Source organism: Hordeum vulgare, chromosome 3H (genome assembly GCF_904849725.1).
Source record: "Hordeum vulgare subsp. vulgare chromosome 3H, MorexV3_pseudomolecules_assembly, whole genome shotgun sequence".
NCBI lineage: Eukaryota > Viridiplantae > Streptophyta > Magnoliopsida > Poales > Poaceae > Hordeum > Hordeum vulgare.
The window spans coordinates 219329340-219401428 of record NC_058520.1 but is presented as its reverse complement, the minus strand read 5'-3'; the positions used below and the strand labels follow the sequence as shown (position 1 = coordinate 219401428).

The window sequence follows — 72089 nt, the reverse complement described above, 5'->3', positions numbered from 1 at the left end:
ACATATATCTAATATTTCGAAACCCATGCATGGCAGTGTACCACCCGTTGGTTCGACATGTCAAACGATCATCGGGGCATAAGCCTTTGGGCCCCACATTTTAGAGTGTGCCCATTGATCAACTAGAATAACAGGTTTCGATGACAAATAGGCCCCACGTGTAAGTGTGGTTGACACATAGGCAAAAACTGACACATAGGCAAAATTCATGAGGTGTCGTCGAGTCACCTCCACTCTTATGATCTTGACCTTATAGTTTGGTCATGACAGGTCAAAATAAACTCAAAAACAGTAAAACATAGCTTAATGACCATTTTGTGCAACACGATTACGACCTTATGGACACAATTGGTCAAAAAATTATACGGTTTGGACTCTCCCAAACTCTTGATGACCAATATCTAAATTTTGGTCATAGATCCATGACCAATTTGACGCCCGTCACTTTTTTTGTCACAAACGAGCCTTTTTCTTGTAGTGGAGACTAGAAGGACTCATGAACATATAGGACTAGTCGAAATCAACCAAAACACCCACTTAGATGTTCCCGATGTCTATATTACGGCTCAACAGGCGACACAAGTTTTCTATCTACCGTGGGCCTGCCAAACTGATCCAAATCTCAAAGGTTGGGATGTCGTTTATGAAGTGCCACCACATTTTAGACCACCTACCCTCAATGAAGAGGATTATGAACCTCACATTAACCCAGACACATATGAAGGAGAATTCTTCCAAGAAACACGTATGTCCAAGAAACGTTTCAAGAACCGCTCTACTTCACCCAGAACATTGAAGTACACAGCGACAGTGAATCCTTCTTAACCCCTGAGCCCCAACAGGAAGAGCTCGAAGAAGAAGAGGTTACTGCTACGGATGACCTGTCATTTCTTGACCGATTACATAATGGTGGCCTTCCACATGTTCTTCATGATAGTGATGATAATGATGCATTTATTGATGATAGTGATGATCATGGTGCATTTATTGACCCCGAAGCATATATAGACGAGCACGATTGTTAATAGTTCATGTCAGGTATTCAACTATTATACTATATATAAATTTTGAGTTCATGTTAGGTATTCAATTTTTATTAGTCATGTTGGTATTTATGACGATGATACACTTAAATTATATACATTTTATTACTCCTGTTGGTATTTATGTTGTACTAATTTCATTTACTCTTTGTCATGATAGGTGTTGAAAGATGGTGGGAAAGGGTCGAAAGCACTCCGCCGCTCCTTCTTCGTCGGCGGGTGCTGGATGGGTACTTCCATTCCTGCCTCGCCTCTTCGGAGAGTGTTGCTCTCTACTATGCAAGGAGCGCCCCCCGTGAGAGGAGGTCGACCCCCCGCAAAGCCGAGAGGCACTAAAGGTACACGTTGTATTCATGTTGGTATTTATGTTGTACTCATGTTGTATGCATATTGGTATTTATATACATTTTATTACTCATGATGGTATTTATGTTGTACTAAAGGTACACGTGGCCGCGGGAGAGGTAGGGAGGTGGCTGCCACGCCTTCTGAGGTGGCAGCTACATGGTCTCCGCCACCACCCCAAGCTGATTCACCTGAGCACAGGACTTCTAGGGTGGATTCGTCTGAGGTGGAGGCTACACGGTCTCCGGTTCACGAGCCTCGGGTTGACGAGCCTCAGGTCGACGAGCCTTCGACCCACGAGACTCGTGTCCCAGAGGCTTCCTTCCAGGCGACTCCGGAGTAAAGCAGGGATGAGGGTACGTCCCAAGAGACCCAGTGGGATGCTGGTAGCGACGAGAAGCTGGGTGAGGGGGCTACCGTCTACCAGCATGGTAGTTCGGGGCTCCCGCTGGTGCCAGCGACCCCCGAGCAGAGGTGGTCGATTAGGCCAAATGGGGACAAGTAAGTTAATTTACTCTTATTTAACCTTTTGCCTTCGCGTTTTCTCAAATATCTAATATTTTGGCTTTAATTTGTCATACTGTTGGGGTTGTATTGTTGCCAATGGTGTCCGCAAGCCCAACAACGTCCTTGGTGTTCTTTGACGTAAAAACTTCCCACGGTTTGTTACCTTGCCCAGTCGGGAGCGAGAGGTAGGAATGACCTGGGAGCACTACTTGGGTGCCCCGGCCTTTCCGGAGGTGGAGATCGACGGTGTTTTGTGCGACACGAGGGCGGACATGGTGATCCGAAAGTTCTGGGTAATTTCTCCTTCACACAATTATAAATCAACCATATCTATTTATTGTACTAATCGGTGTTGTCTCGTTTGCAGACCTACTACAGGTGTGAGGAGGGATACAAGGAGGACGCGACAAAGGTTATCGAAACCGAATGTCGCCGCCTACTTCAAAACTTTCGGCACGAGGCTCGGGTGCAGGCTGTTCGAGACTACTATGCCATGCGGCGTATTAGGATTGACAAGGCGAAGTTCCGTGATGCTAAGATGGAGAAGGAGCATTACATGAAGGTAATTACATATTGTTAAGGCTTTGTAGTTAGTTTCCTTGATTTGGTTCTTACGCGCTCAAATTTCTCTTTATTAACTTAGGTGCCCCCGAGATGGTGTGTGGATAAGATGGATTGTTGGGAGGCCTTGGTGGATCAGTGGTGCTCCGAAACGTGGGAGGCTACCCACAACAACGCCAAGGAGAGGCGTGGCAAAATGGTTGGCATGCCACACCATCAAGGGAGCGTCAACTTACTCCAATTTGGCGAGAAATGGGTATGTGGTTTGCTTCATGCCTCATGCAATTCATTCTTAATGCTATCTTGAGCCCTTTACTAATACAATTTTCCTCTCTCTCTCTCTTTTAGGCGCGTCACAATAAGACGGAGGCACCACTGATGTACGACATGTATGCGATGGCCCATACTGCCTCGTACAAGAAGGTCAAGGCATTCTCTGAGTCTGACCTCGAGCATCCAGAAAACTTCACCAACATCTCCTCCCACCACAAGCTCGTGAAGTACAGAGATCACGGGAAGGCGAGGAAAGGCGAGGACTTTAACCCGAGCGAGGGGCCTATTGATCCAAAGCTGCTGATGATAGCTGGCAACGGGAGGCCCCATGGCTCGATCGCCGTTGGAGATGGCCTTATACATTGTCCTAGCACTCTTTGACAGATAAAGGTACGCCAAACGAGCTCTTGTCCGGAGATAACACGTCATCCACGGCCAGTCGAGCTCACCATCGAGGTTAGTTTAATGGACTCAACTATCTTTCCGCATTATATTGTGCGTTGGAACCAATATGATTACAGTGCTGACAATGAGTTGTGTTGCAGGCTGCTATTCAGAAAGAGAGAGAGGCAATGCAGGAGGCTATGGCGGAGAAGGATAAGGAAATTAGGGAGCTGAAGGAGAGGACGACTACATTGGTGGAGGCGGAGAGGGCACGGAATGATGCGTCTAACAGGGCCATATACGAGCTCTTCGTGGTAAGTTTCTTCTTCATGTTATTTCAAATCTTGCATTTGAATGTCCATTTCATTAATAAATAAAAAGTTTGACTTGTCGAAACCAAATGTACAGTCTACGTGCGAGAAGAACGACCAAGTCCCTCCGCCGATGCCAGTCATTAACGTGGAGGGGACGGTGAGTTTCATTTCAGTGCAGTGATCTTAAGAGTGTCCTCATGCTAACTACACATTGCAAACGATGTTTGGTGCAGAATATCTCCCAAAACGCATAGCACAACCCTTCTACAGTCGAGCCTTCTCCAGCTGAAACAAGCCAGAGCCACCATGCTTCACCGCTGTGATGACGATAATGGTATGTTATTTCTAGTGTTTTAATAAAAAATAGCTAGACTTCCATCTAAATGACATAATTAGCTTAGTTAGCTCCAAGAAAGGCTAAAATGGCCAATTATCCTACGAAATGACATAATTAGCTTTGTTAGCTCCAAAATGACCTATTTAATAAAAAATGACCTATAGTTAGCTAAGTTCTCTCCTAAATGACATAATAAGGCTTACGTAGCTGCAAGATGACCTATTCCCCCTAATTTAGGTATTAAATGGCCTATAATTAGCCTAGCTAGATCCAAAATGGCTTAATAAGCATAGTTTGCTCCGGAATGACCTATTTTACCCAAGTTAGCTCCGAAACAACCTATACTTAGCTAGGGTTCCACCAAGATGACATAATTAGCTTAGTTAGCTCCTAAATGGTCTATTTAATAAAACATGACCTATACTTAGCTAATTATCCCCGAAATGACATAATTATCTCCAAAAAGGCATTCTTAGCCCATTTAGCCCGAAGAAGGGGACAAGAGGAGAAGAAAGAGGAAAAATGAAAGGAAGGAAGAAGAAGAAGAGGAGAAGAAGAAGAAGGAGAAGGAGGAGGATAAGAAGAAGGAGAAGAAGGAGGAGAAGATTGTTCCTCCTTCTTCCTCCTTCTCTTTCTCCTTCTTCTTTCCTTCTTCTTCTCCTCTTCCTTCTCCTCCTCCTCCTCCTCCTCCTCCTCCTTCCTTTACTTCTTCTTCTCTTTCTCTTCTTCTACGTAGCTTAGACTCATCCAAGAAAGGCTAAATTGTCTAATTATCCTACAAAATGACATAATTAGCTTAGTTAGCTCCAAAATGACCTATTTAATAAAAAATGACCTACAATTAGCTAAGTTCTCTCCTAAATGACATAATAAGGCTGACGTAGCTACAAGATGACCTACTCCCCCTAACTTAGGTATTAAATGGCCTATAATTAGCCTAGCTAGATCCAAAATGGCTTAATAAGCATAGTTTGCTCCGGAATGTCCTATTTTACCCAAGTTAGCTCTGAAACGACGTATAGTTAGCTAGGGTTCCACCTAGATGACATAATTATCTTAGTTAGCTCCTAAATGGTCTATTTAATAAAACATGACCTATACTTAGCTAATTATCCTCGAAATGACATAATTAGCTCCAAAAAGACATTCTAAGCTATTTAGCCCGAAGAAGGGGACAAGAGGAGAAGAAAGAGGAAAAATGAAAGGAAGGAAGAAGAAGAAGAGGAGAAGAAGAAGAAGGAGAGGGAGGAGGATAAGAAGAAGGAGAAGAAGGAGGAGAAGAAGGAGAAGGAGCTCCTCCTTCTCCTTCTTCTTCATCCTTTCTCCTTCTCCTTCTCCTTCTCCTTCTTTTCTTCTTCTTCTCCTCCTCCTCCTCCTCCTCCTCCTTGTTTCACTTCTTCTTCTCTTTCTCTTCTTCTACGTAGCTTAGACTCATCCAAGAAAGGCTAAATTGGCTAATTATCCTACGAAATGACATAATTAGCTTAGTTAGCTCCAAAATGACCTATTTAATGAAAAATGACCTACAATTAGCTAAGTTCTCTCCTAAATGACATAATAAGGCTTATGTAGCTGCAAGATTACCTATTCCCCCTAACTTAGGTAATAAATGGCCTATAATTAGCCTAGCTAGATCCAAAATGGCTTAATAAGCATAGTTTGCTCCGGAATGACCTATTTTACCCAAGTTAGCTCCGAAACGACCTATAGTTAGCTAGGGTTCCACCTAGATGACATAATTAGCTTAGTTCGCTCCTAAATGGTCTATTTAATAAAACATGACCTATACTTAGCAAATTATCCTCGAAATGACATAATTATCTCCAAAAAGGCATTCTTAGCCAATTTAGCCCGAAGAAGGGGACAAGAGGAGAAGAAAGAGGAAAAATGAAAGGAACGGAGAAGAAGAAGAGGAGAAGAAGAAGAAAAGAAGAAGGAGAAGGAGAAGGAGGAAGAAGGAGGAAGAAGAAGGAGAAGGAGGAGCTCCTTCTCCTTCTTCTTCCTACTTCTTCCTCCTTCTCCTTATCCTTCTTCTTTTCTTCTTGTTCTCCTCTTCCTTCTCCTTCTCGTACTCCTACTCCTCCTCATCCTTCTTTTACTTCTTCTCTTTCTCTTCTTCTACGTAGCTTAGACTCATCCAAGAAAGGCTAAATCGGCTAATTATCCTACGAAATGACATAATTAGCTTAGTTAGCTCCAAAATGACCTATTTAATAAAAAATGACCTACAGTTAGCTTATTTCTCTCCTAAATGACATAATAAGGCTTACGTAGCTGTAAGATAACCTATTCCCCCTAACTTAGGTATTAAATGGCCTATAATTAACCTAGCTAGATCCAAAATGGCTTAATAAGCATAGTTTGCTCCGGAATGACCTTTTTACACAAGTTAGCTCCGAAACGACCTATAGTTAGCTAGGGTGCCACCTAGATGACATAATTAGCTTAGTTAGCTCCTAAATGGTTGATTTAATAAAACATGACCTATACTTAGCTAATTATCCCCGAAATGACATAATTAGCTCCAAAAAGGCATTCTAAGCCAATTTAGACCGAAGAAGGGGACAAGAGGAGAAGAAAGAGGAAAAATGAAAGGAATGAAGAAGAAGAAGAAGAAGAAGAGAAGAATTAGAAGGAGAGGGAGGAGGATCAAAAGAAGGAGAAGAAGGAGAAGAAGAAGGAGAAGGAGCTCCTCCTTCTCCTTCTTCTTCCTCCTTCTCCTTCTCCTTCTTCTTTTCTTCTTCTTCTCCTCTTCCTTCTCCTTCTCCTCCACCTCCTCCTCCTCCTTCTTTTACTTCTTCTTCTCTTTCTCTTGTTCTATGTAGCTTAGACGCATCCAAGAAAGGCTAAATTGGCTAATTATCCTACGAAATGACATAATTAGCTTAGTTAGCTCCAAAATGACCTATTTAATAAAAAAATGACCTACAGTTAGCTAAGTTCTCTCCTAAATGACATAATAAGGCTTACGTCCGAGCAAGATGACCTATTCCCCCTAACTTACGTATTAAATGGCCTATAATTAGCCTAGCTAGATCCAAAATGGTTTAATAAGCACAGTTTGCTCCAGAATGTCCTATTTTACCCAAGTTAGCTCCGAAACGACCTATAGTTAGCTAGGGTTCTACCTAGATGACATAATTAGCTTAGTTAGCTCCTAAATGGTCTATTTAATAAAACATGACCTATGCTTAGCTAATTATCCTCGAAATGATATAATTATCTCCAAAAAGGCATTCTTAGCCAATTTAGCCCGAAGAAGGGGACAAGAGGAGAAGAAAGAGGAAAACTGAAAGGAATGAAGAAGAAGAAGAGGAGAAGAAGAAGAAGAAGGAGAAGGAGTAGGATAAGGAGAAGGAGAAGAAGGAGGAGAAGAAGCAGAAGGAGCTCCTCCTTCTCCTTCTTCTTCCTCCTTCCTCCTTCTCCTTCTCCTTCTCCTTCTCCTTCTCCTTCTTCTTCTTCTCCTCTTCCTTCTCCTTCTCCTTCTCCTCCTCCTCCTCCTCCTCCTTATTTTACTTCTTCTTCTCTTTCTCTTCTTCTACATAGCTTAGACTCATCCAAGAAAGGCTAAATGGGCTAATTATCCTACGAAATGACATAATTAGCTTAGTTAGCTCCAAAATGACCTATTTAATAAAAAATGACCTACAGTTAGCTAATTTTTCTCCTAAATGACATAATAAGGCTTACGTAGCTGCAAGATAACCTATTCCCCCTAACTTAGGTATTAAATGGCCTATAATTAGCCTAGCTAGATCCAAAATGGCTTACTAAGCATAGTTTGCTCTGGAATGACCTATTTTACGCAAGTTAGCTCCAAAATGACCTATAGTTAGCTAGGGTTCCACCTAGATGACCTAATTAGCTTAGTTCGCTCCTAAATGGTCTATTTAAAAAAGCATGACCTATACTTAGCTAATTATCCTTGAAATGACAAAATTATCTCCAAAAAGGCATTCTTAGCCAATTTAGCCCGAAGAAGGGGACAAGAGGAGAAGAAATAGGAAAAATGAAAGGAACAGAGAAGAAGAAGAGGAGAAGAAGAATAAAAGAAGAAGGAGAAGGAGAAGGAGGAAGACGTAGGAAGAAGAAGGAGAAGGAGCTCCTCCTTCTCCTTCTTCTTCCTCCTTCCTCCTTCTCCTTCTCCTTCTTCTTTTCTTCTTCTTCTCCTCTTCCTTCTCCTTCTCCTCCCCTACTCCTCCTCCTCCTCCTTCTTTTACTTCTTCTTCTCTTTCTCTTCTTCTACGTAGCTTAGACTCATCCAAGAAAGGCTAAATCGGCTAATTATCCTACGAAATGACATAATTAGCTTAGTTAGCTCCAAAATGACCTATTTAATAAAAAATGACCTACAGTTAGCAAATTTCTCTCCTAAATGACATAATAAGGCTTACGTAGCTGCAAGATAACCTATTCCCGCTAACTTAGGTATTAAATGGCCTATAATTAGCCTAGCTAGATCCAAAATGGCTTAATAAGCATAGTTTGCTCCGGAATGACCTATTTTACCCAATTTAGCTCCGAAACGTCCTATAGTTAGCTAGGGTGCCACCTAGATGACATAATTAGCTTAGTTAGCTCCGAAATGGCTGATTTAATAAAACATGACCTATACTTAGCTAATTATCCCTGAAATGACGTAATTAGCTCCAAAAAGGCATTCTAAGCCAATTTAGCCCGAAGAAGGGGACAAGAGGAGAAGAAAGAGGAAAAATGAAAGGAATGAAGAAGAAGGAGAAGAAGAGAAGAAGAAGAAGGAGAGGGAGGAGGATCAGAAGAAGGAGAAGAAGGAGGAGAAGAAGGAGAAGGAGCTCCTCCTTCTCCTTCTTCTTCCTCCTTCTTCCTCCTTCTCCTTCTCCTTCTTCTTTTCTTCTTCTTCTCCTCTTCCTTCTCCTTCTCCTCCTCCTCCTCCTTCTTTTACTTCTTCTTCTCTTTCTCTTCTTCTATGTAGCTTAGACGCATCCAAGAAAGGCTAAATTGGCTAATTATCCTACGAAATGACATAATTAGCTTAGTTAGCTCCAAAATGACCTATTTAATAAAAAATGACCTACAGTTAGCTAAGTTCTCTCCTAAATGACATAATAAGGCTTACGTGGCAGCAAGATGACCTATTCCCCCGAACTTACATATTAAATGGCCTATAATTAGCCTAGCTAGATCCAAAATGGCTTGATAAGCACAGTTTGCTCCAGAATGACCTATTTTACCAAGTTAGGTCTGAAACGACCTATAGTTATCTAGGGATCTACCTAGATGACATAATTAGCTTACTTAGCTCCTAAATGGTCTATTTAATAAAACATGACCTATACTTAGCTAATTATCCTCGAAATGACATAATTATCTCCAAAAAGGCATTCATAGCCAATTTAGCCCGAAGAAGGGGACAAGAGGAGAAGAAAGAGGAAAATTGAAAGGAAGGAAGAAGAAGAAGAGGAGAAGAAGAAGAAGGAGAAGGAGGAGGATAAGAAGAAGGAGAAGAAGGAGGAGAAGAAGGAGAAGGAGCTCCTCCTTCTCCTTCTTCTTCCTCCTTCCTCCTTCTCCTTCTCCTTCTTCTTTTCTTCTTCTTCTCCTCTTCCTTCTCCTTCTGCTCCTCCTCCTCCTCCTCCTTATTTTACTTCTTCTTCTCTTTCTCTTCTTCTACATAGCTTAGACTCATCCAAGAAAGGCTAAATGGGCTAATTATCCTACGAAATGACATAATTAGCTTAGTTAGCTCCAAAATGACCTACAGTTAGCTAAGTTCTCTCCTAAATGACATAATAAGGTTTACGTAGCTGCAAGATGACCCATTCCCCCTAACTTAGGTATTAAATGGCCTATAATTAGCCTAGCTAGATCCAAAATGGCTTAATAAGCATAGTTTGCTCCGGAATGACCTATTTTACCCAAGTTAGCTCCGAAACGACGTTAGTTAGCTAGGGTTCCACCTAGATGACATAATTAGCTTAGTTAGCTCCTAAATGGTCGATTTAATAAAACATGACCTATACTTAGCTAATTATCCTCGAAATGACATAATTATCTCCAAAAAGGCATTCTTAGCCAATTTAGCCCGAAGAAGGGGACAAGAGGAGAAGAAAGAGGAAAAATGAAAGGAAGGAAGAAGAAGAAGAAGGAGAAGGAGGAGGATAAGAAGAAGGAGAAGAAGGAGGAGAAGAAGGAGAAGGAGCTCCTCCTTTTCCTTCTTCTTCCTCCTTCTCCTTCTCCTTCTTCTTTTCTTCTTCTTCTCCTCTTCCTTCTCCTTCTCCTCCTCCTCCTCCTCCTCCTCCTTCTTTTACTTCTTCTTCTCTTTCTCTTCTTCTACGTAGCTTAGACTCATCCAAGAAAGGCAAAATTGGCTAATTATCCTGCAAAATGACATAATTAGCTTAGTTAGCTCCAAAATGACGTATTTAATGAAAAATGACCTACAATTAGCTAAGTTCTCTCCTAAATGACATAATAAGGCTTACGTAGCTGCAAGATTACCTATTCCCCCTAACTTAGGTATTAAATGGCCTATAATTAGCCTAGCTAGATCCAAAATGGCTTAATAAGCATAGTTTGCTCCGGAATGACCTATTTTACCCAAGTTAGCTCCGAAATGACCTATAGTTAGCTAGGGTTCCACCTAGATGACATAATTAGCTTAGTTCGCTCCTAAATGGTCTTTTTAATAAAACATGACCTATACTTAGCTAATTATCCTTGAAATGACAAAATTATCTCCTAAAAGGCGTTCTTAGCCAATTTAGCCCGAAGAAGGGGACAAGAGGAGAAGAAAGAGGAAAAATGAAAGGAAGGAAGAAGAAGAAGAAGGAGAAGGAGGAGGATAAGAAGAAGGAGAAGAAGGAGGAGAAGAAGGAGAAGGAGCTCCTCCTTTTCCTTCTTCTTCCTCCTTCTCCTTCTCCTTCTTCTTTTCTTCTTCTTCTCCTCTTCCTTCTCCTTCTCCTCCTCCTCCTCCTCCTCCTCCTTCTTTTACTTCTTCTTCTCTTTCTCTTCTTCTACGTAGCTTAGACTCATCCAAGAAAGGCAAAATTGGCTAATTATCCTGCAAAATGACATAATTAGCTTAGTTAGCTCCAAAATGACGTATTTAATGAAAAATGACCTACAATTAGCTAAGTTCTCTCCTAAATGACATAATAAGGCTTACGTAGCTGCAAGATTACCTATTCCCCCTAACTTAGGTATTAAATGGCCTATAATTAGCCTAGCTAGATCCAAAATGGCTTAATAAGCATAGTTTGCTCCGGAATGACCTATTTTACCCAAGTTAGCTCCGAAATGACCTATAGTTAGCTAGGGTTCCACCTAGATGACATAATTAGCTTAGTTCGCTCCTAAATGGTCTTTTTAATAAAACATGACCTATACTTAGCTAATTATCCTTGAAATGACAAAATTATCTCCTAAAAGGCGTTCTTAGCCAATTTAGCCCGAAGAAGGGGACAAGAGGAGAAGAAAGAGGAAAAATGAAAGGAATAGAGAAGAAGAAGAGGAGAAGAAGAATAAAAGAAGAAGGAGAAGGAGAAGGAGGAAGACGTAGGAAGAAGAAGGAGAAGGAGCTCCTCCTTCTCCTTCCTCTTCCTCCTTCTTCCTCCTTCTCCTCTCCTTCTTCATTTCTTCTTCTTCTCCTCTTCCTTCTCCTTCTCCTCCCCCTACTCCTCCTCCTCTTCCTTCTTTTACTTCTTCTTCTCTTTCTCTTCTTCTACGTAGCTTAGACTCATCCAAGAAAGGCTAAATCGGCTAATTATCCTACGAAATGACATAATTAGCTTAGTTAGCTCCAAAATGACCTATAGTTAGCAAATTTCTCTCCTAAATGACATAATAAGGCTTACGTAGCTGCAAGATAACCTATTCCCGCTAACTTAGGTATTAAATGGCCTATAATTAGCCTAGCTAGATCCAAAATGGCTTAATAAGCATAGTTTGCTCCGGAATGACCTATTTTACCCAATTTAGCTCCGAAACGTCCTATAGTTAGCTAGGGTGCCACCTAGATGACATAATTAGCTTAGTTAGCTCCGAAATGGCTGATTTAATAAAACATGACCTATACTTAGCTAATTATCCCCGAAATGACGTAATTAGCTCCAAAAAGGCATTCTAAGCCAATTTAGCCCGAAGAAGGGGACAGGAGGAGAAGAAAGAGGAAAAATGAAAGGAATGAAGAAGAAGGAGAAGAAGAGAAGAAGAAGAAGGAGAGGGAGGAGGATCAGAAGAAGGAGAAGAAGGAGGAGAAGAAGGAGAAGGAGCTCCTCCTTCTCCTTCTTCTTCCTCCTTCTTCCTCCTTCTCCTTCTCTTTCTTCTTTTCTTCTTCTTCTCCTCTTCCTTCTCCTTCTCCTCCTCCTCCTCCTCCTTCTTTTACTTCTTCTTCTCTTTCTCTTCTTCTATGTAGCTTAGACGCATCCAAGAAAGGCTAAATTGGCTAATTATCCTACGAAATGACATAATTAGCTTAGTTAGCTCCAAAATGACCTATTTAATAAAAAATGACCTACAGTTAGCTAAGTTCTCTCCTAAATGACATAATAAGGCTTACGTGGCAGCAAGATGACCTATTCCCCCGAACTTACATATTAAATGGCCTATAATTAGCCTAGCTAGATCCAAAATGGCTTGATAAGCACAGTTTGCTCCAGAATGACCTATTTTACCAAGTTAGGTCTGAAACGACCTATAGTTATCTAGGGATCTACCTAGATGACATAATTAGCTTACTTAGCTCCTAAATGGTCTATTTAATAAAACATGACCTATACTTAGCTAATTATCCTCGAAATGACATAATTATCTCCAAAACGGCATTCATAGCCAATTTAGCCCGAAGAAGGGGACAAGAGGAGAAGAAAGAGGAAAATTGAAAGGAAGGAAGAAGAAGAAGAGGAGAAGAAGAAGAAGGAGAAGGAGGAGGATAAGAAGAAGGAGAAGAAGGAGGAGAAGAAGGAGAAGGAGCTCCTCCTTCTCCTTCTTCTTCCTCCTTCCTCCTTCTCCTTCTTCGTCTTCTTTTCTTCTTCTTCTCCTCTTCCTTCTCCTTCTCCTCCTCCTCCTCCTCCTCCTTATTTTACTTCTTATTCTCTTTCTTTTCTTCTACATAGCTTAGACTCATCCAAGAAAGGCTAAATGGGCTAATTATCCTACGAAATAACATAATTAGCTTAGTTAGCTCCAAAATGACCTATTTAATAAAAAATGACCTACAATTAGCTAAGTTCTCTCCTAAATGACATAATAAGGCTTACGTGGCAGCAAGATGACCTATTCCCCCAAACTTACGTATTAAATGGCCTATAATTAGCCTAGCTAGATCCAAAATGGCTTGATAAGCACAGTTTGCTCCAGAATGACCTATTTTACCAAGTTAGCTCCGAAACGACCTATAGTTAGCTAGGGTTCTACCTAGATGACATAATTAGCTTAGTTAGCTCCTAAATGGTCTATTTAATAAAACATGACCTATACTTAGCTAATTATCCTCGAAATGACATAATTATCTCCAAAAAGGCATTCATAGCCAATTTAGCCCGAAGAAGGGGATAAGAGGAGAAGAAAGAGGAAAATTGAAAGGAAGGAAGATGAAGAAGAGGAGAAGAAGAAGAAGGAGAAGGAGGAGGATAAGAAGAAGGAGAAGAAGGAGGAGAAGAAGGAGAAGGAGGTCCTCCTTCTCCTTCTTCTTCCTCCTTCCTCCTTCTCCTTCTCCTTCTTCTTTTCTTCTTCTTCTCCTCTTCCTTCTCCTTCTGCTCCTCCTCCTCCTCCTCCTTATTTTACTTCTTATTCTCTTTCGCTTCTTCTACGTAGCTTAGACTCATCCAAGAAAGGCTAAATGGGCTAATTATCCTACGAAATGACATAATTAGCTTAGTTAGCTCCAAAATGACCTATTTAATAAAAAATGACCTACAGTTAGCTAACTTCTCTCCTAAATGACATAATAAGGCTTACGTAGCTGCAAAATGACCCATTCCCCCTAACTTAGGTATTAAATGGCCTATAATTAGCCTAGCTAGATCCAAAATGGCTTAATAAGCATAGTTTGCTCCGGAATGACCTATTTTACCCAAGTTAGCTCCGAAACGACGTTAGTTAGCTAGGGTTCCACCTAGATGACATAATTAGCTTAGTTAGCTCCTAAATGGTCGATTTAATAAATCAGGACCTATACTTAGCTAATTATCCTCGAAATGACATAATTATCTCCAAAAAGGCATCCTTAGCCAATTTAGCCCGAAGAAGGGGACAAGAGGAGAAGAAAGAGGAAAAATGAAAGGAAGGAAGAAGAAGAAGAGGAGAAGAAGAAGAAGGAGAAGGAGGAGGATATGAAGAAGGAGAAGAAGGAGGAGAAGAAGGAGAAGGAGCTCCTCCTTTTCCTTCTTCTTCCTCCTTCTCCTTCTCCTTCTTCTTTTCTTCTTCTTCTCCTCTTCCTTCTCCTTCTCCTCCTCCTCCTCCTCCTCCTTATTTTACTTCTTCTTCTCTTTCTCTTCTTCTACGTAGCTTAGACTCATCCAAGAAAGGCTAAATCGGCTTATTATCCTGTGAAATGACATAATTAGCTTACTTAGCTCCAAAATGACCTATTTAATAAAAAATGACCTACAGTTAGCTAAGTTCTCTCCTAAATGACATAATAAGGCTTACGTAGCTGCAAGATGACCTATTCCCCCTAACTTAGGTATTAAATGGCCTATAATTAGCCTAGCTAGATCCAAAATGGCTTAATAAGCATAGTTTGCTCCGGAATGGCCTATTTTACCCAAGTTAGCTCCCAAATGACGTACAGTTAGCTAGGGTTCCACCTAGATGACATAATTAGCTTAGTTAGCTCCTAAATGGTCTATTTAATAAAATATGACCTATACTTAGCTAATTATCCTCGAAATGACATAATTAGCTCCAAAAAGGCAATCTAAGCCAATTTAGCCCGAAGAAGGGGACAAGAGGAGAAGAAAGAGGAAAAATGAAAGGAAGGAAGAAGAAGAAGAGGAGAAGAAGAAGAAGGAGAGGGTGGAGGATAAGAAGAAGGAGAAGAAAGAGGAGAAGAAGGAGAAGGAGCTCCTTCTTCTCCTTCTTCTTCCTCGTTCCTCCTCCTTCTCCTTCTCCTTCTTTTCTTCTTCTTCTCCTCTTCCTTCTCCTTCTCCTCCTCCTCCTCCTCCTCCTCCTTTTACTTCTTCTTCTCTTTCTCTTCTTCTACGTAGCTTAGACGCATCCAAGAAAGGCTAAATTGGCTAATTATCATACGAAATGACATAATTAGCTTAGTTAGCTCCAAAATGACCTATTTAATAAAAAATTACCTACAGTTAGCTAAGTTCTCTCCTAAATGACATAATAAGGCTTACGTAGCTGCAAGATGACCTATTCCCCCTAACTTAGGTATTAAATGGCCTATAATTAGCCTAGCTAGATCCAAAATGGCTTAATAAGCATAGTTTGCTCGAGAATGACCTATTTTACCCAAGTTAGCTTCGAAACGACCTATAGTTAGCTAGGTTTCCACCTAGATGACGTAATTAGCTTAGTTAGCTCCTAAATGGTCTATTTAATAAAACATGACCTATACTTAGCTAATTATCCTTGAAATGACATAATTATTTCCAAAAAGGCATTCTTAGCCAATTTAGCCCGAAGAAGGGGACAAGAAGAGAAGAAAGAAGAAAAATGAAAGGAAGGAAGAAGAAGAAGAAGAGAAGAAGAAGAAGGAGAAGGTGGAGGATAAGAAGAAGGAGAAGAAGGAGGATAAGAAGGAGAAGGAGCTCCTCCTTTTCCTTCTTCTTCCTCCTTCTTCCTCCTTCTCCTTCTCCTTCTTCTTTTATTTTTCTTCTCCTCTTCCTTCTCCTTATTCTCCTCCTCCTCCTCCTCCTTCTTTTACTTCTTCTTCTCTTTCTCTTCTTCTACGTAGCTTAGACTCATCCAAGAAAGGCTAAATCGGTTTATTATCCTACGAAATGACATAATTAGCTTAGTTAGCTCCAAAATGACCTATTTAATAAGAAATGACCTACAGTTAGCTAAGTTCTCTCCTAAATGACATAATAAGGCTTACGTAGCTGCAAGATGACCTATTCCCCCTAACTTACGTATTAAATGGCCTATAATTAGCCTAGCTAGATCCAAAATGGCTTAATAAGCATAGTTTGCTCTGGAATGACCTATTTTACCCAAGTTAGCTCCGAAATGACGTATAGTTAGCTAGGGTTCCACCTAGATGACATAATTAGCTTAGTTAGCTCCTAAATGGTTTATTTAATAAAACATGACCTATACTTAGCTAATTATCCTCGAAATGACATAATTAGCTCCAAAATGGCATTCTAAGCCAATTTAGGACGAAGAAGGGGACAAGAGGAGAAGAAAGAGCCAAAATGAAAGGAAGGAAGAAGAAGAAGGAAAAGGAGCTCCTCCTTCTCCTTCTTCTTCCTCCTTCTTCCTCCTTCTCCTTCTCCTTCTTTTCTTCTTCTTCTCCTCTTCCTTCTCCTTCTCCTCCTCCTCCTCCTCCTCCTTCTTTTACTTCTTCTTCTCTTTCTCTTCTTCTACGTAGCTTAGACTCATCCTAGAAAGGCTAAATTGGCTAATTATCCTACGAAATGACATAATTAGCTTAGTTAGCTCCAAAATGACCTATTTAATAAAAAATGACCTACAATTAGCTAAGTTCTCTCCTAAATGACATAATAAGGCTTACGTAGCTGCAAGATGACATATTCCCCCTAACTTAGTTATTAAATGGACTATAATTAGCCTAGCTAGATCCAAAATGGCTTAATAAGCATAGTTTGCTCCGGAATGACCTATTTTACCCAAGTTAGCTCCGAAACGACGTATAGTTAGCTAGGGTTCCACCTAGATGACATAATTAGCTCAGTTAGCTCCTAAATGGTCTATTTAATAAAACATGACCTATACTTAGCGAATTATCCTCGAAATGACATAATTAGCTCCAAAAAGGCATTCTAAGCCAATTTAGCCCGAAGAAGGGGACAAGAGGAGAAGAAAGAGCAAAAATGAAAGGAAGGAAGAAGAAGAAGAGGAGAAGAAGAAGGAGAGGGTGGAGGATAAGAAGAAGGAGAAGAAGGAGGAGAAGAAGGAGAAGGAGCTCCTTCTTCTCCTTCTTCTTCCTCCTTCCTCCTCCTTCTCCTTCTGCTTCTTCTTTTCTTCTTCTTCTCCTCTTCCTTCTCCTTCTCCTCCTCCTTCTTTTACTTCTTCTTCTCTTTCTCTTCTTCTACGTAGCTTAGACTCATTCAAGAAAGGCTAAATTGGCTAATTATCCTATGAAATGACATAATTAGCTTAGTTAGCTCCAAAATGACCTATTTAACAAAAAATGACCTACAGTTAGCTAAGTTCTCTCCTAAATGACATAGTAAGGCTTACGTAGCTGCAAGATGACCTATTCTTCCTAACTTAGGTATTAAATGGCCTATAATTAGCCTAGCTAGATCCAAAATGGCTTAATAAGCATAGTTTGCTCTGGATTGACCTATTTTACCCAAGTTAGCTCCGAAACGACCTATAGTTAACTAGGGTTCTACCTAAATGACATAATTAGTTTAGTTAGCTACTAAATGGTCTATACTTAGCTAATTTCTCTCCAAAATAACCTATATATACACTTCTTCATCTAGTATTATTCTTCTAACTTTCTTATTTGTCATTTTGCAGATTACCTTCACTTCACGGGAAGCTTGGATTATATTGATGGAATGCTTGAAGATGATTTCTTGTACCATGGCTTGTATTGAAACTATTGTAGTATATGGATATATATGAAACTTTGTATGCGTGTGGATGAAACTGGTGTAATATATGGTTTGGTACGGATGCAACTTGCATAATATGTATGCACTATGGATGAGAGTTATTTTAATATGGTTATGAGTACGGAAAGAAATTTATTAATGTCAAATATATATATATATATCTTGATTATTGTTAAAAATGTTGGATATAATAAAAAATAAATTAAAAAGTGGCTGGTTCCCCCCTTTGCCGTCTGCCCCCACATGGCAAAGGGGGGATGGCAGACGGCAAAGGGGGGAATCTGCCCCCTCTCTCTCCCCTCTTTTACGTATGCCCCCACATGGCAAAGGGGTGTAGGCAGACGGCAAAGGGGTGAATCTGCCCCCTCTCTCTCCCCTCTTTGCCGTCTGCCCCCACATGGCAAAGGGGGGTGGGCCGACGGCAAAGGGGTGAATCAGCCCCCTCTCTCTGCCCTCTTTGCCGTCAGCCCCCCACATGGCAAAGGGTGGGATGGCACACAGCAAAGAGAGGAGGCCTGCCATTAACACTTAACGGGGCCGTTGCAGTATATGCCGTCCCAGTTAATTTGCCATCTGCCCCCTCATGGCAAAGATTCTTTGTCGTCCGCTTTACAAAAGCAGACGGTAAAGAACCTCTTCACCGGATTTTTTTTACCGTCTAGTTTGCCGTCTGCTGACCGACGGGAAAGCCTTTGCCGTCCGTGGTTCCCCCCTTTGCCGTCCGCCGTGGCAGACGGAAATTTTTTGAATTTCAGTAGTGATAGCTGTTACATGATGAATCACATCCCTCATACTCATCCATCATCGATCCAATGCCTACGGGTCTTTTACTACTGGTCCTTGCTATGTTACGTTGTCTAGGCTTGTCCCTTGCTACAAACGGGATTGGGCCACTCTGTCGCTGCTGTTGTCACTCTGTTGCTACTGCTGTTACTCTGCTGCTGCTGCTACTGCTGTTCCTTGCTACTTCGCTGTTACTTGTTGCAAGATCCTTTTTCGTCAACGTTGTCGGGGAAGAATAGACCTCCGTCCACGGGCAAATAAATGGCACCATTGATACAACTGTTAGGAATAGTCTGTCATCACCAGATGGTTTCTGGCACCGTTGCTATCATACCACTTTGCTACTGATACTTTGCTTGCACACACTAATCTTTCAGGTGTGGTTGAATCTGACAAACTCAGCTGCTAATACTTGAGAATATTCTTTCGGTTCCCCTTGTGCAAACCAACAAATTTTGGTTGAATACTCTACCCTCGAAAACTGTTGCGATCCCCTACACCTGTGGGTTATCAAGGTTTTTTCTGGCGCCGTTGCCGGGGAAGCACATCTATATTCTCTGAGTCACTTGGGATTGACGTCTGCTGATCACTATGAGGAATTCGAAAGATCCAAGAACTAAAATCCTACCATCCACTACGAGGAGAGGTAAGGAACTGCCATCTAGGTCTGCACTTGATTCACCTTCAGTTCTGAGTAAGTTTGTGAGTTCGCCTCCTGCTAGAAATCTTGATATGTCGCCTGTGCTTGATGATGCTACTTCTGCTACCCATGATGCTTATGATGATGCTATGCTTGATACTATGCCTGATGATGCTATGCTTGATACTATGCCTGATGATGCTATGCTTGATACTACTTTGCCACTAGGTGCATTCCTTGATGCACAAATTGCTAGAGTTGCTGCTAGATGTGATGATACTTCTCAAACTGCTGATACTATTGAAGTAGAACATGCTATTTTGCCTGCTAGAACTAGCTCTCCTATGCCTGAATTGCCTGTTACGCCTGATACGCGCTATGTTATGGAGGGAGAGATAGCTGAGGATTTTCTTGCGTGTAAGGATAGCTATGATGTTGAGAAACTTCTGCGCAAGTGGAAAGAAAAATCTCTGAACGCTAGGATGAAATACGACCCGAAGTTTGCTACTTCGCCTATCTTTGTGACCGATAAGGATTATGAATTCTCTGTCGACCCTGAGCTAATCACTCTGGTCGAATCTGATACTTTTCACGGTTATGAGTCTGAAACGGTTGTAGCCTATCTTACGAAACTGCACGATATAGCCACCCTATTCACTAGTGAGGAAAAGATCCGCCACTACTACATGCTCAAGTTGTTTCCTTTCTCGCTGAAGGATGATGCTAAGACCTGGTTCACTTCTCTTGCTCCTGGTTGTGTGCGTAGCCCCCAGGATATGGTCTACTACTTCTCTGAAAAATATTTCCCTGCCCATAAGAAGCAAGCTGCCTTGCAGGAAATATACAACTTTTCTCAAGCTGAAAAAGACAGTCTCCCACAAGCTTGGGGGAGTCTCATCCAGCTGCTGAATGCTTTGACTAATCAACCTCTTGAGAAGAATGAAATACTTGATATCTTCTATAATGGACTTACCGATGCTTCCAAAGACCACATAGATAGTTGTGCCGGTTGTGTTTTTAGGGAACGAACTGTAGAACAAGCTGAGATTCTATTGAATAACATCTTGTACAATGAGAATGCTTGGACTATTCCCGAACCACCTCCTAAGCCAACTCCGAAGAAAAGAGGTATTCTATTCATCAGTCCTGAAGATATGCAAGAAGCCAAGAAATCTATGCGAGAGAAAGGCATTAAATCTGAACATGTCAAAAATCAACCACCTATCAAAGAGATCCATGGCCTCAATAACCCGATACAGGTAGTAGAAGTAAATTCTCTGCGTAGGTTTGATGAGAGTGATATTCCTTTTGATAAACCTGCTAGCTTATGCATGGATGAATTTGATAACTTCGTTGCCAAACAACAAAGTTTCGATGATTATGTTAGCAGACAATTGGAACAGAATGCTCGTATGCTTAGTCATTTAAGTGCTTGTGTGGATAGAAACGTCAACGATCTTAAGCTTCTGAATAAACATGCCTCTATGGTTACTACTCAGGTAGAACAAGTACTTAAAGCTCAAAATGACTTGCTCAATGAGTTGAATGACAATTCTGTCACAGTCGTCACTAGAGGCTGTAGAGTGACCCGGGAACCTTTGCATCCAGAGGGTCATTCGAAGAGAATTGAACAAGATTCTCAAGGAGTTAGCACTAATGCACCTAGTCATCCTAGAAAGAAGAAGAAAGATGATAGGAACCTGCACGCTAGCAACGTTGCTGCTACACCTGAGAGTCCAAACGATGCATCTATCACTGATGCTGAAACACAATCTGGTGACGAACATGGGCCTAATGATAATATCAATAGTGATGTTCATCAAGATGCTCAACCTAGCAATGATAAGGATGTGGAGATTGAACCTGTTGATCTTGATAACCCACAGCCTAAGAATAGAAGATACGATAAGAATGACTTACCTGCTAGGAAGCATGGTAAATAAAGGGAGCCATGGGTTCAGAAACCTATGCCCTTTCCTCCCAAACCATCCAAGAAAAAGGATGATGAGGATTTTGAGCGATTCGTTGAGATGATCAGACCTGTCTTTCTGCAGATGGGTTTGACTGATATGCTTAATATGTCTCCGTATGCTAAGGTCATGAAAGATATTGTCACTAATAAGAGGAGGATACCTTCAAGGGTGGAACTCCCAAGAAACTAGTTGACCCCGGTGTGCCCACTATACCTTGCTCCATTAAAGGTAATTACGTTAGAACTGCGTTATGCGACCTTGGAGCCCGTGTTAGTGTTATGCCTTTCTCTCTTTATCATAGACATGAACTGGATAAGTTGACACCCACTGAAATCTCTCTAAAAATGGCCGACAAATCAACTACTTTCCCTATCGGTATTTGCGAGGATGTGCCTGTTGTGGTTGCTAACACCACCATCTTAACAAACTTTGTTATCTTGGATATTCCCGAGGATGATGCCATGGCTTTCATCCTCGAAAGACCCTTTTTAAACACGGCAGGGGCTGTTATAGATTGCAACGAAGGCCATGTCACTTTCCATGTCAACGGTAATGAGCATAAGGTGCACTTTCCGAAGAGAAAATATCGAGTACATTGCATCAATGTTATCGGAAAGACTTCATCGATTCTTATTGGGAGCTTTGAATGCCCTATTCCCCGTGTCAAGATGAAGTATGATTTGCTTGTTGGGGAGATACACATCCCCAGTGAGGTAACCTAGTGACTATTCGAAAATTCTCCGTTCTCTTTTGCGATTCGAAAAGGTTTGTCGAGGGGATTTGATCAACCCCATTGACGGATTTCTTTCGATGACGATGAGATGGATGAATCGAGGAGTCACAAACCTCTGTTCCAAGCTTTCACTTTAGGTTGCTTAGAAGAAAAATGATATATTTAGTTTAGTTTTCCCTGTTTCTGTTTTAGCGTCCGGTAGAAAAGTACCCCGAAAATAAAAGTTCTCCGAACGTCCTGAAAATCAAGTATGATTTTTCTGGATTTTTTGAAAAATACTGGGACAAAGAGTCTGTCTAGGTGGCACACCAGTGGGCCACAAGCCCTAGGGGCGCGGTCACCCCCCTCGCCGTGCTACCCAGGCTTGTGGGGCCCACAGGCACCCCCTCCACTCATTCTTGCTCTCATCCGCTTCTCCTGCCTCCAAAAAAAATCGGTTCGCAGCTCAAACCCGTGATCTTGCTCCTCTTGCTAGGATTTGCGATCTCTTTGCTCAAATCACCATTCTCCAAACTGTTTTGGGGAAATTACTCCTTGGTAAGTGACTCCTCCATTGGTCCAATTAGTTTTTGCTCTAGTGCCTTATACTCCACGTATTTTTGCTGCCTTGGTGACCATGTTCTTGAGCTTTGCATGCTGATTCTAGCTGGTCCCAAGTAGTTCTGATGCGTAATATAGTCTCTAGGCACTTGTTGGAGTAGTTTCTACGAGTTTAGTTGAGCCTTGTTCATTTCTCCTTTGGTTCACTAAAAATTTCAGAAAAGGAAGATGTTCAGGAGAAACTTTCCTGGTGGTTCCTCAAGCAAGAGAGGTCCCCGTCTTGCGATTCGGGAGCCTGATCCTTACCAACCTAGGGACGCGTAGGTACAACCATGTGAATGGCCTTCTGATGAATTTGTGTTTGAGGCAGGTTTCAAAGATGAGTTTGATGCACTTTCTCACAATGTCGGACTCGAAGAATTCATCTCTAATAAATGTGAACAGTGTGTTGCTCTCACTGCCTCTTTTGTTCGTAGATTCAAATTTCAGTTGGCCGTGAGCCATCAGTACTGTTTGATCTCTATGATAAATCGTATACCATGGATTTAGAGGATTTCAATAGAATTTGCAAAATACCTACTTGGGGTAGCCTCAATGATCCTCCTAAATCTTCGGTTAGAGATTTTTGCTCTGGTATTACAGTTGGAGAAACTAGAGACATTACGCAAGCTACCATGGGGAGTATTCATTTTCCTGCCTTGCATTACTTTGCCCACTTCATAGGCACATGCATTAATAGCGAGATTGAGCATTGTCACCTCCGCGCACCCGACCTTAGTATCCTTAAGAGTGCTGTGACAGGTGGCAAAAGCTTCAAAATGGGAGCTATTATAGCAAGGAGGCTGAATAAGAATGCAATTGAAGGGATTTCTTTGGTGGGATCTATGCCACTCGCATAGCAAATTTTCTTGGAGTACCCATCCGCGAAGGAGATCCCCCGCTTCATAAATCCTTCCTTGATCGCGTCGCTTTGACACGCTACCAGTTCCTTGAGAGGGATGATGAATCCCTCCTATACCGATTGATATTTAAACGACAACGTGTTTTCCATATTACCCTTCCTGCTCCTGCTTTCTTTGACTTTCAGGTAAAACAGAGACATTACATAACCAGAGGAGAGGCAGAGGAGTATGAGAGGGAGGCAAAGGCTGCTCGTCTCCGTGAGGCAGCTATTCAGGCAGTGGCTGCAGCGCTCCCGTATAACCCCGATTATGATTTTGGGTTTCACCAGGACCATCCTTGGGAGTAGACCAAGTTAGGCCAAAATCCTAATCTTGGGGGAGTACGTGTTCTCACCGACTTTACATTCTTGCTTATGCTTTCACCTTGTTAGCCGGTGTTCACACTTTGCCACTGTATCATCCATGCTAGTTTATTTTCCTTTTCTCGTTTTCTTTTCGTGTGTCTGTCTAGTTTGAGAAAAACCCAAAAAGATTTTCTTTTCTTCTTTCGCTTGTTGGGAGCTTTCCCGTGTAGATAGTTTTATTTTTCTTTGGGTCAAGGTAGAAGATATTGGTTACAATGTTTAGTGGCTCTTGCATGCATACCTGTTTAGCTTTCAAAGAGCCATATTACTTTGTCTTCTCCTTTGTGTTTGCCTGCGGATTCCAGCTTTAGTCCAATGCATGAGCACTCTTATTATTGTTCACATCGTTCGGTTGTGCAAGTGAAAGGCAATAATGACGAAATATGATGAAGTGATTGAGCCTCGAAAAGCTGGTATGAACTTGATCTATTTTGTTTTTGTAAATATGACTAGCTCATCATGCCTGATTCAACTTTGTTGTGAGAGAAACATGTTTGCAATGACAACTTAGAGATCATAGTTTCTTATGCCATGCTTACTTAGCTAGGGGCTTATAATGGTTTGTCTTGGTTGCCAACATGAATGTTGAGATGACTATGATGTAGTATGATAGGATGGTATCCTCCTTTGAATGATTCAAGTGGCTTGACTTGGCCTCTATGATGTTCATGTTCATGGTGATTTATGTCCTACCCATGCTTGCACTCAATGTTAGTTAATCTCAATGCATTTTGATGACTGTTGTCGCTCTCTAGTTGGTGGCTTCGCAGTCTTTTGCTAGCCTTCACTTGTACTAAGCGGGAATACTTCTTGTGCATCCACTCCCATTAACCCAAAGTTGTTCCATATGAGTCCACCATACCTACCTATGTGCGGTATCTACCTACCGTTCCAAGTAAATTGCATGTGCCACTCTCTAAACCTTTAAGAAATAATCTATTTTGCATGCCCGAACCGCTCATGTGGTGACAGGGGGCTATTGGTATCTTCCATGCTAGGCGTGTTATCCTCGATATGTATTTATTCACTATCATTCACGAGAAAGGGGCGACAATTGGAATTCCCAGTTCCATACTGAAATCAAAAAGATAATTGCAAACAAAACTCCCCTGGGATTGATGTTGGTATGGACGGTACGCGAGGATTCGGCTAGCCGTGGAGTGTGATTGATTAGTGGTGGGGGAGTCCAAACTTTACTTTTCTGTTTGGGAACCGCCTATAGCATGTGTAGCGTGGAAGATCTTGAGAACTCTTAGTCATTGCGTTGACAGTGAAAGCATGCCACCCAAAATTATTATCTTTGTTTTCAAAGCTTGAGCTCTGGCACCTCTACAAATCAATGCTTCCCTTTGCGAAGGGCCTGTCTATTTATGTTATTGTTGAGTCATCCTCCTCTTATAAAAGCACCAATTAGAGAGCACCTTTGTCATTTTTATGCTTTGCTTTTAACTGTGTTGAGTATGACTATGACTGGATATTCATTGCCCTGAATTACAATGTTTAGTCAGCCCTTGGTCTTTGAAGGTGCTCTGCATTTATGTTTTGCGATCTCAGGAAGATCTAGCGAGATACCATCTGGTCTTACTGCTTCATGTTGTTTGAATTGAAGTGTTGACGTTTGAGGCTTATTATTATTTGCTCGCTAGCTGATTATGCGATTGATATGAGTTTACCGTGAGACCTATATGTCAGTTGCTTATGTGGTTTGCTTGTGATCTTGCTGAAACTCTGGATATGAGTTAGACATAGTTGCAACAACAAGATCAAACAGAGTTCGTCAAAGTTTTTCTTTTGTCTCTTTCAGTTTGTCAACGGAATTGCTTGAGGACAAGCAAGACTTTAAGCTTGGGGGAGTTGATACGTCTCCGTCGTATCTACTTTTCCGAACTCTTTTGCCCTTGTTTTGGACTCTAATTTGCATGATTTGAATGGAACTAACCCGGACTGACGCTGTTTTCAGCAGAATTGCCATGGTGTTGTTTTTGTGCAGAAATAAATTTCTCGGAATGTCCTGAAAATTTACGGAGATTTTTTCTGGAATAAAAGAAAAATACCTGCGTAAAGATCCATCGGAGGAGGTGGACCAGTGGGCCACAAGCCCACAGGCCGCGACCACCCCCGTGGCCGCGCCGTGAGGGCTTGTGGGGCCCACGTGGCTCCACCGCCCCCAAACTCAGCTCTATATCTTCCGTCTCGCCCGGAAAAAATCAGAGAGAAGGTTTCGTCGCGTTTTACGATACGGAGGCACCGCCACATCCTGTTCTTCATCTGGAGGGCAGATCTGGAGTCCGTTTCAGGCTCCGGAGAGGGGAAATCATGGCCATCGTCAATATCAACCTTTCTCCATCGATAATTCCATGATGCTCTTCATCGTTCGTGAGTAATCTCATCGTAGGCTTGCTGGACGGTGATGAGTTGGATGAGATCTATCATGGAATTGAGTTAGTTTTTGACGGGGATTGATCCCTAGTATCCACGATGTTCTAGATTGATATTGCTACTAGTTGGCTATGCTTAATGCTTGTCACTAGGGCCCGAGTGCCATGATTTCAGATGTGAACCTATTATGTTGTCGCCAATATATGTGTGTTTTAGATCCTATCTTGCATGTTGTAGTCACCTACTATGTGTTATCACCCGGCAACCCCGGAGTGACAATAGCCGGAACCACTCCCGGAGATGACCATAATATGAGGAGTTCATGTATTCACCGCGTGTTAATGCGTTGGTCTGGTTCTTTATTAAAAGGAGAACCTTAATATCTCGTAGTTTCCATTAGGGCCCCGCTGCCACGGGAGGGATGGACAATAGATGTCATGCAAGTTCTTTTCCTTAAGCACGTATGACTACATACAGAATTCATGAGTGCATTAGATTGACGAACGGGAGCTAGTCACATATGTCTCTGTGTTATTGCTGTTACATGATGAATCACATCCGTCATACTCATCCATATCCAATCCACTGCCTACGAGTCTTTTACTACTGGTCCTTGCTATGTTACGTTGTCTAGGCTTGTCCCTTGCTACAAAAGGGATTGGGCCACTCTGTCGCTGCTGTTGTCACTCTGTTGCTACTGTTGTTAATCTGTTGCTACTGCTGCTACTGTTGTTCCTTGCTACTTCACTGTTACTTGTTGCAAGATCCTTTTTCGTCAACATTGTCGGGGAAGAATAGTTCTCCATCCACAGGCAACTTACTAGCGCCATTGATACAACAGTTAGGAATAGTGTGCCGTCAACAGATCGTTTCTCGCATCGTTGCTATCATACCACTTTCCTACTGATACTTTGCTTGCAGACACTAATCTTTCAGGTGTGGTCGAATCTGACAAACTCAGCTGCTAATACTTGAGAATATTCTTTCGCTTCCCTTGTGCGATCCAACAAATTTGGGTTGAATACTCTACCCTCAAAAACTGTTGCGATCCCCTACACCTGTGGGTTATCGGTAACATAATGACTATTCAAAAATTCTCCGTCTTCTTTCGCGGTTCGGAAAAGTTTGTCAAGGAGACTTGATCAACCTCATTGACGGATTTCTTTCGATGACCAGGAGATGGATGAATCGAGGAGTCACAAACCTCTGTTCCAAGCTTTCACCTTAGGTTGCTTAGAAGAAAAATGATAGATTTAGTTTACTTTTCCTTGTTTTCTGTTTTAGCGTCCCGTGGAAAAGTACCCCGAAAATAAATTTTTTCTGAACGTCCTGAATATCAAATATGATTTTTTCTTGAATTTTTGAAAAATACTCAGACGAAGAGCTAGTCTGGGGGCTGCACCAGTGGGCCACAAGCCGTGGAGGTGCGGGCAACCCCTGGCCGCGCCTACCTGGCTTGTGGGGCCCACGTGCACCCCTCCACTCATTCTAGCTCCCATATGCTTCTCCTACCTCCAGAAAAAATCGTTTCGTAGCTCAAACCCATGTTCTTTCTCTTCTTCCTACGATTTTCGATCTCCTTGCTCACCATTCTCTCAACTGTTTTGGGGAAATTACTCCTTGGTAAGTGACTCCTCCATTGGTCCAATTAGTTTTTGCTCTGGTGCCTTATACTTCGTGTATTTTTTCTGCTTTGGTGACCCTGTTCTTGAGCTTTGGATGCGAATTTTAGCTGGTCCCAAGTAGTTTTGATGCATAATATGGTCCCTAGGCATTCGCGGGAGTAGTTGCTATGAGTTTTGTTGAGCCTTGTTCATTTTTCCTTAGAGTCGCTCAAAATTTCAGAAATTTTCAGAGATAGAAAAGGGAAAAGATGAGGAGGTTCTTAAGAGGCTCTTCAAGCCGTGACCCCTAGGATGATGGAAGTGAGAAGAAGCCCAAATATCCAGTCCCTCGAGTCGCAGAAGTTCGAGCGTGCGAGTGGCCAAGCGATGTGTTCTTACGCGCCGCCGGACTTTATGAGAACTTTTATCACTTGGTGGAGAACGTAGGCCTTACCGCCTTCGTTAAAGATAAGTGTCCACAACACCTCCTTCTCACTAATATCTTCGTACAAAGCTTTAACTTCTATCCGAGGAAGAATCCTCCTATGGTTGAGTTCAAACTTTATGATATCCCCCAGCGCATGTCACTCCAGGATTTTTGCAATGTTTGCAAATTACCATACGTTGGAGTTATTCATGAACCTCGTCCACGGGACTTGGAGGCTTTCATCGATACAATTGATGTAGGAGAGGAGAGAGCAGTGTCTTGCGCTAGAGCTGCTAGCATACATTTTCCCGTGCTTCGGTACTTCTCACTATTTGTGGGAAAATGTTTGATTGGCCATGGGAAAGCTGGGTCCCTTAGCTCCCCAGATCTTGCGGTCTTGCACGAAGCCCTTTATAATGATAAAACTTATAGCTTGGGCGCAATAGTAGCTCAACGGTTGAACACGAACCGTTCTAAAGGCGTTGTCTATGGAGGTATCTATGCTACCCGACTTGATAGACATTTTTAGATACCCATTAGATTCGACGAGGAAGAAGAGATTCTTCTTCCCGAGAGATATCTAGATTATGATAGCATGGTTCGCCATGACTTTCTTGATAGAGATATAAATAGAAGGATGATTTATAAGCTGGTATTTAGTCAGGGTACTCGTGAGACTATTACTTTTCCTGCTCCTTCTTTGTTCAATCTTCATGTAGACAGGTACATTATTATGCCCTCGGACATCTACGCATATTGGGCTTAGCCCAACCACAGGCGCCCGTGCCCGAACTACCAGTCGAGTACCAAACGTCGGTTTATCAATGGGAGCAAGAGGAGCTCAGACAGCAGTGTCATCCTCAGTGCACTGCGGAGTACACCGGAGCTAGTTATTTCCCTGCTTGGGAGGAGACCAACTTAGGCCAAAAGCCTAATCTTGGGGGAGTACGTGTTTCTCACCGACTTTATATTCTTGCTAATGCTTTCACATTGTTCGTCGGTGTTCACACTTTGCAACTGTATCATCCATGCTAATTTATTTTCTTTTTCTCGTTTTCTTTTCGTGTGTCTGTCTAGTTTGACAAAACACAAAAAGATTTTCTTGTTCTTCTTTTTGCTTGTTGGGAGCTTTCCCGTGTAGATAGTTTTCTTTTTCTTTGGGTCAAGGTAGAAGACCATGGTTGCGCTGTTTAGTGGCTCTCGCATGCATACCTGTTTAGCTGTCAAAGAGTCATATTACTTTGTCTTCTCATTTGTGTTTGCCTGCAGATTCCAGCTTTAGTTTAATGCACGAACACACTTATTATTGTTCACATCGTCCGGTCGTGCAAGTGAAAGGCAATAATGACGATATATGATGAAGTGACTGAGCCTGGAAAAGCTGGTATGAACTCGATCTATTTTGTTTTTGTAAATATGACTAGCTCACTGTTCCTAGTTCAACTTTATTGTGAGAGAAACATGTTTGCAATGACAACTTAGAGATCATAGTTGCCGATGCCATGCTTAATTAGCTAGGATCTTATAATGGTTTGTATTGGTTGCCCACATGAATTTTGAGATGACTATGATGTAGTATGATCGGATAGTATCCTCCTTTGAATGATTCAAGTGGCTTGACTTGGCGCATGTTCACGCATGTAGTTGAAACAAAATCAACATAGCCTCTATGATATTCATGTTCATGGTGATTTATGTCCTACTCATGCTTGCACTCAATGTTAGTTAATCTCAATGCATTTTGATGACTGTTGTCACTCTCTAGTTGGTCGGTTCCCAGTCTTTTGCTAGCCTTCACTTGTACTAAGCGAGAATACTGCTTGTGCATCGACTTCCATAAACCCAAAGTTGTTTCATATGAGTCCACCATACCTACCTATATGCGGTATCTACCTGCCGTTCCAAGTAAATTTGCATGTGCCACTCTCTAAACCTTCAAGAAATAATCTGTTTTGCATGCCCGAACCGCTCATGTGGTGATAGGGGGCTATCAGTATCTTCCATGCTAGGCGTGTTATCCTCGATATGTGTTTATTCAATATCATTCACGAGAAATGGGCCGGTAATTGGAATTCCCAGTTCCATGCTCAAATCGAAAAGATAATTGCAAACAAAACTCCCCATGGATTGATGTTATTATGGACTGTACCCAAGGATTCGGCTAGCCGTGGAGTGTGATTGATTGGTGGTGGGGGAGTAAAAACTTTACTTTTCTTTTTGGGAACCGCCTATAGCATGTGTAGCATGGAATATATTGAGAACTCTTGTCACTGCGTTGACAATGAAAGCATGCCACCAAAATTATCATCTCTGTTTTCAAAGCTTGAGCTCTGGCACCTCTGCAAATCAATGCTTCCCTCTGCGAAGGGCCTGTCTATTTATGTTCCTGTTGAGTCATCCTCCTCTTACAAAAGCACCAATTAGAGAGCACCTCTGTCATTTTTATGCTTTGCTTTTAACTGTGTTGAGTATGACTGTGACTGGATCTTCTTTGCCATGAATTACAATGTTTAGTCAGCCGTTGGTCTTTGAAGGTGCTCTGCATTTATGTTTTGTGGTCTCAGAAAGAGCTTGCGAGATACCATCTGTTCGAACTGCTTCATGATTGTTTTGATTGAAGTGTTGACGTTTGAAACTTATTATGCCATTGATACGAGTTTACCATGAGACCTAGATGTCATTGCTTATGTGGTTTACTTGTGATCTTGCTGAAATTCTGGATATGAGTTAGGCATAATTGCAACAACAAGATAAAACAGAGTTCGTAAAAGTTTTTCTTTTGTCTCTTTCAGTTTGTCAACTGAATTGCTTGAGGACAAGCAAGCCTTTAAGCTTGGGGGAGTTGATACGTCTCGGTTGTATCTACTTTTCCAAACTCTTTTGCCCTTGTTTTGGAGTGTAATTTGCATGATTTGAATGGAACTAACCCGGAATAACGTTGTTTTCAGCAGAATTGCCATGGTGTTGTTTTGCACAGAAATGAATGTTCTCGGAATGACCTGAAATTTACACAGAATTTTTCTGGAATTTATGAAAAATACTGGCGCAAGAATCAGTGGAGGATGTGGAGCATGGAGCCCACAAGCCCACCAGGCGCGGGCCCCCCTGGCCGCCCTTGGCAAGCTAGTGGAGCCCACGACGCTCCACCGCCTCCAATCTCAGCTCTATTTAGTCTGTCTCGCCCGGAAAAAAATCGAGGAGAAGAGTTCATCGCGTTTTACGTTATGGAGGAGCCGCCACCTCCTGTTCTTCATCTGGAGGGCAGATATGGAGTCCCTTCTAGGCTCCGGAGAGGGGAGATGGTTGCCATCGTCATCATCAACCTTCCTTCATCGCCAATTCCATGATGCTCTTCACCGTTCGTGAGTAATCTCATCGTAGGCTTGCTAGACAGTGATGGGTTGCATGAGATCTATCAAGTAATCGAGTTAGTTTTGACGGGGATTGATCCCTAGTATCCACTATGTTCTGAGATTGATGTTGCTACTACTTTGCCATGCTTCATGCTTGTCACTATGGCCTGAGTGCCATGATTTCAGATCTGAACCTATTATGTTGTCGCCAATATATGTGTGTTTTAGATCCTATCTTGCAAGTTGTAGTCACCTACTATGTGTTATGACCCTGCAACCCCGGAGTGACAATAGCCAGAACCACTCCCGGAGATGACCATAGTATGAGGAGTTCATGTATTCACCAAGTGTTAATGCGTTGGTCCGGTTCTTTATTAAAAGGAGAACCTTAATATCCCGTAGTTTCCATTAGGACCCCGCTGTCACGGGAGGGATGGACAATAGATGTCATGCAAGTTCTTTTCCCTAAACACGTTTGACTACATACAGAATACATGCCTACACTAGATTGACGAACTGGAGCTAGTTACATATCTCTCCGTGTTATAACTGTTGCATGATGAATCACATCGGCATAATCATCCATCACCGATCCAATGCCTACGAGTCTTTTACTACTGGTCCTTGCTACATTACTTTGTCGCTGCTGCTATTACTCTGTTGGAACTGTTGTTACTCTGCTGCTACTGGTTCTGCTATCACCCTACTTTGCTACTCATACTATGCTGCAGATACTAAATCTTTCAGGTGTGGTTGAAATGACAACTCAACTGCTAATACTTGAGAATATTCTTTGGCTTCCCCTTGAGTCGAATCAATAAATTTGGGTTGAATACTCTACCCTCGAAAACTGTTGCGGTCCCCTATACTTGAGGGTTATCAGTGTTCCTCAATGCGTAGTGTCATGGTGACAATGCCACTTGCATACAAAACTGGTACTCTGCACCTTAACCATGCCCTACATCTCGAACCATGCAGCCATAACTTGTCTCATCACGCCACATACGTCTCCATGACTGGTCCAACCACTCCCCAACACTAGCTAGCCTCCAAATGCCCTAGGGACACGTGTCTCCCCCGTGCCCTGAGAGCACCGAAGGCATCCGAGGTCCTCCTCGGAGCCCCTCCGTTTTAGCCACTCCCCGATCCCTTGCTACCCCATTCCCTTCCTTGCACTCCCAGGAACCACCCCTGCCTAGCCGTTGGAGCTTCCGTGCCCTCCGCCTCTCCCCGTGACCGGCATTGCCACCGCTCGGCTCCGCTCGAGCCTGAGCCAAACGACCCTCTGTCGCCTGGGCCAAGAGCTCTTGGAGCTTGCCAGAGACGATAGTAAATGCCTAGGCAACCAGGGCTCCCTTCGCAGGACCGTGCCATGCCCAGGTTCAACCGGTGCCGTCATCTGCCTCCCCTTGGTGAACCCTTCGCCCCGGTCGCCTCTAGCCAACGGTGTTGCACCCCAACCCCCGAGCGCGGCGTGCGACGAGGAGCCTTCCCAGGCCCCTGACGTGGCCTCCGGTGCAGCCAGGAAGCCGGCCACAGCGGTTGGCACCACCCACGGCCTCCCGTTGGGAGGTAGAAGACGGGGAGGAGAGAGAGAGAAAGGATCCCAGCAGGGCCCGCCTGTAAGCGGCACGGCGGCCGGGTCCAGCAAAAAAGTGAAGGCACCCTTCCGTGTTCCGGCGTCCCCGTTGCGAAGACGGGCTTTGCTCGATCGCGCCTTCAGTAGTTCCTTTGGCTGGCGAAGTGGTGGTGTTGGGCCGGCCCAACCACTAGGATGCGTTTGTGCGCCGAATAGCCCTTGGGTGAAGCCCCTTCTATTTCCATTTCTGTTTTTGTCAATCTTGTAAAATCTATAGTAAATTCATTTGAGCCCCAAATTTGACGATTCAAATTTCTGCAGGTCCCTAAAATCATGTCCTATCCATATATTTGCTTGACATATTTTTTCAAGAAAACCTTTCTGTGGTATTAATATTCAAAAGCAAATTTGAATATATTTAGCCCCCCTTGCAAAAATACTATGGGGTCAAAATCAACTCCAAATGGAGTGATTCCTATTTCCAAAGCCTTCTTATATCTTGCACTATTTTTGAAGCCTTAGTCAACATCTATATCTGGCATGTTTCTGTTGCATTAAATAAGTAGCTCCTTTTTTGCTATTTATTCCCTGTTGAAGAATCTATAGGTAATTCATATCATCTCCAAATCGAGTGAAACAACTTCCTAAATGGTTCTAAAATCATGCTCTATAAAATGAGTGCCTCCACTCATTTTTAGTAGAATGTTTTCTGTAGGCTTCTTAAAGGATCAACGATTCCTCCTTTTGTCCATTCAAAAATCCCTGATGGTTCAAATGTCCTAGAGCAAGTTTGAGGTATTTTTCTTATGACAAAGAGATCCAAGAAAAATAAACTCCTATTTATATAGCACTTTTGTTTCTGCTTGATGTGTGGGTTACCGTGGTTGATTCCGATGATAGTTGATGGAGTAGACTGAGTATTCGGAGTTGGACCAGAAGACCTCGCAAACCCGAGGACTTATCTGAGCAAAGGCAAGCAGCCCTTTGACCATGTATGAGAAAACATTTTCATGCATGCCAAGTTGAATATTTTATTCCGATGCATATAGTTAAGGTTATCCGGTGCACCCCAGCATGGTGTCACCGATGTCTCCTCCGGAGCACTTGCATAGAACATGACCTTACAATCTATGAGGGTCACGCTGATAAGATGTTGACAAGTAGACAGTAGTGCTATGCTTAGAAAGAGCATGTGCATGATGATGGTAACATAGAGTTGATATCAAAGGTTTTCCAAAAACCCCGTCGAGTGCCACTAATGCCCGAGGGTGATGATGAGTTAGGTGACCACTTTTGAAAGGAGTGGTGCACCAGGAATATTTTGTGTGAGTGGTTTCAGAAATTGGATTAGATTTATGATGTGTAGACCATCCCAAACTTACATGTGCAACAACGTTACCCCTTTATGCGACGGGGCTTTGTTGATTACTTTGGTCACTCTCATAAGGGGGTCGTACCAGGTAGGTCGACTATGCCATTTGTACGTGTTCCGGGCACACCGTTGGTCCCTGCATGGATGATACGGTCCAGAGTCTGTGGTCGTAAGACGTACATCATGTGGGATGGGTACCAATCGAGTGGACAATTTGTCTAGTATCGTCAGGGGAAAGGCAATGGTCGGGTACTTACCTCGGGTATGCTATATACCGTGAGTCGTGGATGACAAGGAAGTTTCTCGGATCTCGTGGGTACAGCGTACAACCTCTGCAGAGTGTAAAACTATTCGAATAGTCGTGTCCATGGTCAAGGACAGCTGGGTGGTGCTGCTTAAACTGCATCAAGTCGTTTTTGCATAAATCAAGTGTGTGTGTGTGTGTTCAAAGGTGTTATCTAAGTAAGAGGATATGACAAGTTTGGTGAATTGGCATACCAGGCGAACCCGAAGTGTTTAGCCGTCAGCAGATATGTTGATATCTGTAACCTGTTCTTCTGAATACCATCTAGCCTATAATGCATATCCATACCCGTCTATGATCATGTTTATTTACATTCAAGCTTGCTCTCCGCAAATGCTGCATATCACTTATTATCATACCAACTGCATTTTCCATATCGTGGGCTGTTTGCGAGTACATTCAAAGTATTCATTGGATTGCCACTGTTTATTTCATTGACTAGGTATGAGAGAACAGGAAATGGTGAAGAGTACCATGGTGACGTTCCTGCAAGCTAGGATGCTTCCCAGTCAGAATGCATGTAGGTTAAGGTTGATGGCATGGGTTCACGCTTTCGACCAATATTTCCGCTATTGGTCAAGTTTGGTGTGCTGGCCTTCAAGGACCTATATATGTAAGAGTTGACCACAATGGACATTTATTGTATCAAACGGTATGTAGGGATGTAAGACTCTTGTTATTCAATTTCTGTGTGTTTGGTGAGCATTGATCTCTGGGATCACTGAGCACGTTCATTCGGCGATCTCGACTCGTAAGTCGGGGTCCCCACAGAGCTGGTATCAGGGCCATACCGACTGTAGGAAGCCCTTAGTTAGCACAGACGTTAATTAGGATAAACTGTTTTCCAGACCTTTCAAAAGTGCTTGCAAAACCTGTATCTTTTTCACCTCTCTTGATTTTCAAAGGAAGCAAGGTTTTTGGCTTAGCACTTCCACTCTTCTTTTCTTGACACTCCTGGTCTGCTTTTTCAAAACTTGCAAATGACCGCTAGCACCGTTATGCCTGACCACGGGATTACCAAAACTGTTCGTGGGTAACTCGGAAGGAAGCAACCTTTCCAAGCGACCACCCACAAACTTGGAGGACAAGGATGAAAACGCTATGACCAGACGACACCAACAGAAGTACCTCCATGAGGAACACGGACATAGAGGCCCAAAAGATGGCGACAACCTCGGCACTGTTCCGAAGTGATGCCACCTTCACCTACGATGATCTGGACATACTATGTGCAAGACCCTGATCTGCATCGCTAATAGACCGACGCTGTCAACATCAAGGTCGTGTCGACCACCACCGGTGGATGAGAACCTCGCCATTTCCTCCGCCTTACTTTAGTGAGAAGGAAAACGGTTCTCTTCATCCCCCGCTCTAAGTGTCGATATCGTGATCAGTGTGACTGATAGGTCGGAACTCTATCATGCCTTGCTAATGTCATTGCATAAAAGTTGTCCACTTGGAACTCTCGGAGCCTTGGAAGGCAAGAAGACAATGGCAAGATTATAAAGACAACAGAAGATCCTGTCAAGAACAGCAATGAAGAACCATCCTCGTCGGCAGCTCACCAGACGAGAAGTCATCAAGATTTCTTTCCAGCTTAACCCAAGTCGTTTCGGCAAGCAACAACAAGAGGCGTGGCAACACCATGAGAAGGTCCAAAAGACTGAGCGGGCTCCTCTCTCGAGCACGAAGCAAGCACGACTGTCGAGTGTGAGAACCCTAAGGTAGGATGAGTCGTGAATCCCCTATACGAAGTCGAGTCCGTGAAATGGTTCGGATGGAGCCATGTTGTGTGTTGTTTCTTTTTGTTGTTTGTGCCTTGATATAATTCGCGCTTCTGCTCTAGGCAATACGCACGTGGTTGTATCACCTTCCTTATCTTGATGTTTAAGTTGACTTTTCAACACTTGTTTGATTGCACTTGCACTATAACGCTCTCTTCTGCACTCCCCTTTGTGCTACTCTCTCTCTCTATCTATCTATCTCTGACCCCTCTCGACAAGTGGAGACCAGCAAGACAAGATGTACCAAGGATCCACTTCGACAAGCGACTGACACCAAAGACGCGGGATACACCATGCTCAACCAGGCACAACCTATAGAGGTTATGCTTTTCCTCGAGAATGGAGATCCCTCCCTAGGCCAGCCTAACCTCCACAAGCCTTTCCGGCTCAAATTTCTGGTCACGTGTCTAATACACGGATTTGCCAGAACACCCGTCGAGCCCCAATAAACACCCTCTTAGCACCGGGCTCTTTACGGAACAAGTGATCATGGTGACCAAGTATCCTTTATTCTTAAGCTAGCACCATAACCCTGATTCCGTAAGAAGGATCGTTCTCGGATATAAGAATATTAGACTATGGTTTGTTGTGATGATGATAGGTGTCTTCAGTATATATCTAGACTAACTTGGTGGATTGTAAGACCCTTATAAAGGTAGGTGAACTTGGTGGAGCAAGATAAGTAGCATAACCTACATGTTCCCGGAGAAAGTTTGGATTCAGTAGGACGATTATGATCATGAGCAATAATGCTTGGTGGTATAATTGACTTTATCAAGTAGTTGACATGGTTTGATGCTTTTACCATAATGCCTTGGAGTATCGAGTGAGAGTTCTTATTGGACTTGAGTTTTGAATTTAAACAGGTAAGCTCAATAGAGTATTAATGAGCATTGATCTCTTGGATCACTTAGCACGTTCATTCGGCGATGTCGACTCTTAAGTCGGGGTCCCCACAATCGTACACGGTTGGTCCAAAAGGTTGCTCATGGACTCAGTTTACTTTTTTCCAGGCCAATCTTTCTTCTTCTTTTGTTTGGAATTGCTTTGACCTTGCCCCAGAACAACAACTACTTCTGCTTTGCCTGATGGGTCGCCCTTTCACTTCTGCTTTTTTCCGGCATTGCCGGACTACACGACTTTGCTCGCTCGACCTTTGCAGCTACAGAGGCAGTCTTCTTCTTCGCTATTCATGTACTGATTGGCGATCTCCATTTCCCGACTGAGGGATAGATCCCCCAATCGAACAAACTTGAGGATGAGCTCCCGATACAGAGTGCCTGCTTTGAAAGGGCACACGACCTGATGCTCGGCGGTATTTCCCACAGTGTTCTGCAACATGGTCCATTACTGGATGTACTCTCGGAGAGTCTCGTTGCTCTGCTGGACGCAGTGTTGCAGCTTTGTTAAGCCACCTGTGCGCTTATAGGTTCCTTCGATTGTTTTGATGAACACTCGGGCAAGGTCTCCCTAGCTGTGGATGCTACTGGAGGGAAGCTGATTGAGCCACAGCTTCACCGATCCATCCAGCATGAGGGGAAGGTGCTTCATCGTGATAAATTCATCACCATCGCCTATCTGGACGGCCACTCGGTAGTCTTCGATCCAAGTTTCCGCCTTAGACTCACCTTTGAACTTACCAATCCTCGTAACTAATCAGTAGTTGGAGGGGATTTCCTCTTGACGGATGTGTGTGCCGACGCACTCGAGGCCAGATACCTCTCGGCCTGCTCGCGATCGGTCAACCACACTCTGCAAGATTATATACCTCCTGTTAAACTGGGGAGCTCGGTAGCTGTAGTCCCCATAACCCCAATGCCGATTGGGGCTTTGCCTGCGGTCCTGGGGTCTTTGTCTGAGTGAACTACTGCTCCGAGGAGGTGTCCTGCTACGAACCCGAAAATCATGCCTCCGATCCCCATGCGGGCCGCTCAAAGGAGGAGGAGATCTTTGACGTCTTTTGGGTGCATGAGGGTTGTGAGTCGACTGCATCATGTCCGCTTGGATGGACCTCCTGTGGATGCGATACCACAATTACGATAAAGAGAGATTTGCTGCAAGGCAGTCCTCAGCAGAGTGTGGATCTGCCGAATGCCATCCCCGGCTGCAGAATCACTCAGCTTAATGGAATCAGTGATCCGAATAGTGGTGGTCAGGTTCTGCAAGAGTGTCCACATCACCTCGATGTTGCACTTGCGGTTGTTCGGAAACAACTACCGGCGACTGCAACTTAACATGGCTGGTCCTTAGCGACTCGAGCGTTGAGTGATTGCTGAAGCAGTTGGAGTCGCTCGCGTTCAACCAGAGTGGCCTGGTGCGTGTTCCCCAACACTATTTCCTTCAGGGTGTTCCCGATTATGGGAGTACGAAGAGCTTGATCGCTCATCCGTTGAAGTTCCTCCCGGTGTTGTTCCGTGAGTGGCTGCGAGACATGGCGGTTGTTGTTGTCATGATGACGCTCGCCGCCGTTGTGTCCGTCAGAGTTCTCCTGTGTGAATCCAGGGGCTCTTCCCCTCGCCGTGTCAGCACTCAATATCTCGAGAGCGTCTCCGCAACTTTCGCAATCGGAATAGTCGAATGATCCATCGCACGATGAAGGGAAGAGGCTGATGGTGGGCTCGTTCGAATTGAGCATAGCCACCTGCCCAGATGTGGCCTGGTGGGCCACCGCATGGTTGATCCACCGCTACAGTCATGAGATTCCGGAGAACTTGTGATGAACCACAATAGGAAGTGGGGGCACCGAGTGATACAGTCCCGATTGCTACCGGATCATGGCCCCATGTGCATCCATGGTGAAGTGCGAGGTACCTCGAGCAGGAAGGGCGTATGTGTCTAGTGGCACGTCCTAAAACCATGCTGAGTCGTTGACGACGAAGCTGAGGGAACCAAAGAGGATATCTCTACCGAGTGTCATCATGATGACGAAAAGGGTGAAAACTCCAACCACATCGGATTTGCTAAACGCGTTTCCCCACAGTGGGTGCCATGTGTCATGGGAATGATCTTGACAATAGTACTAGGGGTACGAATGAGGATCGGAGCCTAGCTACGGCGTAGTGGATACACTCGAATGTATGAGTCCGGGCCCCACTCGGGAGTGGTAACGACCCTACGTCTCGATCCCGGAGGCTAGTGTTTGCTCACGGGCGGTGTAAGATTACTGAATGCTCAGGAGCTCGGTGACGCTTATATAGAGTGCAGTATGAACGACCGAGCGCCATCACAAGGGTGAGTTAATGCTAATAACTATGGAAGTTACTAGTAACAACAGCTCTAACTCTGACGTTACTGGTAACGCTCATATTCACTGCACTATATGTGGTATTTTAAGTCTATAGCCGTTGCAGTCTCTTCGTCGTGCATGCCTTGCTGTAGTCCAAGCCCGGGGACACCTCTAACTAACAGAAGACGATCCGAGTGACCTTGTGCAAACAAAGTGGGAACAAGTTTGTCTGAGTGAGGCTGTGAGTGCACTCATAGCTTTCGGAACATTGATGTCCAGTTTGGTCTTAGGTTGGCCCTGGGATGCAGGTCTATGGTACTACCCCCTAATGTACAACCCCATCAGGGTCCAATTGAAAAACCGATGATGGTTTGTGGTATTATGGGGATGATCCAGACCTAACAGTCATGACCGTATGTTTCGGGTTTGGGGAGTTTTTGCACTAGGTTGCGAGCAGGTCGGTGCACTATGCAGAGAGGCTACGCAAAGATGAGAGAGAAAACGGGTAGACCGACAACAAGGTTTTATATACGAAAAATGTTTGTGATTAGACCGACTATAGTGCCACTACATCTTTAACAGTTTGGGTATGAAACAGACTCTGAATGCGACGAAATTCGTAGGTGGTCTACCTACACTATATTCACACCGTACGCCAACTTTTGACCCATTCCAAGAAAGTTTTATACACATTTTAAAAAACAATATTTAATGATGCTGCAAGCACGTGCGTGTGTGGTCGGTCTCGCAACGGTTAACAACAATATAAGAGAGAGGACCCACAACTAATAACAGATGCTAGTTTTGAGAAGATGACAACAATGGAGTGTCGATCCAATACGGGTGATGCCCATGATGCAGTGATGAATGCGACAAGCAAATAAGGCATACGAAGACAATAGAATAAAACAGGAATCTTATGGCGCGTCAGTTCCGGGCTATTACAAGGGGTCAGGCCCCACTTGGTAGTGGCCTAAGACACGCACTAAGCACAAACACACACACACACACACACACACACACACACACACACACACACACTACGTTCGGGTCGTCCCTCAACCGTAGTGGCCACCGGCAGCGGGGGTGAGGGTGGGGAGTGGCCGGTGGTAGTGAGCGGCGACGACCGCGGCGGGCACCGCGGTGCGGAGATGCTGTGCATGGGCAGCAGCGGCGAGTGTGCACACACTGACGGTGCGACGGAGGCAAATCAATGCGGTGACGGGCGTGCAACCAGGGCATGACCGATGCGCGTGTGGAGGCGGGTCGGCGTGTTGGGGCGCGCGACAAGGCACGACCATGGCATGGTGAGGCATAGTGGTTGGCCAGCCGTAACAACTCTACTGCACTCCTTTCCTTTTGTGTAACCATTCCATGTATGGAACCTTCCAATTTGGGATGTTGAGTTTGAAATAAAGAGTTAAGCCTTCCCATCATCTTGTTGCATCATGACATCATGGCATCATCATCATCTCATCTATGTGTTGCATCTTATTTGGTGAGTGTTATGCGGGTTTGTTGTGCTATGTGGTTGCTTGTGTGAGTGGCTTCACCTTCTTCCTTTCTGCTTTTCAAAAACCTTGCCTTTAAAAGGGAAAAAAACCTCTTCTTCTTTTATGGGGAGCTGTGATAAAAGTTTCTATTTTGGCCAAATAAAAATGTTAGATCTTCCCCATATATTCTGTTAGGAATTGTGGATGTATCAATTAGTGTTTTGTGGGGTTTTTCCTTTTGGTTGTTATTGCAAAACCAATGCCTTATGGTATTTATCGGTATTTATTTTTTTCCTCTAAAATCCTACTTCTATTTTTTATAAATATAGGGGGCATTTATAGGAGTGCAAAGTATTTTACTTTCCCTCACCTCTTTCAGATCAGTGGGGATAAACAATTTTTAAAACAAAACCAAAAGGAATTCCTTTTGTGCATTCGTGAGAGGGGAGGTGAGCTAGCTGCAACCCAGCCCACCTGGGCCTCTCCCTCACTCCATTCCTTCATGCAGCTAGCCCAGCAGCAGCCCGTGCACCGATCCTTTCTTCCTCCTCACAGTACGGCCGAGCATCCGAAGCCACCACGTGGGCAGGTGGCTAATTTGACGGCCACCAGGCTGCCCCGCACCCTACAAAGCCATGGATGAAGCCCTAGCATCACCATAGTCCTGTTTTCCTCCTCTCCTCCCTCTTCCGCCGCCGGTAGAGAGAGTGCTCACCGCCTCCATCGCCATAACCGACAGCAGCTGTCGCCGCCGTCACCGTGAAGGAGCAGCCGCGGGGCATCCTCGGGGTCGTCGTGGACGTCGTCCTCGACCGCTTCATCGCTGTCTACGACAAGGAGCCGAGCCGCCCATAATATTCTTCCTCCCTTACGCCGGTGGCTCGGGTGCGCAGCCGCTCACCTCCACGCCGTCGTTGTCGTCATTGCCGTGCTCGTCGCAAGGCCGGGTCCAATCCGAAGTGAGAAGCCGCCTCCTTTTCCCCCTCTCGTTGTGCATGCATGCACCATCGTCGATAGTGCTGCTGCTAGAGTAGTTTCGAAGGTAGGGCTAGCCGGAGCTAGCCCTAGGTCCTTGCCACGTGTAGCTGCTTGCATGTAGTCGCAGCACCACCCCATAGCTTGGTGCCTGTGCGTCGCTGCCCTGCATACGCAGATGCATCGGGTTAGCCCGCATGCATGTTGTGCTTTCCGCCGTTGTTGCACCGGCGCGCAGCGCCTCCATGCTGCAGGGCAAGGTGGCCCTTTCCTATTATCTTCTTATATGAGCGTGTATACCGAGTAGGTCAAGCGCAGTAGCAGAGTGGTCTTGTCCTTCCGCTCACTCTATGGAGGCATGGGTTCGAATCTGCGCGGGAGCATATTAAAGGGTTCAGACCCCCCCCACGCAGACCCTGGTTTGATGCCCCTCGAGCTGATTCCCCCCCCCTATTTTTGCACTTTGGCAGCCACTTACGACACTTGGGCCCCTGGCTCTATGCTAGTGGGACCCCCCTGCAAAATTGTTTTTTTTTGTGATATTATTTTGGTGCTGTAAATATTTCCAATTTTGGAAAAGGTCCAGAATTGGAAATTGCCAGATCTGGCGTATTCTCTTTTGGGCTCTGATTTGACACTTAAGTCAAATAGGATTGGTAATGTATTTTCAATTCTGTTTTCTCATAGTTTTATTCATGTGTAGATATAAGTGTGATATATGATTTTGTGGTAGAAAAACCCAAGGAATCCAATGGTGACATTGTATTTAACTTTTGAGAAAGTTTGCAAAACTTTCATTTCGTGATGAGGTGGCATTTTGTCATTTTTTAATATTCATTCTATGCATGCTTTGGAGTTTGTGTCAACAAGAAAAAGTGCTAGAATGTTTTGGGTACCAGGCCCTGGTAATTTTGTTTGCCATGATAGTCTTGTAGATGAGTGGATACTTTGCAGTTAAGTAGCTAAGGAATTGTTGCAGATTCACATGCTAGAATTTTATGAAGTGATGGAGGTGTTAATTTTCATCCCCTCTTGTGTTGATACTTCCCATGGATGTGTTGATCTTTGGGGTTTGTACCAATGGCATGAATTGTAGTGATTGAACTCCTCTAGAGCTTGGTGCCACAAGTTTGTCAATAGGACCTTGCATCATAGTTTTATTCACTGTTAAAGTTGATGTGTTGCTGGAAATTGCATATAGTCAAAATCTGTGATTTTGACGAAGTCTAAGATTCTGTGATTATTTTCTTGCCTTTTTATTTTGATGCTAGTAAGTTTCCTGTGTGGATTTAGCCCAAGCTACGAACTAATGATTTGTAGCATTTGCGATCCTCTATTACTCTGTTAAATTTCATGCCATGACGTTGGCTGTAGCATACTATTTGGTTGCTATCAAAATGCTTCAGGTTATAACCTGTGAGTGAAAATTTGTGATTTTCGCTAAGTCACGAAATGTTATGTGTTTTTGTCATGTTGAGATCTTGGTAGCCACTGATTCTTGCTCCTAGTGAATTATCTATTGGTTGGTTGTTGTATTACTGTTTAATATGTTTCATTTCATGCCTTGGTTAAAATAATTTGACGACTGTAGCTACTTTAATTCTTGTAAGTAAAGTGGTAAGGTGATGTTAGTGGATAGATTGTGTGTTATTTTATTTTGTCTTTGTGTGAGTTGTGTTTGATGGATTTGCATGATATTTAGCTCTATTCCACGTGAAATTTTGTGCTTAGTCTAGTGGAAACCTTGAATTCCAAGTGGATGCCCATAGCATCTGGTATATTGATGTTTTATCTCCGTAAGCTTCCCTATCTTGTTTTGTAGTTTCCGGGAGTTCCGTAACTCGGTTTGCGAAGTTCTTTATTTGATTTTTGCACCATTTTCTCGTGATTCATCCTTTTATGCCATGATAATGCATGTCTATATAAGTTAACTTGAGGTTCTATACAGAATGTTAATAACTCAACTAATGCATGAAAGGTGACTAGTATAACAATGACATGCTCCCTTTCAAGCCACACATGCTTCATATTGCTTGTAGTATTGTCACTTGCTGGTGTTTCTTGGCTGCTTATTTCTTTTGGCTAGCAATAGGTGCGGAGAAGAGTTCTAGGACTCCTTGAGTATGTTCAGGAAGATCAAGAGCAATTCCAGTCTGAAGATCTCAGAGGCAAGATGATCGTGACCTTAACACTATTTCTAGCCGTATTATGCCTAGTTGAATAGTTTCCATCATTATTTTCCACTTCCAACCACCTAATAATTAAGCCTTCAAACATTGCCATGAAACCTCTAACCCTTCACCTCCTAGCAGACATTGATTGGCTTAGTTAATGCTTGCTCAACCACTTGATAGAATTGTTAGTTGCAGGTGCAAGTTGGTCCATGCGATAACATGGGCAATTTGATTATCATATTATTTTTAGATATTTAATTAATGCACCTATATACTTGGAAAAAGGCAGAAGGACTGGCCTTATGATCAGTGATTTGTTCCACTTTTGCTGCCCTAGTTTCGGCTACCGATGTTTTATTCCATAATTGAGCGCTCCTAACATGTTCGGGGTTATTATGGGGACCCCCTTGATAATTGATTTTAGTGTAAGGCTTTTCTGGCAAGGCCCAACTTTGGTACTATATTTGCTAACAACTTAATAATAAGCATAGGGAATAGCTACCTAGAGGAAATTAATCAACAACCCGGGCCAGTGCTCCTCACGAGGTTTCAGCCAACCCGACATCTTGCCCATCCAGTCGTGCCGTGAGAATGTGATACTCGGCTCCTATCGGGTCTGTCGGCATGCTGGGCGGCCTTGCTAGATTAGTTTTACCTCTTACGAAATATCTTGTGCATTGGGATTCCGGTGATACTTTTGGTTATCTAGAATTTGAGGTTTTCCACTAAGGAATCCGACGAGATCACGAGTTTCATGATCGAGGATTTCAATGCGCCCTGTGATAATTTGTGATGGATTAGTTGGAGCACCCCTGTAGGGTGAAATCTTTCAGAAAGCCATCCCCGCGGTTATGTAGCAATCATGGAAACTTTGGTAACATCTGGTTCTACATAACTTGAAGTAACTTAATTGAAAGCTGCCAACTGTGTGCGTAACCTTGATTGTTTCCTTCGGAGTTCCTTCTCCGATCGAGAACACGGTGGTATTATGACTGACGTAAGTAGGTGTTTAGGATCACTTAGTGATTATTTGTAGTTCACGACCGTCAAGCATAGGACACTCAAACTACTTCATGTTATTGTAAGTTAGCCACCATAAATGCTTAGTGTTTTGCAAACTCAAACACATACCCCATAATTAGCCAATAACTTAGTTAGACTCACTATCATGGTCTTGAGATTGTTGAGTCCTTGTGGCTCATAGATTACTACAACCACCCCACAGGTACAGGTGAAGTATATCGAGACGCTCTCGATGCTACACATCTGAAGTGGTAGTTCATCGAGGGTAGTGGTCATATGTACGTGACGTACCCGGATGACTAGAGGTCCTTTGTCGTGATCGTTAGACTAGTGAGGCGGGAACATTGCTTTTGCTGTTTATCTTGTCCGCAGTAGGACCATGCCTTCTGAATGAATTGAATAAATGTTGTTTGGATCTTGTAACTTAATTTGTGGCGAGTGTAAGCCAAATTTTATAACTCATCTATCTTGTATGTATTGCAATGTTTACCGTTCTTGCAAAACGTTTAGATGCTCCCCTTTTCACTTTTGAGGCCTCGCCCCAAGTAAGGAAAGAGTTGCATCCTGGAGGTTACAAGTTGGTAATCAGAGCCTTAAAACCATAGGAGCCTTTGGGTGATCAAACATGGCCGAGTCGAATCTAGTATAAGATATTTTGAGTCTTAGTTATATCATAGAGTGGGTTTGTTTTTATTCCTCTTCCTTGCTCTGGTGAGGTTCACAACTTAGGAAATTTTAATTCTACTCCTCTTCTCGCACATTTTTTTGTAGGATCACGCGGATATTTTGAAATCTATATGATACCGATGTGATGGAGTTCTGTCTTGGTGCCTCATGTCTGACTTGATTTCTTCCGGGGAGTTGAGCTCCAGGGGATTCTTGTGCACATCGTTATCGTTCAGATTTCTTATTATCTAACAACGGAGAATGTATGAAATTGCTTCAATACTAGTAGTGGTGAGATGAGGCCGGCATCCCCAGTACTAATGAGGGGGTCCGGATGTACTGCCATACTAAGTATCGTTGTGTTTTCGAGAATCCGAGATAGATGAATTTGCGAATCTTCTCGGTTGTGTTCTAAAAAGTTGCGGGAAAGGTGTAGCTAATTACACTGAGTACGTTCTTGGACCCGCAACTGGATTGCACAATTAAAGAAGTTTTTGGAAGTTATTAGGTGGGAATTCCATTAGTAACTTAGGAACTTCTTTCTTTGGATGTATGTTGGGATGTACATTCGTTCCGAGCAATTCTAGCTCATACTTGACGATAGGAAGTGGCTTTTGAATCAGATGTTGTCGACGGTAATGTTCTGGAAGCATTCTTACTAATTCTCATTCGAGTGCAATTGCTAAGAATTCTTTTTGAGATTTTTTTGTCCATTGATTTAGCTTCATCTTTAAACTTTCAACTATGGTCTAATGTTGTTGTCCGTCTATAGGATGGCTCCACCAACTCGCGAAACCCGGGTCATGAGGGTGAGTTGTGAAACCCTCTACCACCCACTACGCCACCGCTTCCTCCTCATGAGACATGGCAAGCTGTGATGACTGCGACCAATGCAAACACTCAAATGTTGCTCCAGTTGTTGCAAGAAAGGACCCAAGGCCAGCAGGGTAATTTCAACAATTATGGTCAGCAGTATGCTTCTCTGAATCAATTTCTTGCAAATCAGTCTAAGTCTTTCACCTCTTTTGACCAGCCATTCAATGCGGAAGACTGGCTCCATGACATGAACAAACACTTTGAGTGCACTGATGTCAGACCCGAGGAATTTCTCAGATTTGCGACCTCCTAGCTGAAGGGTCATGTAGCAGAATGGTGGCAGCAGTTGACGAATTCCAGAGGCGAGAGAGTGATCAGTTGGGATGATTTCTGCCGATACTTCAGGGCTCATTACATTATAACTAGCTTTGTGGAAGACATGCGTGAAAAGTTCAGGCGCTTGAAGCAAGGGAACTCTTCAGTGTATGATTACAACGTCCAGTTGCAGAACCTTGCACGATATGCCAAGCAAGATGTTCCAGATCAGACGAGCAAGATTTATCAGTTCCATGGTGGTCTCAAATAAGAATTGCAGCTCTCCCTTGCCTTACAAAATCCCATTGAGTTCGACCAATTCTACAACTTGGCTCTCAGAGAGCTGAGTCAACTTTGCTCAAGGTTGAAAACTCAAGGAAGTGTTTCACGGACTCCAGATCTTCCTCATCCTCAGCTCAGATTGTTCGAAAGCAGCAGAAATATTGGGTTTCTCCTCGTCCTCGGCAGCCTCAGTACTTCAAGTAGTCTGGTGATTTGTGGATCTTCCCACCGACCCAACCCAGCCTTCCAGCAAAAGTTTCAGCTGCAGAAGTCAGGAAATCCTCAAGATCAATTCCGTCCGCTATTAGAGGTGACTTGTCACAAGTGTGGTCAGAAGTGTCACTACTCTAACAAGTGTACCAGTCAGCAGCGTCTTCCACCTTCTCCTACAATTAGGCCCCCGGGCAATGTAATGGTGAAGCATAATCCAAAGTCAGCAAAAGTGAACATGATTAATTCAGTTGAATCTCAAGAATCATCAAACGTGATCATGGTAATCTCTTGGTTAATTCTATTCCCACCAAGGTTTTATTTGACACTGGTGCATCGCATTTGTTCATTTGCAATCATTTTGCATCCAAGCATCATTTGCATTATGACAAGTTGCCTAGACCTTTGTGAGTGGTTTCTTTGGGTTTATTTATGCATGCAAAGATGGTAGCTCCGGTTGTTTCCTTAGGAGGGCGTGATCATTCTCGTTGCTCATGATGACACGATATGTCTCTTTTCTCTCAATGAGAAGGGTGAGATCTCACCCATTTCTCAAGTTCCGGTTGTCTGTGAGTATGAAGATATATTTCCAGAAGAATTGCCACGAATGCCTCCTCACCGTCCAGTAGAGTTTGTGATTGAACTCGAGCCTGGAACTAAAACCAGTCTGCAAATGTCCTTATATGCTTGGTCCCGAAGAGCTGAAAGAGTTGAAGAAGCAGCTTGATGAGCAAGAATGCTTGGGTCTGATCAGACCAAGTTCGTCGCCTTGGGGTTGTAGTTTTCTATTTGTTAAGAAGAATGATGTGGACTGACTGTGTCGATTACTGTTCATTGAATAAGAAGACAATCATGAACTAGTATTCACTTCCCAACATCAATGAATTGTTCGACCAATTGAAAGGCACCAAAATTTTCTCTAAGCCTGATCTCCAGATGGGCTATCATCAGATCCGCATTCGCGAAGAAGATATTCCCAAGACTGCTTTCAGGAAAAGCTTCGGCTCTTATGAGTACACAGTGATGTCTCTTGATCTCACAAATGCTCCTCCGACTTTCTCTCGGATGATGAATTATATCTTCTCTCCCTTCAAGAATGAATTTTTTTGGTGTATCTTGATGACATTCTCATCTTTTGCGAAACTGAGGAATAGCATGAAAAACATCTCCGACTTGTGCTTGATAAGCTCAGAGAGCATAAGTTATATGCGAAGTTATGAAAATGTGAATTCTGGCTCAAGGAAGTGGTGTACCTTTCACACATCATCTGTGCCAAGGGCATCAAGGTTGACCCTGAAAAGGTTCAGGCCATTGTTCAGTGGGAACCTCCTCAGAATGTGAAGCAACTTCTTAGCTTTCTCGGGCTTGCAAGCTATTGCAGAAGGTTCATTGAGAACTTATCCAAGATTGCTAAGCCTATGTCCAGCCTTCTTCAAAACAGTGTGAAATATGTCTCGTCTCTAGAGTGTGAATTGGCATTAAATACACTCAAGGACAAGCTATCGTCAACTCCATTTCTGACTGCTCCTGATGATTCCAAGATGTTCCAAGTGTTCTGTGATGCATCGCTCCAAGGTCTTGGTGTAGTTCTGATGCAAGAGAAGAAAGTGGTAGATTATAAATCGATGTAGTTGAAGCGAAGTGAGTAAAACTATCCATCTCATGATCTTGAGTTGGCGGCAGTGTTCCATGCTTTGATGACTTGGAGACACCTCTTGTTGGGAACACGTGTTGAAGTCTACACCAATCACAAGAGCCTCAATACATATTCACTCAGCCAAATCTCAATCTTCGTCAAACTCGTTGGGTGGAAATGGTCCAAGATTATAATCCAAGCATTGGCTATACTCCAGGCAAAGAAAATGTCATTGCGGATGCTTTGACCAGAAAGGCTTACTGCAACAGTCTCATTCTAAAGCCAATCCAGCTTGATCTTTGCGAATCTTTCAAGAAGCTCAACCTTCGAATAGTACCTCACAGATTTCTTGCAAACCTCCAGATTTCTCCTACCTTGCAAGACCAAGTCTGCCAAGCTCAACTTCTTGATGCAATGGTGCAGAATGTGAAGATTGGCTTGGCAAAGAGCATTGCAAATTATAAGTGCTTCCGTGTTGATAACAAAGATATCTTGTTCCTCGAGGACCGCCTTGTCATCTGAAGGAGACCTTCTGGTGGACACGGATGAAACGTGAAATTGCTCATTTCGTGAACGAGTGTGATGTGTGTCGTAGAGGGAAGGCGGAACATCAACATCCAGCAGGCCTCCTCCATCCTTTGCCTATACCCGAGTTGAAATTCTATCATGTGGAGATGGATTTTGTCAAAGGGTTTCCGAAGTCCAAGAGAGGCAACGATGCCATCTTTGTCATCATCGACAATTGACTAAAGTTTCTCATTTCCTCTGAGTCAAAGAATCTATCTTGGCAGCTCAGCTAGCAGAGCTGTACACGTAAAGGATAGTTTCTTTGCACGGTGTTCCAATGCTCATTTATTCAGATCGTGGAAGCCTCTTTACTTCCAAGTTCTGGGATTCCTTTCATACTTCGATGGGCATTAAGGTCCATTTCAGTATAGCCTTCCATCCTTAGACTGGTGGTCAAGTGGAGAGAGTCAATCAAATCCTTGAAGATATGCTTAGAGTTGTGTGATTTGTTTTGGCATGAAGTGGGAAGACTGCCTTCCATTTGCCGCGATCTCATACAACAACTACTTTCAAGCAAGCTCAGGCAAGGGCCCATTCGAGATTCTATATGGCATGAAGTGTCGTAGCCCGCTCAATTGGTTTCAGACTGGTGAGCGTCAGATTCTTGGGAATGACATGATCGCCGAAGCAGAAGATATGTGTTGTGTCATTTGGGATAATCTCAAAGCAGATCAGTCCTGTCAGAAGAGCTACGACGATAGCAAGCATCATGATATGACTTTTCAGCTCGATGATTTTGTGTATCTCAAAGTGTCTCCCATGAAGGGCACTCAATGCTTTGGCATCAAAGTAAAGCTTGCTTTTCGCTTTGTTGGTCCTTTCAACATTGTTGGAAAGAGAGGTGACCTTGCTTACCAGTTAGAGCTTCCATCCAATTTCTCCAATGTGCATGATCTGTTTCACGTCTCTCAGCTATGGAGGTGTTTCAAGACCACCGAGCGAATAGTTGACCTCCAAGATATTGATCTCCAGCCAGACCTCTCCTACCATGAGCATCCAGTAGCAATTCTTGAAGAGACTGAGTGCAAGACCCGCACCAAGTCAATCAAGTTTCTCAAAGTTCAATGGTCACATCAATGCGACAAAGAAGCCACCTGGGAATGCGAGGATCTTCTCCATTCCGAATTTCCAGGGTTCTTCGAGTCCTAGATCTCGGGTGGAGATCCTATTGTAGTGTGGGAGAGTTGTAACAGCCCCAGTGCACCCCTTTCCTTTTCTATAACCTTTCCATGTATGGCACCTTCCAATTTGGCATGTTTAGTATGAAATAAAGAGTTAAGCCTTGCCTTCATCTTGTTGCATCATGGCATCATGGCATTATCATCATATCATCTATGTGTTGCATCTTATTTGGTGAGTGCTATGTTGGTTTGTTGTGCTATGTGGTTGCTTGTGTGAGTGGCTTCACCTTCTTCCTTTCTCCTTTTAAAAAACCTTGTCTTTCAAAGGGTAAAAAAACCTCTTCTTCATTTATAGGGAGTTGTGATAAAACTTTTTGTTTTGGACAAATAAAAAGGCTGGATCTTCCCCTTATATTCTGTTAGGAATACTGGACGTATCACTTAGTCTTTTGTGGTTTTTTTCTTTTGGTGGTTATTGCAAAACCAATGCCTTGTGGTATTTATAGGTGTTTATTGTTTTTGCTCTAAAATCCTACTACTATGTTTTATACATATAGGGGGCATTTATAGGAGTGCAAAGTATTTTACTTTCCCTCACCTCTTTCAAATCAGTGGGGATAACATTTTACTAGCAACAGTTTTTAAAACAAAACCAAAAGAATTCATTTTGTCCATTTGTGAGAGGGGAGGTAAGCTAGCTGTGGCCAAGCCCACCTAGGCCTCTCCCTCCCTATTTTCCCTCCCTTAGCTAGCCCAGCAGTAGCAGTGCGCTCATCCTTTATTCCTCCTCGCAGTATGGTCGAGCATCCGGAACCGCCACATCGGCAGATGGCCGAGTTGATGGCCACCAGGCCGCCCCGCGCCCTATAAAGCCATGGCCGAAGCCATCGCATCCCCCCAGTCCCGTTTTCCTCCGCTCCTCCATCTTCCGCCGCTGGTAGAGAGAGTGCTTGCTGCCGTCATCGTCATGACCGACGACAGCTCGTCGCTGCCGTTACCGTGAAGGAGTAGCCGCGGGGCCTTCTCGGGGTCGTCGTGGACGTCGTCCCCTACCGCTTCATTGCCGTCTTTGACAAGGTTCCAAGCTACGTGTCATCTTCTTCCTCCCCGACGTCGGTGGCTCGAGTGCGTAGCCGATCACCTCCATGTTGTCGTCATCGTCATCATCATTCTCATCGCAAGGCCGCCTCCGATCCGTAGTGAGCAGCTTCAACCTTTCACCCTCTCGATGTGCATGCATGTGTTGTCGTCGTTTAGTGCTGCCGCTAGGATAGTTTCACCGGTAGGGCTAGCCGGAGCTAGCCCTAGCTCCTCGCCGCGCGTAGCCGCCTCCATGTGGTTGCAGCTCCACCCTATAGCTTGTTGCCTGTGCGTTACCGCCCCGTAGACGCGGATGCATCGCGTTAGCCCAGATGCACGTCGTGCTTTTCTGCCGTTGTTGAACCGGCACACAGCGCCTCGATGGCCCTTTTCTTTTATACTAGTTGAATGCCCGTGCGTTGCCACGCCTCAATATAGACGATATAGATATTAGTAAAATGATATTTTAAGCAATGCATGCATCCACTTACTTGCATTGAATATCAATGGTCTTCCTTATCTTACATTATTAAAAAAATTGGTCCCAATACTTTTAACATGCAAAGTGTCCACATCAACGTCCCACAAAGCAATGCGTTTAAGTCTTTTCTTGCACTAAACCATAAAATATCTGAGTTGAAAACACATTGCCAAAAGAAGGACCCAAAAAGGCATGATTCAGCACATCGCAAGTTTTGCATGCTGGAAAGGGTGATCATTAAGACTTTAAGTCAAGTTCATAATAAGAAAAATAACATTTAGAGGCATGTTAACTAACATTTTAGGGAGAATTTTGAAGCAGAGGAAATATCATGGCGACTCAATTGACATGGTTCTTGATAATTCTACAGTCTTCATCGTTGACCACCTATATGAAATATTTTATACAGGATAGCACGTTAACATATATGAAATAACAAGAAGAACAATAGAAAGAATATCTATCCAAGCTGGCCAACCAAAAACTAATTGAAGGAGATTTGAGAATCCACTCCACCGACTAACCATGGAAAAGCAAACCATTATCAATAAATTTGTAATGTCTATGTTAGATGATAGCTGAGTACTTCTTCAATTTTCCTAATGAATCTGGATAAAATAGTGAAATCACAGGCTAGCTTGTCCTCTCTTTTGTTTTCCTGGAGATCTCACTCAATGTCAGATCTAAGCAGGTATGTCACATTATAGAAATCCTAATTCTACTTAGTCATGTGCCGCAAGTTTGTGATGACTGCGAGTAGAAGAAATTTAAACATAGTTTGTAACCATCATGAGGAAATATAGACAACAAACATTACCTGACAGTGACTATCCAATCGGTTTTTGTTTGTGCATGTGTTGCTAATCAGTCAATCCACCAATTTGACCTAGCTTTGGCTAGGTACGCAGCTACCTGGAGAATCAATACATCTCAACGCAAGTAGGGTTTGATGCATACACGTACTGCCATCTGCTAAAGGCACCGACTAAGTGAAAATATTGATTTTCACAAATGTGTATCTGCTATTGGTTTATATATCTTGATCAATGTTCTTCTGATTATCTGACATGACCCTGCTTGTAAGAGGAACAAATGATCCACCTATTTCTTCATAGATGACGGGGTCACTTCACAACTTGCACGCATTTCAGCTAACATGAACATGTTTCACAACACTATGTCCAGGAAGTAGAAAATTGAATTAATAAAAAAACAATAATTGTCCGTCGGGGCCCTTATGAAGGTCATTCATTCTCCACTTGATCTAAAAATTCATTTGTTCTCTATTGACATTGCAATATGTATGAAATTAATGTCACAACACAACTTGGAAGTCATAACGCCGAATGAATCGTGGTCATGCTAAGACAAGGCAATGAAGATCTGCCTAACAGGAAAGAATCACACATCTTACTGAGAATTCTGGAATGTGAACAACATGCATGGAAATGACCACGACAACAATGAAGGAGACATCAAGATCGACGCACCTGTGACAGTATGTTCCTTTGAGTTGTTGGCCTTCCACACATATGGATCTTCCTGGCCACACCCACACAAGCCCTGGCCACAGGCACCGTCGTCTGCGAGGGAGGTAACCTTGCTCCAGATAGTTCACGTCCATCACAGATCCGGCGGAAGCTAGCATGGTTGCATGGCCAACAATGGTGACGGCGGGATGAGGTAGTGGAGATGGAGCTGGTCACCCTGCCTATGGTCGTCTGATTCCTGCAGATGTTAAGCTAGTAGTATTGAATCCAATCAAATTCAGAAATATACCTAGCCTTGGCCCCCACTATGGGTCTGGCAAGTGTGACCGAGACATGAACCTGAGGTTTCCGACTTCCACGTCTAGGCGGAACCCATCTCAGAGCAAGGTGATTACGTGTTTATGTCAATATGTTGCCTGCAACTTCCTTCTATTAAATTGGCGTGGATCTTGAACCGGTGTTCCTGGGAGTAAAGGAGAAAATGAAAAGAAATGTTTTTAAGAGGTTAATAACTGGATGAATATAACTTGGAAAAAATAATAATTAAACTTCAATAGCACGACTCTATGCGTTGACTACAGCTCCAATGTTAGTGAACCTCTTTGAAAAATGAAAAGTGCTCTTTCTAAGACAACATGAAAACTCTCACACACATGCACATATTTTTTTACACACAAGCACATAAAATACAGTATGAATATGAAAAAATAATATAAAAGTATAACCAACCCAACCCAACCCAACCCAACCCGACGCGGATGCGGTGTCCTCAACTCATTCAGAAAGCCAAGCCACCAAGCGAGAAATCAAACCCAAGCAAACCAAACTACCAAAGCCAAGCTCCCTCCACCCATACATCCATGTCGCCTCCTCCCTCTCCCTCTCAATGCTAATGTCGCCGCGTCGCCTCGGCCTCGCGATCAACACAACGCCACTTCTCCTCCTCTTCGTCGCCGTCCTCCTCGCCGTCTCCGCGGGCGCCGCCACGCCATCGTCTCCGCGCCAGTTCTCCACCGTTGCCATCGAGAACACCACCAACAGCACGCTCGTCTGCACGCTCATCATCGACAGGGTTAACGAGGATGGCGGCGGCAACTCCAAGCTCCAGTGCAAGTCGATGCCCGACGACCGCCTCACCTCCTACGCCTCCGCACACATCCCCTTGAAGGCCATCGCCGCCTGCAGGGACTTCCACTACGGCCTCATGGCGCCCGTCGGCGGGCACACCGCCATGCGCTGGTGGTCCTTCTACTGGGTCACGTCGCTCCGCGCCATGTCCGCCGGAGGCCCGCACGTCTGCGGCCTCTCCGACGACCACGCCCCAACCTGCTGGGAGTAGACCGGCCTCTCCCTCCCCAAGGGCCTCGACTTCTCCCTCATCGCCCTTGTCCAGTACTTCCTCTGCGGCATCGTCAAGGGCAACGACAACGCCATGAGCTCCTATGGTGGTGGCATGCTGCAGCCGTCGGGCGACGGGGTTGCCGTCCCGTTCCAGAGGGTCGACGCAGGGCACCGCCACGCTTGCGCCGTCGACAAGTTGGGTGGCCTTGTGTGCTGGGGCGTGTTGGAAATATGCCCTAGAGGCAATAATAAATTAGTTATTATTATATTTCTTTGTTCATGATAATTGTTTATTATCCATGCTATAATTGTATTGATTGGAAACACAATACTTGTGTGGATACATAGACAAAACACTGTCCCTAGTAAGCCTCTAGTTGACTAGCTCGTTGATCAAAAATGGCCAAGGTTTCCCGGCCATAGGCAAGTGTTGTTACTTGATAACGGGATCACATCATTTGGAGAATCATGTGATGGACTAGACCCAAACTAATAGACGTAGCATGTTGATCGTGTCATTTTGTTGCTACTGTTTTCTGCGTGGCAAGTATTTGTTCCTATGACCATGAGATCATATAACTCACTGACACCGGAGGAATGCTTTGTGTGTATCAAACGTCGCAACGTAACTGGGTGACTATAAAGATGCTCTACAGGTATCTCCGAAGGTGTTCGTTGAGTTAGTATGGATCGAGACTGGGATTTGTCACTCCGTGTGACGGAGAGGTATCTCGGGGCCCACTCGGTAATACAACATCACACACAAGCCTTGCAAGCAATGTGACTTAGTGTAAGTTGCGGGATCTTGTATTACGGAACGAGTAAAGAGACTTGCCGGTAAACGAGATTGAAATAGGTATACGGATACTGACGATCGAATCTCGGGCAAGTAACATACCGAAGGACAAAGGGAATGACATACCGGATTATATGAATCCTTGGCACTGAGGTTCAAACGATAAGATCTTCGTAGCATATGTAGGATCCAATATGGGCATCCAGGTCCCGCTATTGGATATTGACCGAGGAGTCTCTCGGGTCATGTCTACATAGTTCTCGAACCCGCAGGGTCTGCACACTTAAGGTTCGACGTTGTCTTATGCGTATTTGAGTTATATGGTTGGTTACCGAATGTTGTTCGGAGTCCCGAATGAGATCACCGACGTCACGAGGGTTTCCGGAATGGTCCGGAAATGAAGATTGATATATAGGATGACCTCATTTGATTACCTGAAGGTTTTCGGAGATACCGGGAATGTACCGGGAATGACGAATGGGTTCCGGGAGTTCACCGGGGGGCAACCCACCCCGGGGAAGCCCATAGGCCTTGGGGGTGGCACACCAGTCCTTAGTGGGCTGGTGGGACAGCCCAAGAAGGCCCTATGCACCATAGGAAGAAAATCAAAGAGAAAAGGAAAGAAAAAAGAGGAGGTGGGAAAAGGGGGAAGGCCTCCTCCTTCCAAACCTAGTTGGACTCGGTTTGTAAGGGGAGGGTTGCCCCCCTTGGCTTGGCCGACCCCCTTGGGGCTCCTTGAGCCCTAAGGCAAGGCCCCCCTCTTCTCCCTATATATACGGAGGTTTTAGGGCTGATTTGAGACAGCTTTTGCCACGGCAGCCCGACTACATACCTCCACGGTTTTTCCTCTAGATCGCGTTTCTGCGGAGCTCGGGCGGAGCCCTGCCGAGATTAGATCATCACCAACCTCCGGAGCACTGTCACGCTGCTAGAGAACTCTTCTACCTCTCTGTCTCTCTTGCTGGATCAAGAAGGCCGAGATCATCGTCGAGCTGTACGTGTGCTGAACGCGGAGCTGCTGTCTGTTCAGCACTAGATCGTGGGACGGATCGCGTGACGGTTCGTGGGACGGTTCGCGGGGGCGGATCGAGGGACGTGAGGATGTTCCACTACATCAACCGCGTTTCTTAACGCTTCTGATGTGCGATCTACAAGGGTACGTAGATCAGAATTCCCCTCTCGTAGATGGACATCACCATGATAGGTCTTCGTGCGCGTAGGAAAATTGTTGTTTCCCATGCGACGTTCCCCAACAGTGGCATCATGAGCTAGGTTCATGCGTAGATGTCTTCTCGAGTAGAACACAAAAGTTTTTGTGGGCGGTGATGTGCGTTTTGCTGCCCTCCTTAGTCTTTTCTTGATTCCGCGGTATTGTTGGATCGAAGCGGCTCGGACCGACATTACTCGTACGCTTACGAGAGACTGGTTTCATCGCTACGAGTAACTCCGTTGCTCAAAGATGACTGGCGGGTGTCAGTTTCTCCAACTTTAGTTGAATCGGAATTGACTGAGGAGGTCCTTGGATGAGGTTAAATAGCAATTCATATATCTCCATTGTGGTGTTTACGTAAGTAAGATGCGATCCTACTAGATACCCATGGTCACCACGTAAAGCATGCAACAACAAAATTAGAGGACGTCTAACTTGTTTTTGCAGGGTATGCTTGTGATGTGATATGGCCAATGATGTGATGTGATATATTGGATGTATGAAATGATCATGTTGTAATAGTTAATATCGACTTGCACGTCGATGGTACGGCAACCGGCAGGAGCCATAGGGTTGTCTTTAAACTAACGTTTGTGCTTGCAGATGCGTTTACTATATTGCTAGGACGTAGCTTTAGTAGAAATAGCATGAGTAGCACGACAACCCCGATGGCGACATGTTGATGGAGATCATGATGATGGAGATCATGGTGTGACGCCGGTGACAAGAAGATCGTGCCGGTGCTTTGGTGATGGAGATCAAGAAGCACATGATGATGGCCATATCATGTCACTTATGAATTGCATGTGATGTTAATCCTTTTTGCACCTTATCTTGCTTAGAACGATGGTAGCATTATGAGGTGATCTCTCACTAAAATTTCAAGACGAAATTGTGTTCTCCCCGACTATGCACCATTGCGACAGTTCTTCGTTTCGAGACACCACGTGATGATCGGGTGTGATAGACTCAACGTTCACATACAACGGGTGCAAAACAGTTGCACATGCAGAACACTCGGGTTAAGCTTGACGAGCCTAGCATGTGCAGACATGGCCTCGGAACACATGAGACCGAAAGGTTGAGCATGAATCGTATAGTTGATATGATTAGCATAGAGATGCTTACCACTGAAACTATTCTCGACTCACGTGATGATCGGACTTGAGATAGTGGATTTGGATCATGTACCACTCAAATGACTAGAGAGATGTACTTTTTGAGTGGGAGTTCTTAAGTAATATGATTAATTGAACTAATTGTCATGAACATAGTCTAATGGTCTTTGCGAATTACGATGTAGCTTGCGCTATAGCTCTACTGTTTTATATGTTCCTAGAGAAAATTTACTTGAAAGTTGATAGTAGCAAACTTTGAAGAGGATTGTCCTCGTTGCTGCGCAGAAGCCTTATGTCCTTAATGCACCACTCGGTGTGCTGCACCTCGAGCGTCGTCTGTGGATGATGTGAACATCCGACATACACGTTTCTGATGACTACACGATAGTTCAGTGCAAAATACTTAATGGCTTAGAAGCAAGGCACCGAAGACGTTTTGAAACGTCACGGAACATAAGTGATGTTCTAAAGAGATGAAATTGTGATTTCATGTTCGTGCCCTTGTTGAGAGGTACGAGACCTTCGACAAGATTCTTTGTCCACAAAGTAAAGGAGAAAAGCTCAATCGTTGAGCGTGTGCTCAGATTGTCTGAGTACGACAATCACTTGAATCAAGTGGGAGTTAATCTTCTAGATGAGATAGTGATGGTTCTCCAAAGTCACTGCCACCAAGCTGTGAGAGCTTCGTGATGAACTATAACATATCAAGGATAGATACAATGATCCTTGAGCGATTCGCGATGTTTGACACTGTGAATGTAGAAATCAAGAAGGAGCATCAATAGTTGATGGTTTGTAAAACCACTAAGTTTCAAGAAAGGCAAGGGCTAGAAGGGATACTTCGTGAAACGGCAAAACAGTTGCTGCACTAATGAAGAGACCCAAGATTAAACCCAAACCCGAGACTAAGTGCTTCTGTAATGAGGGGAACAGTCACTAAGGCGGAGCAACTCTAGATACTTGGTAGATAAGAAGGCTGGCAAAATTCGAAAGAAGTATATTTGATATACATGATGTTGATGTGTACTTTACTAGTACTCCTAGTAGCATGAGGGTATTGGATACCGGTTCGGTTGCTAAGTGATTAGTAGCACGAAATGAAAGCTACGGCATAAACGGAGACTAGCTAAAGGCGAGGTGACGATACGTGTTGGAAGTGTTTCCAAGGTTGATATGATCAAACGTCGCACGCTCCCTCTACCATCGGGATTGGTGTTAAACCTAAATAATTGTTATTTGGTGCTTGCGTTAAGCATGAACATGATTGGATCGTGTTTATTGCAATACGATTATTCATTTAAAGAGAATAATGGTTACTCTATTTTCTTGAATAATCACCTTCAATGGTTTATTGAATCTCGATCGTAGTGTTACACATGTTCATGATATTGGTGCCAAAAGATACGAGGTAATGATGATAGTACCACTTACTTGTGGCACTTCCGCTTGAGTCATGTTGGTATAAGTTGCATAAAGAGGCTCCATGTTGATGGATCTTTATACTCATTTGATTTTCAATCACTGGTGACATGCAAATCATACCACATGAGCAAGGCCTTGTTTTCATTGAGATGAAATAAGATAGTAACTTGTTGGAAGTGATATATTTTGATGTATGCAGTCCAATGGGTGCTGAGGCACGCAGTGGATATCATTATGTTCTTGCTTCAATGACGATTTGAGTAGATACTAGAGTATTTGCTTAATGAATCACAAGTCTGAAATATTGAAAAGTTCAATTCTGTTTCGGAGTGAAGTTTGTCGTAACAAGAGGATAAACTGTCTACGATATGATCATAGAAACGAATATCTGAGTTACGAGTTTTGGTATGCAGTTAAGACAATGTGCAAATTTTTTCACAGTTCATGCCACCTAGAACATCATAGTGTGATGATGTGTCTGAACATCATAGCCACACACTATTTGGTATGGTGCATGCTATGATGTCTCTTATCGAATTACCACTATCGTTTATGGGTTAAGCATTAGAGACAACCGCATTCACTTTAAATAGGGCACCACGTATTTCCGTTGAGATGACACAGTATAGACTAAGGTTTAGAGAAATCTAAACGGTCGTTTCTTGAAAGTTTGGGGATTCAACACTTATGTGAAAAAGTTTCAGTCTGATAAGCTCGAACCCAAAGCGGATAAATGCATCTTCATAGGATATCCAAAACAGTTGGGTACATCTCCTATCTCAGATCCGAAAGCAAAGTGTTTGTTTCTAGAAACGGATCCTTTCTCGAGGAAAGGTTTCTCTCAAAATAATTGAGTGAGAGGGTGGTAGAACTTGATGAGGTTATTGAACCGTCACTTCGACCAGTGGGTAGCAGGGCGCAGGAAGTTGTTCCTGTGGCGCCTACAACAATTGAAGTGAAAGCTGATGATGGTGATCATCGAGCACCGGATCAAGTTACTACAAACCTCGTAGGTTGACAAGGTCGCGTACTACTGCAGAGTGGTACGGTAACCCTATCTTGGAGGCCATGTTGTTGAGCAACAGTGAACCTACGAGTTATGAAGAAAGCAATGGTGGGCCCGGATTCCGACAAATGGCTGGAGGCCATGAAATCCGAGAGAGGATCCATGTATGAAAACAAAGTGTAGACTTTGGAAGAACTACTTGATGGTCATAGGACTATTGAGTAACGATGGATCTTTAAAAGGAAGACAGACGATGATGGTGATAAGTCACTATTAAGAAAAGCTCGACTTGTCGCAAAGATGTTTCCGACAAGATCAAACAGTTGACTATGATGAGACTTTCTCACTCGTAGCGATGCTAAAAGTCTGTTAGAATTATGTTAGTAGTTGCTGCATTATTTATGAAATATTGCACATCGGATGTCAAAACATTGTTTCCTTGATGGTTTCCTTGAGAAAACATTGTATGTGATACAACCAGGAGGTTTTGTCGATCCTAAAGATACTAGCAAGTATGCAAGCTCCAGCGATCCTTCAATGGACTGGTGCAAGCATCTCGGAGTTGGAATATACACTTTGATGAGATGATCAAAGATTTTGGGTTTGTACAAGGTTTATGAGAAACTTGTATTTCCAAAGAAGTGAGTGGGAGCACTATAGAATTTCTGATGAGTATATGTGGTTGACATATTGTGGATCAGAAGTAATGTAGAATTTCTGTAAAGCATACAAGGTTGTTTGAAAGGAGTTTTCAAAGGAGTACCTGGATTGCGCTACTTGAACGTTGAGCATCAAAGATCTATGGAGATAGATCGAAAGCGCTTAATGGAAGTTTCAACAAGATGCATGCCTTGACAAGTTTTGAAGAAGTTCAAAATAGATCAGCAAAGAAGGAGTTCTTGGTTGCGTTGTAAGGTGTGAATTTGAGTAAGACTCAAAACCCGACCACGGCAGAATAAAGAGAATAGACGAAGGTCGTCTTCTATGCCTTAGCCGTAGACTCTAAAGTATGCCATGCTGAGTACCGCACCTGATGTGTGCCTTGCAGCAAGTCTGTTGAGAGGTACAAAGAGTGATCCATGATTGAATCACTAGCAGCGGTCAAAATTTATCCTTAGTAACTGATGGACTATGGAATTTTTCTCGATTATGTAGGTGGTTAAAGAGTTCATCGTAAAGGGTTACGTCGATGTAAGCTTTGACACTAATGATAATAACTATGAGTAGTGAAACAGATTCGTATAGTAGAGTAGATATTTGGAGTATTTCCGAATAGCACATAGTAGCAGCATCTATAAGATGACATAAAGATTTGTAAAGAACACACGGATCTGAAAATTTCAGAACCGTTGACTAAAACCTCTCTCATGAGCAAGACGTGATCAGACCCCATAACTATATGGGTGTTCGATTCGATGGAATCACATGGTGATGTGAACTAGATTATTGACTCTAGTGCAAGTGGGAGACACAATACTAAATTAGTTATTATTATATTTCTTTGTTCATGATAATCGTTTATTATCCATGCTATAATTGTATTGATTGGAAACACAATACTTGTGTGGATACATAGACAAAACACTGTCCCTAGTAAGCCTCTAGTTGACTAGCTCGTTGATCAAAGATGGCCAAGGTTTCCCGGCCATAGGCAAGTGTTGTTACTTGATAACGGGATCACATCATTTGGAGAATCATGTGATGGACTAGACCCAAACTAATAGACGTAGCATGTTGATCGTGTCATTTTGTTGCTACTGTTTTCTACGTGTCAAGTATTTGTTCCTATGACCATGAGATCATATAACTCACTAACACCGGAGGAATGCTTTATGTGTATCAAACGTCGCAACGTAACTGGGTGACTATAAAGATGCTCTACAGGTATCTCCGAAGGTGTTCGTTGAGTTAGTATGGATCGAGGCTGGGATTTGTCACTCCATGTGACGGAGAGGTATCTCGGGGCCCACTCGGTAATACAACATCACACACAAGCCTTGCAAGCAATGTGACTTAGTGTAAGTTGCGGGATCTTGTATTACGGAACGACTAAAGAGACTTGCCGGTAAACGAGATTGAAATAGGTATACGGATACTGACGATCGAATCTCGGGCAAGTAACATACCGAAGGACAAAGGGAATGACATACGGGATTATATGAATCCTTGGCACTGAGGTTCAAACGATAAGATCTTCATAGAATATGTAGGATCCAATATGGGCATCCAGGTCCCGCTATTGGATATTGACCGAGGAGTCTCTCGGGTCATGTCTACATAGTTCTCGAACCCGCAGGGTCTGCACACTTAAGGTTCGACGTTGTCTTATGCGTATTTGAGTTATATGGTTGGTTACCGAATGTTGTTCAGAGTCCCGGATGAGATCACAGACGTCACGAGGGTTTCCGGAATGGTCCGGAAACGAAGATTGATATATAGGATGACCTCATTTGATTACCGGAAGGTTTTCGGAGATACCGGGAATGTACCGGGAATGACGAATGGGTTCCGGGAGTTCACCGGGGGGGGGGGCAACCCACCCCGGGGAAGACCATAGGCCTTGGGGGTGGCACACCAGCCCTTAGTGGGCTGGTTGGACAGCCCAAGAAGGCCCTATGCTCCATAGGAAGAAAATCAAAGAGAAAAATAAAGAAAAAAGAGGAGGTGGGAAAAGGGGGAAGGCCTCCTCCTTCCAAACCTAGTTGGACTCATTTTGTAAGGGGAGGGTTGCCCCCCTTGGCTCGGACGACCCCCTTGGGGCTCCTTGAGCCCCAAGGCAAGGCCCCCCCTCTTCCCCCTATATATACGGAGGTTTTAGGGCTGATTTGAGACAGCTTTTGCCACGGCAGCCCGACCACATACCTCCACGGTTTTTCCTCTAGATCGCGTTTCTACGGAGCTCGGGCGGAGCTCTGCCGAGATTAGATCATCACCAACCTCCGGAGCGCCGTCACGCTGCCAGGGAACTCTTCTACCTCTCTGTCTCTCTTGCTGGATCAAGAAGGCCGAGATCATTGTCGAGCTGTACGTGTGCTGAACGCGGAGGTGCTGTCCGTTCAGCACTAGATCATGGGACGGATCACGGGACGGTTCGCGGGGGCGGATCGAGGGACGTGAGGACGTTCCACTACATCAACCGCGTTTCTTAACACTTCTGCTGTGCGATCTACAAGGGTACGTAGATCGGAAATCCCCTCTCGTAGATGGACATCACCGTGATAGGTCTTCGTGTGCGTAGGAAATTTTTTGTTTCCCATGCGACGTTCCCCAACAGGGCGACGGGAACCCGACGGTCCGTGTCAACCAGCTGCCCGCCGACATGATGGCTATGGCACTCGGCCGCAATACCACGTGCATATTCGTCGGGAACGGTACGGTGAGGTGCTGTGGCGTGGAGGTGCCGGAGGAGTACAAGCACACCACCTTCGTCTCCATTGAGGCCAATGGCGATACGGTGTGCGCCGTCATGACCATCAACTACTCCGTCGTCTGGTGGGGGAACGACTACCGCTTCGACGGGAGGCACCTCGTCTACAACGACACCATGCCGGGAGCCTGCACCCCTAAGAGTAACTGCTCCTGCAACATCCTATTCCTACCCGACTCGGGGATGCTCTGCGGCACCGGCGGCGGATTGGCCGGCGAAGAACTCGTAGTGTGTAGCCCGTGCAGTCAGGCACTGAACGCGTCCAGGATCGTCGTCAGCAATGGGAATACGGCCCAGCTCGGTGACGACGGTGGTGATGGGAAGAAGAAGAAGAAGGTGCTAGCGATGGCGCTCGGCGTGGCCAGCGCCGGCGTCGTGGTGATCATCGTGGCAGGGCTGACGTTCTACCGCACAAGAAGGCGCACGACAGCATCCGGCTTGGGGGGTCGTCGTCTAGGCGGCTCTGCCGCGACGCCCGCGACGTCGAGAACATGGTCATGCCGCCGCCGGAGCGCTCGGGGTTGCAGTTTGCGCGACCGCTCGGGTGCGAGGAGTTCACGCTCAAGGATCTCTCGTGGTTGACCAACGGGTTGGTGGAGGAGGCCAAGATCGGGAGCGGCAGTTTCGGGTCCGTGTACCTTGCGAAGCTCCCCGACCGGCGGGAGGTCGCCATGAAGCACGCCGGGCGCTCGGCGGCGGCGGCGGTTTGACGCGGAGCGAGCGTTCCGGTCGAAGCGGCGGCGAAGGAAGAGGTCGGCGGCGGCGATTCCATTGGGGGAGACGCGGGATCGGGAGCGATGGATTCAGGGATGGGGGTGAGACGTGGGTACTTGGGTATTTTTCTCGTTCCTTTTCCCTGTCGTCCATGGAGGTGTGGATAGGAGTTCTTTTTTATGCCGCGTGAAACTCGCACGTACGAATGGGAGGGGAAGTTCTAGAACTAATCGGCTGGTTTATCGCCTGGTTCATGGAGGGATTCAAAAAAATCGGTGAAACGGTGGAAAGGCTAGCGGTACGAGGGGGGATCGCTGGAGGTCGAACCATCAGGACGACAGATCCCCCTTTAATAGTATAGATTCTTAGACGAGCATGTATACCGAGAAGGTCGTGTCCTTGTGCTTGCTCCGGGAAGGCGCGGGTTCGAATCGACACCGGCACGCAACACAGTAGTAGAGTGGTCGTGGCCTTGTGCTTGCTCCGGGGAGGCGCGGGTTCGAATCGACATGGGAGCATATTAACTCCCCCTTTTTTGCGTTGCGTCGGTAGCTGTAGCCGCAGCTGTGCAGACAATACTAGAGGGGCTGGACCCTCAGGTTAGCCACGGCACCACCCGTAGACCCGGGTTAGATCCCCCCGTCTAGCTGGTTTATTTCCCCTATTTTTGCACTGTGGCAACTACGAACAGTGGGCCGTGTGGCCCACATGTAATGCACTTGGAGCCCTAGCTCTATGCCAGTGGGACCTCCCCCCTGCTAAATTGTTTTTTATTTGTGATATTATTTCGATGTTGTATATATTTCCAATTTTGGAATATGTCCAGAATTGGAAATTGCCAGATCTGGCATATTCTGTTTTGGGCTCTGATTTTACACTTAAGTAAAATAGGATTGGTAGGGTATTTTCAGTTTTGTTTTCTGGTAATTTTATTCATGCGTAGATATAAGTGTGATACATGATTTTGGGGTAGAAAAATGCAAGGAATCCAATGATGGCATTGCATGTCACTTTTGAGGAAGTTTGCAAAACTTTAATTTTGTGATGAAGTGGCATTTTGTCATTTTTGTAGTATTCATTCTGTGCATGCTTTGCAGTTTGTGTCAACAAGAAAGTGCTAGAATTTTGTGGGTACTAGGCCCTGGTACTTTTTTTGCCATGATAGTCTTGTAGATGAGTGGATACTTTGCTGTTAAAAAGCTAAGGAATCGTTGCAGATTCACATTTTAGAATTTTAGTGTTGGAGTTATTAATTTTATTCCCCTCTTGTGTTGATAGTTCCCATGGATGTGTTGATCCTTGTGGTTTGCACCAATGACAAGAATTGTAGTGATTGAACTCCTCTACAACTTGGTGCCACAAGTTTGTCAATAGGACCTTGCATCATAGTTTTATTCATTGTGAAAGTTGTTATTTTGCTGGAAATTGCATCTAGTCAATATCCCTGATTTTGACAAAGTCTGAGGTTCTATGATTATTTTCTTGCCCTGTTACTTTGATGCTAGTAAGTTTCCTGTGTGGATTTAGCCCAAGCTACTAACTAGTGATACGTAAAATTTGGGATCCTCTATCACTCTGTGAATTTCATGCCATGAGGTTGGCTGTAGAATACTATTTTGTTGCTGTCAAAATGCTTCAGGTTATAATCTACAGTGAAAATCGGTGATTTTCACTAAGTCATGATCTGTTATTATTTTTTCCATGTTTCGAGCTTGGTAGCCACTGACTCTTGATCCTAGTGAATTTGCTATTGGTTGGGTGTTGTATTACTTTTTGATAGATTTGATTTCATGCCTTGGTTGAAATAGTTGAATGGCTGTAGCTACTTTAATTTCTATGAGTAAAGTGGTAAGGTGCTGTTAGTGGACATATTGTGTGCTATTTTGTTTTGGTCGTTGTGTAAGTTGTGCTTGATGGATTTGCATGATATTTAGCTCTATTCCACATGGAATTTTTGTTCTTAGTCCAGTGGCAACCTTGGAATTCCAAGTGGATGCCCATAGCATCTGGAATATTCCTGTTTTGTCTCCGTAGGCTTTCGTATCTGATTTTCTAGTTTTCGGGAGCTTCGTAACTCGGTTCGCGACGTTCTTTATATGTTGTTGCACCGTTTTCTTGTGGTGCATTCATTTATTCCATGATCATGCATGTATAAATAAGTTAACTGGAGGTTATGTCCATAATGTTAATAACTCAAGTAATGCATGAAATATGACTAGTATATCAATCCCATGCTTCCTTTCATGCCACACATGCATCATATTGCTTGTAGTATTGTCACTTGCTAGTGTTGATTGGATTTTTTTGGTAGCAACAGGTGCGCAGAACTAGTTCGATGATTTCCTTGAGTACGTTCAGGAAGATCAAGAACAGCTCCAGTCTGAATCATTTCCATCGTTGTTTACCGTTGTCTACCACCTAATAATTAAGCCTCCAAACATTCCCATGAAACCTCTAACCCTTCACCTCCTAGCAAACATTGATTGGCTTAATTAGTGCTTTCTCAACCACTTAATAGAATTTCTAGTTGCAGGTGCAAGCTGGTCCATGCGATAACATGGGAAATTTGATTATCATATTATTTTAATGCTATTTAATTAATGCACATGTATACTTGGTAAAAGGCAGAAGGCCTCGCCTTATGCCCAGTGATTTGTTCCGCTTTTGCAGCCCTACTTTCGGCTACCAGTGTTCCATTCCATAATTGAGCGCTCCTAACATGTTCGTGGTTGTTATGGGGACCCCCTTGATAATTTGTTTTAGTGTAAAGATTTTCCGGAAAGGCCCAACTTTGGTACTATATTTGCTAACAACTTAATAAAAAGCATAGGGAATGGCTACCCTGAGGAAATTAATCAGCAACCTAGGCATGTGCTCCTCATGAGTGTTGGTCCAAACCGGGCGATGTGCGACGCCCCCTGGTCACCCGGGGTTTCAGCCAACCCAACGTGTTGCCCATCCAATCATGCCCTGAGAACGAGATACGCGGCTCCTATCGGGTTTGTCGGCACGCTGGGAAGCCTTGCTGGAATAGTGTTACCTTTTATGAAATATCTTGTGCATTGGGATTCCGGTGATAGTTTGGGTTATCTCGAAGTTGAGGTTTTCCACTAAGGAATCAGACGAGATCACGAGATTCGTGTTCAAGGATTACTATGCGGCCTGTCGTAATTTGTAATGGATTAGTTACAACACTCCTGCAGGGTTAAATCTTTCGGAAAGACGTGCCCGCGGTTATGTGACAACCATGGAAACTTTGTTAACATCCGGTTCTAGATAACTTGAAGTAACTTAATTAAAACCTGCCAACTGTGTGCATAACCGTGATTATTTCCTTCGGAGTTCCTTCTCTGATGGAGAACATGGTGGGGTTATGACTGACGTAAGTAGGTGTTCAGGGTCACTTAGTGATTATTCGTAGTTGACGACCGTCAAGTGTATGCCACTTAAACTACTTCATGTTATCGTATGTCAGCCACCATTAATGCTTTGTGTTGTTGCAAACTCAAGCACATACACCATCATTTCTGAATAACTTAGTTAGACTGGCTTTCACCCTCATGAGATTGCCGAGTCCTTGTGTCTCACAGATTACTACAACCATCCCACGGGTATAGGTGAAGTAGATCCATATGCTTTCGACGCTACACAGCTGAAGTGGGAGGTTGACGAGGTCAGTGGTCGTATGTACGTGACATACCCAGATGACTAGAGGTCCTTGGTCGTGATCCTGGGCCTAGTGAGGCGGTAACATTGCTTTTGCTGTTTATCTTGTCCGTAATCGGACCCTGCCTTCTGAATGATTTGAATAAATGTTGTGTGGACCTAGTAACTCAATTTGTGGCGAATGTAAGCCAAATCTTATTTACCATCCCTCTTGTACATGTTGCAATGTTTGCCGTTCTTGTGAAACGCTTAGATGTGCCCCTTTCCCCTTTTGAGGCCCCGCCCCGAAATAAGGAAAGATTCGCATCTTGGATGTTACACTAGCATGGGCACGGAAAAGCGATTGTGGTCGTTAGCGGCCAAGGGGAGGAACAAATAGGGTGGAGCAGCGGGGAGAGGGCGGTAAGGAGGCCGGAGCCTCACAAGTGGTGTTGGGAGGCGGGGCCGGCGAGGCTCGAGGGGAGTAACGAGGGGGAGGGCGGAGACGACGCCAGCGTCCGTGGTGTCGGAGTCAGGGCGGCTTTGTGGGCGAGTCGAGCTCGAGCTCGTAGGGAAGGGGACGATGGCGTGAGGAGGAAGTGGTTGGGGTTAGGGCTGTGGGCATCGTCGGTGTTTTTAAAGGAGGGTGACAGAGGGATGGCCACCACGACAATTTGGTGCGGCGAAGGCCGGCCGATGTCCGCCACGATCCCCCTGCCGCCTTTTTTGAGACAAATCCCCCTGCCTCGAGTAGCGATGTTAGGGATGGGGGGCACAAGTGGGCCGGCTGGTGGAGCTAATGGGATAAGGCTGAGGGAGAAAATGGTGAGGGGGGATTTTTCTTTTATAAAACCTTCTGATTTTATAAAAGGCTCTAATTTGAAATAACTTCAAAGCCAAAATAACATTTGTAAAAAATTGCCACTTGGCGAAATATTAGTATTGCAATAAATGGTAGAGCAACAAAAGGTTTGGCGGCATTCTGAAAATTTTAGGAATTTATGTAATTCCAAATGCATTTAAATAAATGTTGTGGACTCGCTTAAATTGTTTTAGATTCACTAAAATACCTGATAAAAAGTTGGTTTACACTTTTAGAAATTCTTAGGGAATATTTGCAACCCATCCATGATTTTAGTTTTCAAGTTTGCAAAACTATTTAAACCACTTATTTAACGAGTCTTGATTTTCAAAAGGAATTTGAAATGAGATATGATTGCATTTTTGATCAAAGATTGATTAGCAAAAACATTAGCTTAACCTGGTGATCATTGTAGCTTGATCACCTAGGTTACTATAGCTGATAACCCAGGGGGTTACCCACATGATCTCACAACCCAATGGCACTAACACTGTGCACAACACTTGTTGTTTGTTTGATTGTATTGTATTGTATGGTTTCTCATGAATGCTCTGTGCTTCCGATAGAATTGAGAGAAACATTAGTATAGAGTGTGTTGGATTAGCCTTGGGTAGATCATTGGATGCGACATGAATAATTCGCAAGTGAATCAGCTTGTGTTGCCGTACAAATCGGATCATGAGAAGGGAGAGTAGAGGCAGGCGGCGGAGAGGCGCACGACGAAAACAATGCAACGCTAATCATGGGACATAATTCCCAGTGCCTAGGAGAATTTTAATAGTGGCGAGTTAATAAATATGGCCTTGTCATGGGCTTGTAAATGATTGCTCGTGGGCTTTTACATTGGCCCTTTCCCCCAGTCTTTACAAATCAGATTGAATTAGGGGGCATAGTACTTCAGTACCTTAATCATACCGCTAATTATCTATGGAATACTCAATCTTTTCTAGATCAATAAGGGAGGGGGTAGGCCCCTACTCGCCCACTTGTCTTCTCCACCGGAGAGGATATCCACGGAGGTGGCAGTAGTGTACCTAGAAGACCCACATCATTGTGCCTCCTTCTCTAGTAATCTTTTTTACGCGTCCTTGTCTCGTACACTCTTTTGTCTGCAAAGCATCAATTTGCTCTATGCAGGTTTGTAAGGAGGTTGCTAAAGGACCATTATGCCCAACTTACCCATTGTGCCCAAAAAAGCAACTAGAGCAGTGGCCCAAGATGGTTAGAGATCATTATTAGCGAACATAACTGGATTAGGAGCGATTCAGAGCTTATACAATCTCCAAGAATCTTGAAACTAACGATCAGACAGCTTGGAGCGCTGATGCGGCGAGAGGGTTGGAAAAGTGCTCAGTTTTAATGTATATTAATAGGAGATAACGTCAGAAAATTATGCCACGACGAAGAGTATTATTGAATAGAATCTTGGAAGTTAACCTAGTCGAGGGATGAGCTCGATGAGCGATTGGGCTTGAGTAGAGAGCGTCATTGGGCTTAGCTTCCATGCCTCAAGTGGCTCTTTACCGCACACTGTCGCGCTCGACCTCCAACTGATGAATACCATATATACATGCCATTAAAGATTATCTTAACAATTTTGCGACAGAACAATTTTATAGTAACTATTACTGTTCAACCGTTATAATGTTTGCTCAATTTTATGGTATCTGCAATTTGTCAAATCCCCATGACTTACGACCTACTGTAAATAATTGCAAGACAGAAACTTGAATTTCTCAAATGTTGGAAAAATATAAGCATTTTCCTAGTCGGGATCTATGTTGTGACTAACAATTATACCAGAAGTTCATTGCCAAAAGCAAGAAAAATTTCAATTAAATACCAGGAGGAAAAAATTAATTTGTTTAGAGGTGGCATGACCTCTGATCGCTTGCTTGATCAAGATAGAGTTTGGCATCCCATAGAGGTATAAGTAAAGCCTATGCATAGAACTGGATCAACGGCTTTGAAAGCACAACTTCTCCCTATGTAGTTTTGGTAATTAATAACAACGCATACTTCATTGGACTAATGCATCTACCAAGTATATTTCAGGAAAAGTTCTATAAATGGATTGGCTAGGATTGTGAAGGAGATTCCCTAGATGCTTGGAACATTAATTAGCAAAAGCTTCAAGACTCTACCTTTTTGCATTTATGTGAGAAATTACAATTGAGTACATAGGAAATCCTATATTATTAAAAGGGGATGAGGTATCTATGATGATCTCGTTGGTCAACTGCTTAGAGATTTGCCACCAAAAACCCTCAAGAATTCTCCCACAATATATTCTATCAAATTCCAAATAGTCGAATTTGGTGCCACCAACTTTACACAATCGTCCATACCGAGTTTTCCCTTAGACACAACCAAATCCAATCCCTACCAAGTCGGTGTAACCAAGTCCCATCTTGGTACAACCAAAAACAATGACCAACTCACTCGTATCTAATTAACAAAAATTGTAATTTATGAGTTTTTTAGTTCAGTGCCACTGAGTTAGTGAAAGTTCCTAGGCTAACCGAATGAGTCTCACCAAGATGCTTTGTATTGGTCTCACTGAAAGCACAAAAATTAGGATATTTTGCACTAGTCGCTGGAACCGAGATTTTACCTCGGTTCCACCGAGATGGGCCATAATGTTGTAACGGTTGAATTTTTGGAGATGACTATATATATACCCATCCAACTCCTTCTAGTTCTAAGA

General features: G+C 43.8%; 1 pseudogene; it reads left to right on the top strand.

Annotated features, from left to right (window-relative positions):
* Positions 1 to 54705: 54705 nt before the first annotated feature.
* On the top strand, positions 54706 to 64980 carry LOC123441636 (annotated as a pseudogene).
* The last annotated feature ends 7109 nt before the right edge of the window (positions 64981 to 72089 follow it).